Genomic DNA, 72,089 nt, shown 5'->3' on the forward strand with positions numbered 1-72,089 from the left:
AGACTGATACAGATATTTACATATTTAAACATTACTCACTAAGCCATGTATTCACTAAGATACACTTAATCAGTCAGTTATACAATCAATTTTTCAAAAACAAATCATCCATTTAAACACTTATATACCCATTTATTCTTCCATCAGCCTTGAGATATACAAATATATAACATATGTAATTTTCAGAAAAACACACATTCACTAGATGATGTCATCAGTGATGTCATTTGAGATGTCAACAGTGATGTCATAAGTGATGTCACTGGCCATGTCATGAGTGATGTAATATGTAACGTCATCATCAAGCTAACTATAACGCCCCTGAAACCTATGGTTTCTTCAGTGAATATATATATATATATATGTATAATTCACTGAAAAAACCATAGGTTTCAGGGGTGTTATAGTTAGCTGAACATTTCTCTCGTACAAAACCCTAGAAATTCCCCTGTTATAGTTAGTTCAGCTAACTATAACTCGTGCCCCCGCAACGCACTGCTGATGACGTCACATATTACATCACTCATGACATGGTCAGTGACATCACTGATGACATCACTGATGACATCTCAAATGACATCACTGATGACATCACTGATGACATCATCCATGTGATAAATTACTGCATCTTCTCACACCCTAATTTAACCGTTGATACACCAACTCAAAATTTCAGATGTCCATTCTCAAAACCATAGATACTTCAATACCAATAACTACATACCCACTCATTAACTCTCAGGTCTACATACACCTCCACTCACTCACCTGTACAGTCATTCATACTAACAGTCACTCTGTACAAGACTATCATATGCATTTATTCACCTACATAGACACTCACACACCACCAATCATCCATAGAGGTACTCTCACACCTAGTCAGTCATGCAAATAATTAATCACACCTATGCAGTTATACATACTCAAGTTCACTTACTCATAAAAATAGTACCACATTCTTACGCTCTTATACAATCATTGATACAAGCACACACTCATCCCTACAGCCACTCTCACAATCACACACTCTCACATATACCCACTTATATAGTCTTACACGCATATATACTGCCTTTTACATATGTAGTTAGTCACACATGTACCACTGAGATATACCTTCAATCCCTAACACACCCATACATACACTCACTCAACCATACAGCTCATCACAGATGCACTCTTAAAACCATGCACCCATAGAATCACCCACTCACACATCTATGCATAGAGTCACACACACCCTACCCACACAAACACTCAGGCACCCATAAAGATACTCAGACAACCAATCAATAACCCATATAGACACTCATATAGCTATCACAAAACCATGCAGCCACTTATACACCTACACACAAACACATACAGACATTCACACAGTTTAGTCACTAGTCTGCAGTAAGATACATTTAATGACTCAGTTATAGAGTCAGTTACGCACCTAGAAAATCATCCATTCACACACTTGTACACCCACTCATTCTTCCACAGGCCTTTCACTATAAATATATAAAACATATTTAAACTTTACAGAAACATACAGTCACTGGATGACGTAATCAGTGATGTCATCAGTGATGTTATTTGAGATGTCATCAGTGATGTCATCAGTGATGTCACTGACCATGTCATGAGTGATGTAATATGTGATGTCATCAGCCGTGCATTGCGGGGGCGCGAGTTATAGTTAGCTGAACTAACTATAACAGGGGAATTTCTAGGGTTTTGTACGAGAGAAATGTCCAGCTAACTATAACACCCCTGAAACCTATGGTTTTTTCAGTGAATTTCTAAGGTTTTTTAAATGCCAATTCCTAACTATAACGTGCATGAAACCTATGTTTTTTTCAGTGAATTTCAAAGGTTTTTTAAATGCTAATTCCTATCTATAACTTATCTCTAAAGATATCATGTTTAATGATTTTCATTGGATTCCTATATTTTTCAATTTCAGTGTGTCAATTTAATTAATTATGTTTTTTTGAAATTCTTTTTTATCAACATTTTTAAAATGTATTTATTTAATTAATTCTTTAAAAAAAAAAAATTATTTGTTTTTATTGGGTTTTTCAAACATATTTTTTTAATATTTTTAAAAATATTTCTTTAACTATATGTTCAGAACTTTATTTTACATATTTTTTTTCAATGTTTTTGGATCCGCGCACCCTATGCGCACTGTTCTCGCTCCCTATGCGTTGGGTAGCTGTTTAGTGTGCGATCGCAATGCGACTGGTACGTGACTCCCAGCCTATACGCGACACGTTCGATGTTCGTAACGCAACATTTATGCGCTTCCGCGATGCGTCATCTGCGTCTATGACGCAGTAGGTGCGCCGATCCCGCGAAGTATTTAACATTTAAAAAAACACATATATGTATTTCATGTGAATATTAATTGAAGACAAACTCTAAACTAGTCTTAAAAGTCAGTGTAGAAAGTAGTCATACAACCAATGATTTCTTGTCGTTTTAAAAAAAAAAATCTGTGGATCTGCGCACCCAACGCGAGAGAATCCGTGCACCCAACGCGATAGGATGCGCACACCGTGCGCGCATTTCGCCGTTTAAAAAAAAAAAAAGGGGTACTCTGCCCCCTTTATATGTTTTACACACTTATTCCCCTTGCTTCTTCAGCCTCGCTTCTACCGAGGCAGAAAATGGCCGCCAACAGTTCCTGGTTTCAAATGTAGACAGACAGTCAACAGCGAATTAGCATTCAGCACGCAATCGGGAGGGTGCGTGCTCGGTTCGGGGAGGGTGCGCTCACGGTGCGGGTAGGGTCCGTGGATCCTCCCCGGCCATAGATATTTATGTACTTTTACCTCTAATTTTCTCAGGAACTACTGAACGGATTCACACCATTTATGCAAAAAACACAAGTCTGAACTGAGGCCTACCTCTTTGCCAAATTTGGTGTCATTCCGTTCAGCGGTTCGGGCTGTAGCTGCGACAACAGATCCTATGGGAAATTGCATTGGGAAAACGTGTTTTGGGTCCCCCCTTTTTTCTCGGCCCCCACTTGACGAATTACCTCGAAACTTTCAGGGTAGGAACGGAGCGGAGCTGGCCAAAAGTTTAGAAAATTTCACGAGGATTCGTCACCCGACACCAGACTTATTGGGAATAGAATGTTGCGGATTTCCAATGGAAAATAGGTCCTGACTATAACTATCTACTGGCGACCGCCAGTAGATAATATACATATAGTACTTAATACATGTGTATATGGCATATATGTGACATAAAAGTGTGGAGCCAAAATTACACTGCTCCACCGTCTTCTCATGCAAAATTGTGATTTAATTGTAGTATTCAAATATGCACAGGAACGAGGACGCCATATTTAATATGAGCCACATTTTAGTTGAGTTATCTTTTGTTTCAAGGAAGACTCAAATTTCCTTGCAATCTTGCACTCCACCCAGGCTCCGAACTGTCAGGTGAACAAGGCACTGTGGAGCTGAAACGCTTCATGGCGACAAATGGAGTAAAGTAACGTCATCTTAGCACTTACATCGGGTCTGTGTCCATCTTTTTGGTGTGGATTTTGCCGACTGTGGAGAAGAAAGTGATATAATAGACCGTTTGGTTCTACGCGGTCATACATGGATCCATCCTCCATTCTGGACGACGCCCTTTGTGGAACATTGCTTCCGGGTTACCTGGAAGCACTACGGTCCGACAAAGGAACTTGCATGTCTGACCCCCCAGAACCCATTATTCGCCAAGCACCCTGTGAAGATCGGTGAAAACCAAGTTGGAGGACTCGGAATACACAGATTGATCCAGGTAGGACGACGGGGTATTTCTGGGTGGTGGAGTGTGCGCCACCCAGTCTAATTTGCTTTTTACCATTAAAGCAATGCCTTCTCCATAATTAGCTTTCCAATTAATTAATCTGTTTAATTACCACCTTGTTGTTCTAAGAAATATAGCCTACCCTATTGATAATTAAAATTCTACTGGTTGTTGCTAGTTAACTGAATATATGCAGAGGTATTAGAAATGTTGAATTTGAAAGAAAGGGATAACTGCTATTAAGTTCTGTGTACAATATTTTACATTCTAAAACAAATGTAAATATGTAATACTTATCAGATATTGTTTTCCTTTTAGTTGCTCCCTTTTTCTTGCTGATAATTTTTTCTTTTATCTCACTCCCTTTTTCTTGCCTACTGTCTTCCTTTCTTTGCTCCTCATTCCCTGCATCTTTGATTCTGTTTTCTATCATTGCTGGTTATTATGCCTCTCCACTTTAATATTGGACTCATGCATTCCTCTGCATACGCCTTGAAGATGTATCCCAGTTACAGTTACTATTATCTGAGGTTTTGTTCATTTGCCTGTCCCTTCAACCATTGATGACTTGCAATGCACCATTAAGAAGGAGAGTCCTAGACAGAGGAAAGGAAATCTACACCTGTATATGTGACTTACAATTGTATTCACATTTATGAGTTTTGCAAATTCACATACATTCCCAGCAGTATGCTTGGGAAGCTATATCAGTCATGGCTCTCCGGCCATACTGATTGGGTGTGTCATGTGACACTTGCTATTTCTCAAATTCAGAGTTGTATGCACAATATAACTCAGTATTGAGGAAAGGGAGTCCACTGTGCACATGCACTTTTTTTTCTTTTTATGTTCCTTCATGGGGAAAACATGTTCCCCACATTGAAATCACCTCTTCTACGACCCCATACATGTTTAGGGATTTTCTTTTCCCTGCCCACCCTCCACAGGAATTTATCCCAGCTTTTTCTAGGCTAAGTCTCCTACCTTATCGTGGTTGACAGAGGGTTGGCGAGAAGTTTGTGAATGTCAATAAACGCAATTTGTCTAGCTATTCTAAAACTCTCAAGGCAAACCAGATTCTGATCAGTTGTCTACACACTCCTTGCCTGGTGCTAACTACAGCATAGTTGTACATGTTCTCTGCATAGAATAGAATTAAAAAGCAATGCATCTATTTACAGATGTCAGGTATGTTTTTGTGAATACCTGAAAGACATGGATACCCGACAGGTGTGAATGGAATTGTACTGTACTTTTAAATAGAGATTTAAGGCCTTGCATTTCTTTTTAAATCGAGTCCAGGGTATTTGCCTTTATCAAGATGTGTGATTTCACATCCTAAATTTTGCCATTCCAATCATGCATGTCAATAATTAGTGGTGACTGTAGTATCTCATTTTATAAACCTCCATTTAATGCTTTAATATTTACAAGATTGCTCAGTGAACATTGGAAAAATGCAGTCGTTCTGGACATGTAAAAGTCTGCATTCAAGATTCCCCTAATAGCATTCTAGACTTTCTTTCAAAATGGTGCTCTTCTAAAGCTGGGGAATGAGGCACATGTGAACTTCTAAGGACCAATTTTGTGACCCTTTAGTAGAAGGGTGCTTGTGAGGAAATATGAATTTTTATGGTCAATTGTGTCCCCTATCTTAGACCCCAACGACTCCATGTACATGCTACAAGTACATGCATGTTCCCTCCAGATCCAGCTATAAAGACGCAAATACATGTGCGTCTAACGCCAACATGTCCTCTTTCAGATCCGCCATGAATGGGTCGAATATTCCATTCCTAAGTATGATTGGCCACCGACTTTATATGGTTCACTTTTCACGTTTTACAGTTCAGGCGAGTAGGCCCTGAATTCTGCCATCAAGCCTTTTCCTGCTTCTGCCTCTGAAATGCTCCAGCTTGGACCTGCATCCGTATCCATGAACTTTGTCCTACTCCCTGCGCGGCTAACGGTGCCTGACGCGGCCTGTTGCCTGCCAAAAACTGTATTCAGCCTTTAAGTTATCTGCTCCGCTCCTCATCCGATGCATTCCTGTCTAGTAGTTTAGGTAAACATCCTTCCAGCTACCGAGCAAAGGGCTCGGCCTCGCTGTCTTTATGCAAGTAATTCATAGCCCCTGTTACCATGGAAGATTCCTGCCCCCTCGCATCTCATGTAGACACATAGACGCTTGTACATGCACTAACCGTCAGTATAGAATAGATTCCGTCCGAGAGACCTTTCCTTTTGGATAAACCAGTTCCTTAAACAAAGATATTAGATACGATTTGGGATTAGGTTGACCTGACCCCCCAGACTTCTGTCTCCACATGTAGAGCTAAATGTCAATTCCCCTTCACCCTCTAGTTGCACGTCAATCACACGTCATGCGGCTGCGCGCGCATCTCTGCCAAACATTTCTGCTGACACTGCAGGATTCTCTTATGGATCCACCCACCTGTGACATCATTTTAAATGACGTTTCTAGTATACGCCTGTTATTACGCCCATTTTCATTACGTATGTGTATTCTTATCTGTTTTATCAGCTGTTACGCCTCCTGCATCTGTCTTAATGCAATGCTTTTCATATATATATTGTTACTTGTCAATAATGTATTGCCTATCCCTTCCTGAACCTTCGTGGTGATGGAATAAGATTGCCTGGTTCGAACCATAATTCCTTTGTAAGGACCAAAGCCCTTTTCAGAACCTCTAATACCACGGATTCTGCCTCTTATTTTGACTGAGTTATTCTTACTAGACTTTTCCGCATAAAAAATAGTACAGGTAATTTAAATATTTACCACATAAATTGGCGCCCGAACAGGGACACTTTCTCATCTCACGCGCCGGAGGTGCGTTGCAGCCCCGGTCCCCTGCCACAGCTGAACGGACAAAAACGCGTACCCGCAGGATTTCCTGTATCTCCCTCCGGCCAAGCGGGGGTGACTGAGGCTGCGATCAACACCCAGACGAGGCGGTGAGAAGTGCGAAGTATCCCGACCAGAGCCTAGCTGAGAGAGCAAGATCCGAGGTATACAGAGGCCCACCAGGTTCCGAAGTTTCCGAGTCGAGTCGAGTCCAGTCCGGTCCAGTTCAGTTCAGTTCCGAGGCCTTCCGTTCCGTGCTACCCGGTGAGGACCGTTGCTGGGGAGGCATTTAGACGTGCACATTGGTTTGTGCCGGTCCTGACGGGTTTGGGTACACAGATCCGGTCTGCACTGTTTTAGCAGTGTATCTGTACTGTTTAGCAGTATATCCAGTATGTGTTGTATATAATTCAGTATTATCTAGTATTAGTATTATGTCAGTAACTAGTTTTCTTCTAATTATCATTGTTCGTTAAAAGTTAAATGTTAAATGTTTACAGTGTTTAAAATTGTGGTATGAATGAGTGTTCATTATTGTGTTTATTGTATTAAATTGTGTTCAAATCCAGTTCAAGTAAGAATCAAGTAGCAAGGTTTAAAGATGCCGTTCTTTTCAAAATTAAGACAGATCAAAACTAGAAAAGGAGTACTCGAAGAAGCTGTTCCCATTCCACCTAGCGACACTCCAGGGTATTTTATGTACCATAAGCATGGCCTAGATGCCGTGTTATATCTTGACTTATGGGTGGACTACACCAAGGATCTAGCAGAAAGTCAGAGGTGGCCCGCAGCTGGGACATGGGATGCAGATTGCATCATGAGAGTAGAAGAAGAATTATGGAAAAAGAAAGCCAGACAGTCACAGAAAGATGCCATTGAGTTATGGCGTAAAGAGTCTGTTATATCCTGGCTTTGTATTTATGCATGTTATCTCCCACTCAGCCAGTGGAATGTTCAGTTTATGAGGTATCACAGAATGTTGGGAGCCAGCGAGTCAGTTGGGAAGGGCTGAGCAAGAGACAAGCTGCTCCTGGTGGGGTTTACCATGGGCCTACTATTGGTCTCTGTACTGGTCTTGACTACTGGCTATGGATTTATCTGGATTACCTTGAACTATCTGCCAATAAACATCTTAAGATCCTTCAAACGTCTGGACTCAGTTACTACAATTTTTGGCGACGATTTTCTTAATGAACCTACAATTTCAACCTTGTCAAGCTTCAAGTAACCACTTCAACAAAATTCAACAGCATCTAACTGGCACCTATCTCAAACTCACATTCGTAACCCCACCAGTGACCCCCATCGGTCGCCCTCAACGCATTGTGCCGGTTCAAGTTGGTGAACACCTACTGCCTTTTCGTGAAGCATCTCAAGCTCCTGCTGCTGCAAGCTGCATCTCAAATGGTCTTTCTGTTTCAACTGCAGCCCAAGCGTGTTCCTATTTTGTCTACAACGTCTCTACAAGTAACAGCAAGCGTGTGAAAAGCTCTGTTCTTCTAAAGCATCCAGCACAGAAGTTATTCTTTTCAACTACTGCCCAACACTTCCTACAAACAAGCCCTGGTTTTCAATGTAACTCTAATATGTCTACTAACAAAATAATTTATCTGCCTGCTTAACAGTGAACTGTATGCGTTTTTCAAGCAAGCCTACAAGCTTTATCTACAGCGTTTCAAAACAATTTACAAGTTATTCAAGTGTGCATCAAGATCCTTTCTAAGAGCCTCGTTTACAGCAACCACCCACCCAGGCCTAATCACCCGGCTATTTGTCTCTCTGTGGTTTGGATTTCAAGGGGACAGTTTAACATTTAAGATCTGGCCATGCAATTTTCAATGTGAGTACTGGTACTTTGATTGAGCTTATGCGCATTATTCGTTTTTTGTGAGCCTGTATTTTATATTTTATTTTAAGCCCTGAGGTCATCTTCGCTACTCTACAGTTTAACGTAAGCGCATCCTTCAAATTTAAAATATATGCGCGTGTCCCTTACCTACTAGCGTCGCGTGCAAGCAGTGTGTCTTCATTTCTTCAGTTCTTTGTGACGCCCGTCATTCCGTGTCCTGTCTGCTGTCAACTCACGAATGCTCCGCCGTGCCTTGAGCCTCCCAGCAGAGCGTCACTGTGCGTGCCGCCATCTTGTGGTTGGTGGCTAAAATCGTTTACATTACATTGTGGCATTGGATCCAACGCGTGTTTTGCCAACCACGTTTTTTTTAATTCTTGTACTTTATTGTACATTGCACTAGTGTTGTACGTTGGCTCACAGACAACCATCTCGTGCTTCGTGTCAACTTTGAAAGACTTATCAGTTTATCAGTCCTCCTTTTCAAGTCACCGCACATGTGACCTACTGCCCATAGACGTTCAACTGCTTCAGCGTGCCGGAAGCCACTCGGTACGGCGCTCAAAACGTGGCGCCATCTTCGTTGTTTTGGTTTACAAGCATTTTGCTGAATAACATTTGCCAACCACGTGTTGTGCGTGCAATGAAGTTACGCGTTTGTCATGAATCCGCACCAGCGGTATTGAGTGCACATGGTTTGTCAATGCTTGGTTTTTTTTCATTTTTTTTGGTGTCAATCTCAAGATTTGGAGTGGAGTAGAAAGAATTCTTTGCCTCCAGCAATTTACCGGTTTATGTATGTCATTATAGACGCTATGCAGCATTTCATTCTGCAATCTCCAGCTGATGTCTGACAGAACTATGGTTGTGAAGTTTGCAGGAGGGTTTGTCTCTGTTAACACCATGTGATGTGACTGTTTTTTCTAAGTTTTGGCACAAAACTTGTTTTTTTTTCGCTAGTGCAAAGTGGTATTGGGTTACACTGTCATCTAGTGGCTAAGTTAATTTGGAGACGTCTAATTTTTTTTTAACAAGATGACTTTGACCACGTATGGCATTAGTAACATTTTTAGTTTTGAAAGGTTCTGCATTTTCTTTTCAAAATGTTTTACCACGTTGGTTTTGTGCAAGGCATGTTTAACATCAATGATATGGGTTTACTAGATTCAAGTACTATCATTATACTCAGGCACACATGTTTTTACGTCCTAGCTTTGCAAATATATTAGTCAACTTCATATTGCTGCCCATATTAGGTTTGATGTTTTGAATCATATTCATGTATGCTGTTATCTTGTTCAAGTGGCATTTATATCTAGTACACTTTACCCTTTAAGGGGAGTACGAGAACGGTTCCTGTCCCATTCTTTCAATTTTCTAGTTTGTTCGCACACACATATACAGGATATACAGTTTTAGGTTGTGTCCTGTTTCTAAGCTGTACAGTTTGGGTGTCAGTCCCATCTCTATTGTGCGCAATTCAATTCAATCTTCCTCCTGGGGAGCTATGCAAGGGTGTAGCCTTTTGACGGTGCACATTTTACCCTACACAGGGTGTTCAAGTTTTTCTTTCTCACGCAGAGCTCAAGCTACCCATGCAAAGGGTTCAGTTACATTCCTATTGCATAAGTGTGGGTTCCGACCCAAACATTGTCAGTTTTTCCTTTTTACAGGGATTTTATGCTAAGGTTACAGTCCTTAAGCATTACCAGGGGTTTCTACCCAAATATTCCTTCGGAATATATCATGAGTACCTACTCATATATGCTGTTTTAACACAGTTACATCACTACGGTGCACGGTGTTTGTTCTTACACTTATATGTGTTTGGGGAGCACTCCCAGTTTGGTGCACAGCACGTTTTTTTTTCAAGTATTAGTCGTGTACGTTATTGGCCTTAGTCATCTGCTTATTTATGTATGAATCAATCTGTTTGCATTTGTTAACCATTTCTATTTCTAGGTTTTAGTGATGAATACTCACCCATATAATCTAGTTAACGTTAAAATGCTTATGCCAGCGTCGGCCAATGCCTGCGTCTTGTGCTGAAAGCCTGCTGTTGTTATTTTTTTTTTTTTTTTTTTTTTTTTTATATTGTCTGGGGAAGAATTGTGTATGCTCATGTATGTGTCTTGACTGCTGCCTGCTGCTGCCTGTTCTTCTTTTAACGACTAGATTTCATTTTATGCAGAGGCATGGACATTTATTTTGTGGTTGGCTCATATCTAGCATTCCTCACTTTGTTTTTATGCAGTGCTCTCATTTATGCTCAAATGGGCATCAGTCTCATTTTAGTGGTTTGTGTTTTCAAGTACTAATGGAAATTAGTTTCATGGTTTGTGGTGGGTGTTAGTCCCATCTGCATGGTTTTTATGGGTACTAGTCCCATGTGTTTGTAGGGTGTGTTAGTCCCACCTATTTCATTTTTATGGGTACTATATTTTCCTGGTTTTTTTGGTTATGGGTACAGGTCCCATGAGTTAGTAGAGAGTGGGTCACCTATCTACGTCGTTCTAATGGATATTTTATGTTAGTCTATGGTTTTGGTGAGATTGTTTTTACAGAGTGTCAAATGATTATTATGATTATCTAGTGAGTCTAGTGAGTGAAAAGTGTTCTCCACCTTCAGATGACTGGATTTTAGCTGTGGGCTAAGATGTTGTTGTTCACATTTTTCTTCTTGTAGCCAGAGTTACGCTACCACCTGGTTACATTGTATGTAAAACCAAACAAGGTATTTGGATAAAGTTTGTTTTTTTGATTGACGCAGTGCACAAGGTGGTTCCTCATCACGAGGTATTTTACTAGGGTTTTTAGTCCCGTTACAATTGTGCACACGTTTTTTTTAGTCCACAGGGTTTTTTTTAGTAGCGTCATTATTATACATACATGGTTACCTCTACACGAGGTGACATTCAAAGGTTCTGAGTTCCGTCAACATGTTTGTTTCCCATCTTCTATAGTGCACAACATATTTGCCTCAACAGGAGGTTCGCAATGGGTTTTAGTCCCATTTGCCAGCAATGGGTTTAAGTCCCATCTGCTCACGGTATGTATATTTCTCATGGTGTAATTTTACTTATAATGTTTAAAATGTACTCCTTTTTTTTTGTGCATGTCACTGCTTAGTGACCCATCAAATGCGTGACAAGTCAAGTTTTTAATGTGACCTTTAGGGTTGTTTTTTTTATAAAAACAAATGTTTATTTCTAGTGAGCTTTGTTAACAAGTGTTTTTATACGGTCACATACTGCACTAAATTTCATTTTCCAGCACAGTGCACAATCTCTTTACCTTAACATTAAGGTTTAGTTTGTTTGGTTTAGTGCACACTGTCGCTACCTTTGCAATAGGTGTTTCGCAAGTATTTTGTTTTTTACTTGTGGACAATGCGGACCACTTCATGGTTTGTTTTATATGGGTCTCAGTCCCATCTGTACGGTGCACAACGTGTTTGCCTCTACATGAGGTGTTTTAAATAGGTTATATTCCTGTTTAGTGCACAACAATTGACCTCCACTCGAGGTGAGCAATGTGGGTTATAGTCCTATCATTGCAGTGTATGACATTTAACCTCTAGATGAGATATGTCGTTTTTCTCAACAGTGCACAACATTTTTAGTTTTACCCGTTGGTTCACAACAGTGCACAATATATTTTTAGGTGGTGTGTTTATTGGGTTTTATGCTCATCTGTTTAGTGCACAGTCTGCACCTGTTCACCACCTGTTTATTTTGTTATGTTACCTTCACAGGGTATCTGGTCTGAATACCATCTGTTGTTTTTCTCAAATTTAATGTGCTTTGTTTACAAATTTTCAATTGGTATTCAACATCTATATTCTTGTTTTTGAAATTGTTATTTAATGGGAAGTGTGAGTGATTCATTTGTTTATCTTCTCACTTTTTCCTGTTATACCCCAGTTTTCCTTGTGATAATCTTTTTCTGATGTCATTTGTGGATTCTGGATTCTTTCGTTCTGTGTTTTTCTCTGTTTTTCTTTAATGGTGTTATTCTTTCGTTCACTGGAGGTTTTCTTCTCCTTCTATCTGTTACTTTTATCTGATGTTTTCTCTTTTTGTTTTTGTGATTGTCCTAGAAGGGAGGATGGTCTTCTCACTTTTGTCATTTTCAGTTATGTTTTGCATCTTATGTTTTGCTTCTTCTTGTGGTTTTTCTGTTTTTTATATTGGTGTACAGTGTTTCCGACTTACTCTTTGTCTTTCTTCTTTACTCTATCTTTTCACTTGAAGCAATATATTTGTTTTATATGGAAGAAAAGGGGATATGTTATATCCTGGCTTTGTATTTATGCATGTTATCTCCCACTCAGCCAGTGGAATGTTCAGTTTATGAGGTATCACAGAATGTTGGGAGCCAGCGAGTCAGTTGGAAAGGGCTGAGCAAGAGACAAGCTGCTCCTGGTGGGGTTTACCATGGGCCTACTATTGGTCTCTGTACTGGTCTTGACTACTGGCTATGGATTTATCTGGATTACCTTGAACTATCTGCCAATAAACATCTTAAGATCCTTCAAACGTCTGGACTCAGTTACTACAGAGTCGCATAGGCGCACAGAGAAAGCGCTCAGACTGGAAGAGAAAAGTAGGGAGAACTCAAATAAAGCCCGAGAAAACGTATTAGTTGAGGAAGGTATCCGAGTAAAAACAGAACAAGTAGATAGACAACGAAACACTCTTATGAATGGTATGTATCCTCTTTTGGCCGAAGGTTTACCTAAGGCCACCCCGGAAATACCGAAAGATTTGCCACCCCCATTACTCCCGATCAAAGCACATCCCAAGACCGCAAAAGATATTTTCCTTTCCTCCTATTTAGACGATGTAGCTCCCGAGTATGTTAATGTTCCACCACACACGCCACCTGTCGATGGTGCTCAACCCCGAGATCATCCGCCCCCAACTCCGCAACCACAAACTCCTCCGCACAATCCAACTTTTCCTGCATCCACAGTTTCTACCTTACATCCCACAAATCCTTTTATGCCTAGCACCTCAGAAGGTGCGACAGGAGGTGCGGCAGCAATTTTCGCCACGCCACCATTACGAAGTAAATCGTCTCTTAGAGATTTAGCAAACCAACGTACACCGCAAATAGCAACGTCCGACATGTTTAAGGAACATCTTGTAGATTGTAGATATGATCCAGTGCCCGGTAAAAATGACAGAATGCTGCTATCATCATTACGTATACGACGAGCTTCAATGTATTTAACGACACTACCAGGAATGATTAAACATCTAGACAATATATATCGCTTTGTCCAAACAGGGCAAGGCCCTGAAAGTATTGACGAAGCCATGGAATACCAGAAAGTGGATATACAGAGATTACTGTTACGTTTCTTCATAAACTGCTTGATCAGAGACAGAGATAGGTCCGAGGTAGACCAGGATGAAATGCAAGTACTTACCAGGTGGGGTCAGAATATATCAGAGGGAAAACATGATAAACAGACATGTATAGTAGCTATGTGCCGAAAGATCCGCAAAGAAGTAGAACGAATACATAAAGCCAGATTGGAGGCAGACAAAACTGAATCAGAGGGAGAGGAGGAGGAAGAATCAGAAATGCCCACAGGACAATTAGAAACGATAGCTTATGTAGGTAGGGGAAGACCTTATAACAACACCAGATACTTTAATGATCCGATACGTCCGATACGTCCAGAATGTAACAGACATTTTCCAGCCCCTATGTTAAATACGAAGTCCCCTGAACACCTATTCCAAACTGCTGATAAATTACTCCGAGACCGAAAGGGGTATCATATGCTCGATTCCATGGATGAACAAGAATTAGCCAGGTCAGCAGTACAATGGGCTGACAGTTCTGAAAAATACAGTGATGATGCGTTAGCACACACGTTTTTGAATCTTACCCCAGACGAACAGCGTTTAGCTGGTATATACATGATACAACACCTCCTTATATTATATAGAAGCCAACATTCCGATCCTGGTCCCCTACCTGATATACTGATAGAATTACTCACGAATAAATGGAGAGGTTCAGGTACTGATTTAATTAAAGGAATTCTAGAATATCGACACCAGTACATTGTCTTCGTATGCCCAGAACATGTTTCAGTTCCCCCCAAGTTGGAAAGAAAAACGTATCACATAGACAGACAGAATCCCTTACGCGAAGTGCACCCAATCAGAGGTGAGGACAATACTTTTAAACGCGTATTTGTGTACGCGCCCATAACCAAAATTGAATTATTAGAAATGAAGAAAGTAGTACCCAGCCATGACAAAGATCCAGCAGGTTTCCACCGTGAGATAAAAGACATGTTACTCATGGGAGAGTATACTTATCCTGACATTATGAAAATATTGAAAGTTCTATTACCTGCCGGTATTTACGAGAAACTCAAAGAAAAGGAATGGGAGGTGGGAGACCAAAAGATAGAGTGGACAGCATTAGAAAATGAAGAAAAAGCCCGAGCTGCAGGTTCAGGGCTTGGGGAAAAGACTACAGCATTACCAGGATTATTAGTGCAGGTACTACCACGTTTATTAACTACGAAAAAGGAAGACTGGGGTGCAATTTCAGCCTGTAAACAAAAACAAGATGAAGACACTAGTGATTTCTATTCCCGATTTGAAAAATGTTTTGGTATTAATAGTGGCATAAAAGCAAGTAGTGAGTCGTATCCACATCTGTTTGTGACAAAATTAGTTGAAAATTCCCTGCCCCAAGTCAAGAGTAGAGTATTCAAATTCGAGAGTACTTGGCAAGGTAACACACCGTCACAGATGTTACAAATGTTACAATATCATCACAATAGAATTAGAGAAGAACAAGAACATGAACAAAGACGTATGAAAGACACGAAAATGAAAATGCTTGTTGCTCAGTCAGTTCCAGCTGACGGTCATAAAAAGGGTACGACACAGTCCAATGATTCAGTAGGTCCTGTTAGAGGGACATGCAACTATTGTAAACAGCCAGGCCATTATATACACGATTGCGCAGTTCTAAAACATAATATCTCTACGGGTATAACGAAAGAGAGACCACGTCCGCCTAGACAGGATCAGATCCAACAACAAGTACCTCAGCATGCGCAACCTATGCCAGTTCCACAACAACAGCCACAGCCTATTGCTGCAACACAAAACACGACACAACAGATGTACCAGTATGCACAAAATGACTATCCAGAGTATCAGCGCTACACATGAAATAGCCTAGAGAGGGAAGTTGGCCTACCCCTTATTGAGGTTCCCGTAGATCAAGAAGGTCCTTACGTACAGAGTCAAGTATTAGGGAAAGACAGAAAGTTTCTACTCGATACAGGGGCAAGCAGAACCACTATCAGTCACAGCGAAGTCCCAGGGGCACCCCTCTCAGGCTCACAAAATATTTCCCTTGGTTTTTCAGGAAAGCCCACTATCAACGAAGTATCGCAACCGCTTGCATTCACAGTCGGTCCATTAACACGGACTACAGATCTATTGCTTACAAAATCATGTCCAGAAAACTTGTTAGGTATAAAAACATTGAAGGCTCTAGGAGCTGTAATATGTTGTTCTCCGGAAGGAGTACGACTATTTTTGCGTGACTTTAAAGGTCACTACGTGTCTAGAGACATGGATCATCGGTTACAGAATCTACCTGCTCATTTATGGGCGCAAGGCCCCACTGATGTAGGTTGTATGCACATTACACCATATCGAGTCACACTCAAAACAGGAGTAGTACTACCACGAATGCGACAATACAAGTTACCCCCAGATGCTGTTGTGGCTTTGCTGCAAATCATTGACGAGCTCATTACACAAGGAGTGGTCGTGGAAACCGACTCCAATGTATGCAATTCCCCGATAATTCCGATTCTTAAACGAACTGATCCAAAAGCACCACCAGTATATCGATTAGTTATTGATCTGCGAGAATTAAATAAATGCATTGTACCACAATACCCCGTGGTCCCAGATATCTCTTCATTGCTAACAGCTATAGATTCAGAAGCAACGTTCTTTACTGTAATTAATCTTAAGAACGCTTTCTTTAGCGTCCCAATCGATCCGGAAAGCCAATATTTGTTCGGATTCAGTTTAAATGGACGAAGTTTTAAATTCGCACGCGCACCTCAAGGATTCACAGAAAGCCCCAGCATCTATAGCCAAGCACTGAAAAGAGAACTTGACAGTATCCACATGCCAGCTAACACTGCTTTGCTTCAATACGTCGATGATCTGCTGATCACCGCCCGAAGCGAACCTGAATGTGAAAAAGCATCACTGACGGTTTTACATTTCTTAGCCGACAAGGGGCACAAAGTGTCTCCTTCAAAGCTGCAATTCTGTGTCCAGCAAGTTGTGTACCTTGGGCACTTGCTGTCCAAGGGGGGAAGACAGCTTACACCCGACCGTATCCAGTTAATTGTTAACATGCCGCCACCCAAGACACAAAAGGAGGTACGGGCATTCATAGGCCTCACTTCATACTGTAGGCAGTGGATCCCTCAATATGCATTTCTAGCGAAACCACTCATTCAGTTGACAACACAGGAGGCAGCGACATTGACTGTCCTCCCTTGGACTCAGGAACATACGCAAGCTTTTGAAAGCCTAAAGAAAGCTTTATGCCAAGCACCTGTTTTAGCAACACAATGTTAAACGTTTTACACTATTTGTTACAGAACGTGAAGGTACTGCTTTGTCAGTACTCACGCAGGAACAAGCAGGATCACACAAGCCATGTGCTTATTTTTCCAGTACATTAGATCCCGTAGCTCAGGCTCTTCCTGCGTGCCTGAAATCAGTCGCGGCAACAGCTTTAGCAATCAGACAAAGCGATGTCATAGTGTTAGGACATCAATTGACAGTACAAGTACCACAGGCAGTAGAGGTTCTCTTGAACCGGACCCAAACACAACACTTGACTATAGCAAGACTGACGGGTTATGAATTGACATTGTTCCAGCCACACATAGAAATCAGACGTTGTAGTACATTAAATTCTGCCACACTTTTGCCATTAAGTGGAACAGACCCATTGGCACATGATTGTATTGAAGTCATTACTATTACGACAAAACCCAGACAGGAAATGACAGATATTCCACTATCAGACCCAGACCTGACATTGTATGTAGATGGTTCATGCATGAGAACAAGTACAGGAGAGTTAGTGGCCGCTTATGCAGTCACAACAGACACTGAAATTATTGAAACAAATTGTATCGATACCTTGTCAGCTCAAGCAGCAGAGCTCATCGCTCTGACACAAGCCTGTATTCAAGCCAAAAATAAGAAAGTCAACATATACACAGATTCACGTTATGCATTCGGAGTCGTCCATGACTTCGGCGTGCTTTGGCGAGAGAGAGGTTATTTAACTTCTCACGGTGCCCACATCCAGCACGGTCCCCTTATTCAAGCTCTGTTAGATGCAATACATCTGCCGACTGCAATATCGATTATGAAGTGTAAAGCCCATACAAAGGTGACTGACATTATTTCTCAGGGTAACGACCTAGCTGACAGAACAGCTAAACAGACTGCTCAGAATCAGACTCATACAACTGACACGACAAAGACAATAGTTCCGACACCAACACACTGCATGACAGTTAAGGATCCCGCCCTTGATGTAATTGACATACAGACACATGCTACACCAGAAGAAATAAAGAGATGGACTGAATTAGGAGGGATCCGAACGGATCAAGGATGGATGACGAAGGGAAAATCTATATGGTTTCTTCCTGACTCAATGGTCCAAGTCATTATTAACACAATACATAGTCCAGCGCACTTAGGAGAGAAAGCTATGCTAGACAGTATTCAACACATTTGGTTCAATAAACACTTGCGAGCAGCAGCTAAACAGAAAGTACGTACCTGCATGATTTGTTGTCAGTTCAATCCAGGAAAAGGCGTACCTGTAGAACAGGGTGGATTTCAACCCCCCGATCACCCTTTTGAAGTCCTCCAGATGGATTATATCCAGATGGAACGATGTTGAGGATTCAAATATGTCCTCGTAGTTGTATGCGCTCTTTCCCGGTGGACAGAGGCGTATCCCGTCTCAGATTACACTGCCCCGACTACTGCCAAACAGTTAGTTCGAGAATTCTTCCCACGGTATGGTTTGCCCTGTGTTGTGTACTCAGATAATGGCCAGCCATTCTCATCCGAGCTAATGAAACATGTTTCACTTTTGTTAGGCTATCAATGGAACTTCCACTGTGTCCGACATCCCGAGGCAGCAGGTCTCGTGGAGCGGCATAATCAAACCTTGAAAATTAGACTGTCCAAAGTATGTAGAGAAAAAGGTGTCGACTGGATAGTAGCTTTACCAGTTGCGCTCTTTTACATGAGAATGGTAGCACACTCTCGAACAGGGCTATCCCCGTATGAGGTGATCTTCGGTTGACCACCAAATATGTGGGGGACGCCTATACCCCGTAAAATAACTGATGTTGATTGTAATATGCTGACAGATTACCTGGCTTCCTTGATGTCTGCACTACAATCTTGTCGTTCACAGGTAGCTGCAGCTTTTCCCGATAACACTGAGGTGAAGCCCCATGACGTGGTTCCGGGAGATCTTGTACTTATAAGGAACTTCGACAGAAGGAACGCGCTGGAGCCTCGCTGGCAGTCGCCTAAACTCGTCTTATTGACCACAAGGACAGCTGTGAAGATTGAGGGACGTAAAGGGTGGTTGCACTCGAGCCATATCAAAAAATTTCATGGACTATCATCCGACTTGAATTATCAGCCCTGCATTCCCTCACAGACTGACTCAAAACTCCCCCTGGTTGACAAGACAGAAAAGGAAAACTATAAACTTAAACTAAGGTCTAGCAAGTCAGACAATTTGATTGTTTAAGTCCTCTCCAAGGTGAATCGGTTGAATTTGTCTCTGACATGTATCCTCTAGACCGAAATAGAGAGAGAAATAGACAGAAACAGCTCAAGAAACATGCGTACTGTAAATCACTTCGTAGTCACTGCATAGTGACATTGTTAATTATGTTTTTTCTAAGTCTTCTGATTATCATTGCCAGTATATTATTACACATGTATTACCCTATTTCCAAGCGTGCTTTCAATGCTACTGCCGAACATTCTTTTAGCGAATTACCCCCGCATGAGTTGTCCTATAGATTCGCGCTGCGCAACAACACATTCATTAGTATGTTACATCATTCTCATCAGACCAGCAATGCTACAAATTGTTGGATATGTGGCCGACTCCCTCCCTATCAGAAATACAAGGGAGTTCTGCCTCTCTTTCCGTATCCATTCACACACAATGGCTCCTGTGGAGCATGGTTTAGTTTGATTAATTCCCTAGATTCAAATTCAGTAGTTTATCAAGACAACTGGGTTTGGGGAAACCTGAACCTAGTTTTACTTAAAGTCTGCTACCCTAACAAGGAGGGACTTCCCAAAAGAACAGGAACTGATCTAGAAAATGAAGTATATGGATTAGGTAACTTTACACTTAATCTCATGATCCTGAATGTTGAGTCCGAAGCTACACCAATCTTGCCCGCTATGTCAGTATTTCCAGTTAGAGGCGAATTATGTGTAAGAAAGAATGGTTCAATACACATGGGCCATAGTAAATGTACCACTGTAATAGAATTCAGTGATAAAGGCAAATCTACATTTAGAGCTTCTCGTCACTCCTACTTCATCTGTGGTCACACCGCTTACATACGCCTACCCCTAGATTGGGATGGTACCTGTTACATTGCATTCCTTCTGCCACCTGTTTTCCTAGCCCCGCCTGATTACCATAGGAATACCCATTTAGTACACAATAGACAGCAGAGAGATCTCCCGATTGTCGACTACACCGAAACAGCATGGGAGCAATACACAGATTTCAATAAAGGTTTCTTTCCCTACATAGGTACAGTCACTAATAGTAAGTTGATACATAGATTAACTAGAACCCTTGAAGCAGTAGTGAATGAAACTACTTCCGCCTTAGGCAACTTAACAGAGGAGCAGTCTGCGATGCGGATTGTTGTTCTTCAAAATCGTCTTGTCCTTGACGTCATCCTGGCCGATAGGGGCGGAGCTTGTAGGGTCATCGGATCAAGTTGCTGTGTTTTCATACCAGAAAACGCGCCGTCAGAATATAAAGCCATAACTCGACTTCATAAGATCGTAAGCCAGATACACCAGAATCCAGGCACCTGGACTTGGTCCGGTTGGTTCTGGAGCGTGTTGTCAGCCTGGGGATGGAGGATCCTATCCTTCCTAGGTATTGGCTTTCTCATTCTATTCAGTTGCTGCTTGTGTCTACAATGTGGGCCAGCGATTTGTGGTCTGTGTGCCACATCGTGTATCCCGCCTTCGAATTTTCATTCAAGATCCCGGAAGAAGAAAGAAGAACAAATGATGCTATATGAACAGATTGATGGATTGATGAAGATGGATATTTCATAAGGGTCCGTAGGGGACAAGGAGGGAATGAGGAAATATGAATTTTTATGGTCAATTGTGTCCCCTATCTTAGACCCCAACGACTCCATGTACATGCTACAAGTACATGTATGTTCCCTCCAGTTCCAGCTATAAAGACGCAAATACATGTGCGTCCAACGCCAACATGTCCTCTTTCAGATCCGCCATGAATGGGTCGAATATTCCATTCCTAAGTATGATTGGCCACCGACTTTATATGGTTCACTTTTCACGTTTTACAGTTCAGGCGAGTAGGCCCTGAATTCTGCCATCAAGCCTTTTCCTGCTTCTGCCTCTGAAATGCTCCAGCTTGGACCTGCATCCGTATCCATGAACTTTGTCCTACTCCCTGCGCGGCTAACGGTGCCTGACGCGGCCTGTTGCCTGCCAAAAACTGTATTCAGCCTTCAAGTTATCTGCTCCGCTCCTCATCCGATGCATTCCTGTCTAGTAGTTTAGGTAAACATCCTTCCAGCTACCGAGCAAAGGGCTCGGCCTCGCTGTCTTTATGCAAGTAATTCATAGCCCCTGTTACCATGGAAGATTCCTGCCCCCTCGCATCTCATGTAGACACATAGACGCTTGTACATGCACTAACCGTCAGTATAGAATAGATTCCGTCCGAGAGACCTTTCCTTTTGGATAAACCAGTTCCTTAAACAAAGATATTAGATACGATTTGGGATTAGGTTGACCTGACCCCCCAGACTTCTGTCTCCACATGTAGAGCTAAATGTCAATTCCCCTTCACCCTCTAGTTGCACGTCAATCACACGTCATGCGGCTGCGCGTGCATCTCTGCCAAACATTTCTGCTGACACTGCAGGATTCTCTTATGGATCCACCCACCTGTGACATCATTTTAAATGACGTTTCTAGTATACGCCTGTTATTACGCCCATTTTCATTACGTATGTGTATTCTTATCTGTATTATCAGCTGTTACGCCTCCTGCATCTGTCTTAATGCAATGCTTTTCATATATATATTGTTACTTGTCAATAATGTATTGCCTATCCCTTCCTGAACCTTCGTGGTGATGGAATAAGATTGCCTGGTTCGAACCATAATTCCTTTGTAAGGAATAAAGCCCTTTTCAGAACCTCTAATACCACGGATTCTGCCTCTTATTTTGACTGAGTTATTCTTACTAGACTTTTCCGCATAAAAAATAGTACAGGTAATTTAAATATTTACCACACTTGGCCTGTTCTTTCAAGGAATTTATTAATTTGTGGAGAACAACTAATGCAGCAGAACCAATCCTGATTGATTAGAAAATTTAGTCTTAATGCCCATGTACACCCACTTAATCTATGTTGAATTATATGTATTTATAATGTGCACTATCACCAGGGTGCATATCCTGGCTTTGAGCTGAAGTAAGTAGACACGGCTGCCGCCAATATGGGCACTGACTTTTACCATTTTAGTAGTTACTACTATAAATATATAACACTCAATCAAATGTTATTGAAACCCTTACAAGACCGACTACACAGTGATAATCTAGAAACCTATGACTGTTTGTCTACTAACAAACGCACCTCTTGTTTCTGAACAATGAAACTACTTACAATGGAATAATGAGAGGTAAAACTGGAAGGTTTTGGTTCAGTTTTTTGTTCTGAACTGAGCATACTGAAAAATATCCACAATAATTATATAATCAATACATAATAGGATACAATAGTAAATGCGTAATAACAGAGCCATAGTTTTACTGTTGTCTGCTTTCAGTGTATACTTGAAGAAACAGTTAAATATTTTATTTAAAAAGCTTATTTTGTTAAAAAAAATACTTTTGATAAACATATTTTCTCTTGTGGAAAATTGAAGTCGGCTCCTGTTTTTTGCAAACATGTACATGCTAAACTACCGAATGGCATCATTATAGAGGAAGTCATAGCCTATATCTTGTGATGAATAAATTCCTTCAAGCCTCCCTCCCCCTCACAAACTGTCAAAAAGTCTCCAAAACAGAGCATACAAAAAGGTTACACAAGCTCAATGTTCCCTCCCTCCCTCACTTGGCCCAAATTCCCTCCTAACAATTGTGTTGCTTTCAGTTTTGGTGGGCACAAGATTGCCAGGAAGCCAGTTAATAGATATGACAACAACGGACTGCGCACAGCCTCAATCTCATTGCATAGAGTAAGTAGACTTTAGGATAGCGTTTCAAGTTTGATGAAGATCCAAAGACATATGAACAACAGTTCTGTGATGGGGAGAAACTTGGTATTCCATTGAGAGGATAGAGATAGTGTTGCCAAAAGTCGATTCAACTTTAGTTTCTTTGATGTTTTAGATTGACGTACTAGCGAAGGGAATGTAAAAATAGTACAACTTTCACCCTAGGATTCCCTTATGGATGCTAGATTTTATTCCCAAAAGGGTTTAATGAAGCAGCAGTCCCACCATCAATGTTGATAATCCCCAACATTCTACATCCTCTCCAACATAGTGGTTTGGAAGATGGATAATATTTGTGTAGTTTCACTAAGTGAATATAGTGGGCTACTTTCCCTTTGATCTTAGATGATCCCTTCTCCAGGCCCCACCAAAGTAGTTCTCACTGGTTATCCGGTATACTCATCCTTCCACATAAGCCCAGTGTGTGTTTGGAGATACATCCACCAGTATTTTAGAGATATTAGAGATCATGCACCTAGAGCCAGCAATGATAGCAACACATTTTTCAAAAAAGGATATGATCCTTTATGGCTGCTAAGTTCACTTATGGATGCATCATCCAGTGACTCAGAGGGTTGTAGTGAAATCTGTCACTTTCATCTAAGTTGAAAAGCTGTTTTAAATCTTTCAAATCATTTGATTTTGTCCACATCAAATATATCTGGTGTGGTGATGCATTCTACCACATCCTGCTTGTCAAATGACAGTAGTTGAGAGCTGATGTGAAGGAAGACTTAAAATGAATGGAAATTTGTTGAAAGAAGAATGCTATTTGTCTACATATTGTGAGTACAGTATTTATGTGGTATTTAGGCAGATATTAGTGGGTCTTTCCTTCCTTAGCTTCCATGCTGTGTCTCAGATGGAACCTCCTGTGAGAGCCTGCTCCATGTGAGCCCAGATCCTATCCACTGCCCAAGGAGACCGCCCTATTAGAATTCATATATGGGCCTTTGTGTGAAACAGTGTGAACTCTGGAAGGTCAAGTCCTCCTTTGAATGACATAGAATCATATGCACTATATGTGGGCACCCTCTCTGACGGATAAAGTTTAGTGACAGTTCTTTCTAGTCTTCAAAGAAGTCCAAATTCATTATTATGGAGTGTGGCTTGATTATAAGGAGAATTATGTGCAATGTATTTCTCTTATCCACATAGATCCTGCCCACACTGGTGAGAAAGAGATATCATTCGCTGAAATCAAGATTTCACAAAATGTTGGGGAAATATGCTTACCAAATATCCACCACTGATGGGGTGAGGAAAACAACAACATATCTAAAGGACCACATAGCCCACCAGAATGTAGTTTTAACACTTCCACTTTGCCTTAGATATTGTTAGGTTGACCATTTCTGATTTAGCTAAATTAGTCTTGAACCCCTTTAATCTCTCATAAGCTGTCGATTTTTTCATCAGTCGGGATGAGATGATTCTAAAGACAGCACGATGCACATAACATTATCACACAAAAAATAATACCTTGTGTATATTTGGGCCAAAAGAGATCCCACAATGTTTTCGTCAGTCATTATCCCATCCACAAAGCCTGCAATACTAAGGGTGAATAAATAGGGGAAGGGACATTCTGGTCTCGTTCCCCTAGCAAGCTGAAAGGAGCTTGATGCTTTAACATTCATGTCCATTGTGGACCTCGGCCTGGGCCTGTGAAGCCTGCCAATGCCATGGAGACAAACCATGAACAAGACAACCCCCATCACTAAATACCAATCTACTAGATCAAAGGACATCTCGGTATCCGACCCTACCAGTACAGCCAGCGCTGCTTTATTTTTGACCTTTCTGACCAGGTAGATCAGTCATCTCAAGTTATTGTGAGTTTGATGACAATTATTGAGCCAGATTGCTCAGGTGAATGATATTGTTGCCTAACTGTGGGGGCTGGGTCAACGCCCGACTCTACTGCTTTGTGCTGGGGTTTGACTTGGTCCCCCAGCAAACGCCTTGGCTGTCTGGAGGAGAGGAGGAGACTCGGGATGCCTAAAGGCACCAGCTGATTCATGCAGCATGGGAGACACACAGGGGTGTCCGGTCAAATCACATCTGCACCCATCTGCGGCCGTTTGAGGCTGGGCTGGGTCCACTCTCCGAGGCCTGTGATATTATGCCCCAACACTTCCAATTCAAGCCTGAAGTTGTGGATGCCACTAAGCCACTGCTTGAAAGTCAAGACGTTAACTACTGAGAGGTCCTGTTTTTCAATCTTAACTGTCAATAATGGCCTATTCCCTGCTGCAGGAACCTAGTTGGTGTTTGTGTAGGCCTGTCGCTGCTTCTTCAGTCTTCCATTTTAATCTTTTGGCTATCCGCAGGGACCATTGGCAAAAGAAAAGGGTGTGGCCGGGGTACCGACTTCTCTCCCCAAGTAAAGCCTACCCCAAAGTCTACCTCAATTGACCGGATGCTTGAAGGAGCCATCAGCACCATCGGAAATGAGATCACTAGAACTGAACGAAGGCTTTCCATTAATTTGGATGGTCTAAGCGGGGGTCTACCTAGCCTGTCCCCTCGTCTTCCAGAGGATACGCCTATAGTATTACCCCAAAACAGTGCTGATTTTCTTTCTACACATGGATTTACAATGAATTGTGTACCTACTCCTCCCACAGCTACTCCCTCCTTTATTTCCAGCAGAGCAAACAATAAGCCCTTGCCTACAACATTGCCCAAGAGATCTATACTCAGCAAGGCACGTAAACAGGTATCTAGCCCTCTTTTATTCCTTCCTGAGACCTCACAAGTGTCTGTGTCTCAGCCCCGTCTATTTTGGCACCAAGCCCAGAAGCCCCAGAGGCTCCAGTCTCAAGCTCAGTCCTACTCTCACAGGTTGACAAGTCTTATCTCATAGATTCTATCAATGACCTTCTGGCTAGCCACTTAAAGACTTTCTAAGAACAACTGTGCTCCATGATTAACACTGTACTTTCTCCTCTGGTTTCACGATTGGCTAGTATTGAGTCCAATTTGGTTTGGTTTGGTATCAACTTCTCAAGCCCCTCCAAAGAAACCCCAGTTGATACTCCCACCAGGCACTGTACTGTTAGTAAGAATCTCGACGATCCTTCTGGAAAGTGTACCCCAGCAACACAGACCATACTTACTTCTAGCAATCTACTAGCCCATGTAGATCACTCATGTAACCAGCCAGAAAGTAGTCCTACTACACACGCCTACTTCCAACTTTATTTACACCATAAGGGATTAAGAAGGCAGAGCAGCTTCAGTCAATTTCATGTCGCACTCACTACTTCCAGTTGTAAACCTCCCCTCTGCTGCATGCCTGTACGTAGCCATAATCATAGGGGACCAACATGAATCCTATGACCAACTATGAACAGATCGCAAAAATTCATAGCCAACCAAGCTTTGTCAGGTTCAACCAGAAATACAATCGGAGTTCCGCAAGGGTCAACACTATCTCCGACGTTATTTAATCTAAACGTAGAACCACTCACGGATTTATTACAAAAAGCAAACATTTCTTTCCACATGTACTCAGATGACACTCAGCTGTACATCAAAGTCACATCGACAGAAGAGATAAATACAATGAACCAGGCACTAATGGGAACCCTCCAATGGCTAACCATCAACCACCTGAAGCTAAACCCTCAGAAAACCGAATTCCTGCTGATTACGCCCCCGAAAAGCAAATCAAATATAGTAGAATGGACCAACCTAATCATGGCTCGAAAGTGTACTCCGAAGATTGTTGACTAAATCTCTGGGAATTATCCTGGACAAAAATCTGAACATGTTAGTACATATCAACACGATGGCAAAAAATGCCCGTTTCCATTTAAGCTACTTTAGTAAACTAAAACCATTCCTAAATAAGACAGATCTCAAAACAGCAGTTCAGGCCCTGGTCATATCAAGGATAGAGTATGGTTGCACAACTCTGGCCGGGCTCCCCAAGATCTCAACAGCCCCACTGAAAACTTGTCTTAATGCAGTCAGAAGACTAATATCTGGATCCCAAAAATTCGACCATATCTCCCCTCATTTGAAGGCACTCAACTGGTTGCCCTTCGAAGCAAGAATTCAATTCAAGTTGGGATGCATCACTCACAAAGCGATACATTACAAATCACCAGGTTACCTAGCCCAGAAACTCACTGTATCAGGAGGGTGCCGGTTATCCAGGAGCCACGCAGACCTACTACTGAAACGGTTCGCTTTTGTAAGAAAAGAACTTATGACCGAGCGTTCTATAGGGAAGCTCCTAGAATCTGGAACGCTCTCCCCCCTAACATTAGAAGAATCCCATCCATCGCGGCATTCAAAAAGCAAGCAAAATCGTTCTATATGAGGAAATATCTCCCTTAATTTTCAACTGTATTGCTATTGTCTACAGACCTGTCATGACTGTTTTCTTGCTACCTCTCGTCATTCATTAACTCGTTGTGGGTTTGTATATATGCATTTTAAGCTTAGTGTTTAGATCTAGTCATGGTTTAATAACTGATGACTTGGTAACATATAAGGTTTTGTTTGTGGATATGCAACTGTAAAGCGCTCTGATACCCTACGCAGGGTCATGTTCACGCTATAGAAAACACCAAATAAATAAATAAATAAACTCTTCAAAAAAACCTTAGTCTGGCTGTCATGATGTAGAGGCATGCCATTTTGCATGCTAAGAACATCCTGCTCGTAAGGAGATGTGCATAGATTGGGCCAAATTGCCCAGACTCTCAGGGAAGTTGTATTGGGATACATTTTTGTTTCCCAGACCTGGCACATCATCTGTTATTTAATACTAGACCTAGTAATCTGGCCACTACCTCAATCTTCTTGGTCCTTTTAGGCTTTTTTTACAGACCCCTCTTTTACCCTAGGCAGTGCCCACTCAACTCAGCATCAATCTGTAGTGCACATGATATAACTCCATCTAACTGCCACAGAGACGTCAATACACACCTAGATAATTTAACACAGACAGTAACAGTTAGTCGACCAGCCTCCAATGTCTTGCCTGTAGTTCTGGCCCCCAACATGCTTATCTTGCCTCCTGCCCTTTACCAACATCTAATAGATTTGATTCACTTTCTGACTTGGATTGACTTACTCAAACAGTCTTAACATCTGCTACTCCTTGTATCACATCTACGAATTACAATCCTTTAGTGACACTTACTGCTCCCCCCTTCAAGGACAATGGCAGTTCCGACTCACACTCTGCATATGATTACAGATCTCTTTCTGTCCTTAGAACGTAGCAGGCCTTAAAGGAAAGATTAATAACGAAGACTGGAGGGCATTCATTTCCAAGTTTGACTTAATCCTTCTGCAGGACACCTGGCTTACTGTTGCACTGCCTGTTAGTCAAGTCCAGCTACTCCCTCTATTCATGGCTGTGCGTCCAGTGGAATAGCTACCTGGGTTAGCCTAAACCTTCAGGAAGGGTCTCACAGATTAAATGCAGCTCCTCTTCTTTTTTAGGGCTAACTCACATTCTGAAGTTCAATATGGCTTTCTTTTGATAAATTTTTATAATAATGAGTTCACCAACGCTAGCTGTATACAATATAAAAGCCTATTTAATATCATAGCCCTACTACAAACTAAGGTCGATAACCGTGCTTCTCAAGTTCACTTTTTTCTCTCTGGTGATTTTAACACTAACCTTAGTGGGGGTCTCAAATAACAAGACTTTGTTACAAACGGGCACTGCATCATGCAATATGCAAGGGGGGCAGAGCTTTTAAAGTATCTACTGCTCATAGCCTGGTTGGCCTACTTGAAATCCTAGGGGGAGCATGAAACAGGTTGACATCATTTGGAGGCGAGGCTTCTCTTATAGACTATATGTTTGTCAGCCCTGATTTTTTACCTTCGTTCTCCAAAGGCGATTTCCCAGAGATAAAATTCTATAAACGCTATATAGATGATATCCTATTGATCTGGAAAGGCAACACCGAAACGCTCACCACTTTCGGCCAATGGCTCAATATCTGTGACAACAACCTTAAATTCATGTACAGTTTTGACCCCCACAAAACCACGTTTTTGGATTTTGACATTGAGGCTGAAGAGGGCCACCTGAAAAGTAAAACACATTTTAAACCCACCGCACGTAACTCGCTATTACACTTCTCCAGCTTCCACCCAAGGCCGCTTAGGGAGAACCTCCCCTATGGACAATACCTGCGACTAAGGAGAAACTGCAGCAACGTGACGGACTTTAAAAATCAGGCCATTGACCTTGCAAACAAACTCAGAGACCATGGATACCCGTGGCAGATCACCAACAAAGCAAAAAAACGTGCAAGGAACCAAAACCGTGAAGGACTGATTGAGACACATCCATGTGAAGCCACACCTATGCCTCTGACGCATGTTACCACCTTTAACACGGTCTCCAACCAAGTGTCAAGCATAATAAAGAAACACTGGAAAATCCTCGGGGCAGGAAACCTCAAATGGGACCCACCCCTTCTGTCTCACAAAAAAGCGAAGTCCATCAAAGACGCCGTCGTCTCCACCAGACCTACACCGGCTCAAAAACAAAGGAATACAGTCCTAAATGCATGGGGCCTTCCTAAGGTCACTGGCCATTTTGCATGTGGCAACTGCAGCGTATGCCACCTGACCACAACCACCAAGGCACTACACCTAGAACCTGGCAAGACATGGGAGTTGCGCAACCACACTAATTGCAACATCGCACATGTTATTTATCGTATCGTGTGTCCCTGCAACCTAACCTACATCGGGATGACGAACAGGAAAGTGAAAACCCGAATATGTGAGCACCGAAGCACCATACAATGTAAAAAGAACACAAAGAAAATGACCAACCACTTCCTTGAAACTAGACATACAACCAACGACATGAGATGGGTCATCATTAAAGCCCTGGACCCAAAAATGTCCAACATCCAACAACAGCTACTACAAAAGGAACAAAGATGTATCTACTGTCTCTCCAGCCACAAAGTGGGTTTAAACAACAATATCCCTTGGAACAGTCTCAGTAGGCAATGAGCAGACAGGACCCATGTCATATCCATAAACAGACGTCCCCATATTAGGGTCGCCAGAAGACATTCCGTTTGCCCGCATATAGTACTACGCATAGCGCCTCTATGCAAGAACACACTGGCACCCTACCGGGACTCAGGTACCTAACTGTCCAACTATAATACTAGAGGCTGGAACATCACTACACGGCACCATCAGTGGCGCAGGGCCCACCCTGCCTCTGGCCCCCGATTACCCTCAAAGCCAGATCACGGTCTGTGAAATGCCTCTGGCACCCTACGTGGCCAGTTTACTGTACAACCTTTGCGCGTACTGTAAATATGCACGGCACATCACACTGGCGAGCATGTCTTTGGGCATTCACTAACAGACATACCCTATGCCCCCTACACCCACAGCAAGTAACTCTCAAAATACTGCCTGGCAATTCCATGCTGTACTTCTTACGATACTTAGTCGGAACTACTTGCGATCCTTTTTCTCCAATCCTAACCCACTTCAGGAGTTACTTCGTAATATTGGCCTCTCCCATAATATTCCGCATTACCCATATGCACTGCAATTTATCTTGGATTAATAATATACACTTTTTCCCCCTTCCAAGATGGCCGATGGAACTCACTCCATGTCCCAGGCTACTGCGCATACGCAACACACCGGCACCTCCCGGGTCTACTGAGTCATCGTAGACCCGGAAATGCAGCCTCGCACGGACAGGAGCAGGAAACCTCACTACTTAAACCTCTGCATCCCGGCCTTGCAGACACCAGCCGAGACTGCGGGGACCAGATTCAGGTTATCAGGCAGAGGACTCTTCTTTACCAAGTAAGGCCTTGTAGCGCTCTTAAACGCTGCACCCGAGTGAGCCTTTCCCTACCTAGAGGGCATACAACAGCGCTGTCACTTTTCATTTCAGATCGGATGCGAGTTGAGCCTCTCCCCCCGAGCCCCGATTTACGCTGAAAAGTCTAAAGCATTGTAAGTATTAGTGCATCTTTTTAACCCCTTTTTTAACCCTTCTGCAAAATGTATACAATGCCACGTTTCTAGAGATTCTTCTTCTTATATGCCGCCGCAACTGGGGCCTTTCTCTTAGGTGCGATGTACAGCGTTAATACATGAGATATTCAAATTAAAGCACACTGTGTGCACGGGGCACTTTTCCCAGTGGCCTACTCACACGTTTCAGTGCAACATGCACCACTGTACAGCACATATATAGCACCCTAAGCACTCATATTGCAGTCATTATTTATCTTCATTTTCACAGGAACGCAGCTTGACACACGTCGTCCTGTGTATTTACTTAGCCAGCAGCATGCCTCACAGTATCAACGCATGCCGTAATCTGCATGAGCATATTCTAACAGTCACTGTAGTGGCCTTCCTCGAGGACAACTACATAGCCTTAATAGAACCAAAAAGATTGCATTTTATGTTGCGAAACTTTATATGTTGTGTCTTGTCTTCTTGCTTCCCACAGGAATTTTTTGCTTATTTAAAGTGTCAGTGAGTACGCCGACCCTTTTTTCTCACTTTTTACCACACACCTTAGCGCGTCTGGAGGTACCACATTGGTTTTGTTACGTGGCTTCATTCACCTTTCGCTACTCACTTATCACCTTCTGAAGAAAGCCCCGTAAATCACTCAGCGGGGGCTGAAACATGTAGACCGCCAAACATAGTCAACTGATAGGTAATTAATCCTTACCAGTTGCATTACACATATTTTAAACATATCCTGAGCCACCAATAATAAAATTAAGGCAAGGATTCTCAGAGGTATTTTTAACTGTAGAACTTCAAATCACATTTACGCACCATCACCAGCTCTCCTGCAATCAGGCATCGTAGCACAACCGGGGGGCATTCGGCCACCCGGTTGGGACCCCAATCATGAACCATGACACCAACTAGGTTGGTGTGTGAGGGGTCTTTTAACAACACACAAAGGGTCCCAGCTCATGCCACAAACAGTGACTACAAGTAATTACATGCACATAGTGGGCCCGTCCACATTGTTTAAGTACTATACGCTTCTGGGGACAAGGACACGCCCCCATAAACCCTTGCTCTCCCATTGATTTCTCTAGAATTTCTAGCACTGCCTGCACTCAGATCTCTCAGCTCGTGTTTGTTTCAATTCCCATGGGGAGTTATCTTCTGATTTTTTTCTGAATATTGGAGTGAGGCAGGGATGTATATTGGCCCCTTTAATTATTTATTTTATATATTCACGGTTTAACAGCCCACCTATCTACTTCCCACCCAGACATACCCAGAATCGTAGGCTCCCCAATCCTTGCTTTACTGTAAGCTGATGATGCAGTATTGCTAGCCCTTACTCCAAAAGCACTGAGACATCAGGTGGACTGTTTTGCTTCTCTTATACACAATCTGAACTTAAATACTAATCATTCTAAGTCACATATCATGTCCTGTGGCCCGGGTAAACAAAGGCTAGATAAAAATTAGCATTAATGGACATGTTTTGACAACCGTTGACAACCTTTGTTATTTAGGGTTATATTTTAGTTCATCAGGGTCGTGGAATCCTCATCTTGCTCAGGCCAGTGTTAAATTAAATAACGGTTGCTGAGTTCACCGCCATCCACTTCTAGTCTCATTACCTATTTTGAGTTAAACCAGAGTTTCATAGAGGATAAGATTCAGCTGGCGCCATTTATAATATGGTTTAGTATTTGGTTGCACCCAGCCACTAAGCTTTGTAAGGACATAATATCTAATTGCCTGATGATGGATAAGGCACATTTCAAACCCTGGTTGAGTTACATAGAGGATACTTTTTGTTCTCCCTGTATATTCTGGTGGTTTACCAAACCAAGTCATATCTAAAAAAAAATCAAGACAGAGGTGAAAACACAATTTAAGGACTATTGTGCAAACATTATCCAAACTCTTGCTGTTGCATTGGTATAGTCTCTTATATACTGATGAAGCCCATTTGTATTTGTCTCTGAACCTGTCAAGATGAGAGTGCTCACTTCTCGTCCACTTCAGAGCAGGGCCAATTTATTGGTCTCTGTTCTTTAAACACTTTTTAGATTCAAAGGGGAACATAGTCTCCTTATGCCCCTGTGACAATCATTCTGCACAATCACTACTGCACTCTATGTTTTTCTGCAAACTGCACAACCTAGCACGAAAGCACTTTCTGATACCCTTTATATGGAGTCTAGGCGTTCAACGTTGTAGACCTGCTCTCATTCATTTACAATCACTATGTTCACCCAAAACTGTTTACAGCATCTGTGACTTCCTGAAAGCAGCACTTAGGACTAGACACACCATGATGGGCTAGTCTGTTAGGGTTATGAGTGCATGGTGGCTCAGTATATGGAGTTGGTAGAGATGTTGTGGTTACTTTTGGGGATAGTAGGATCGCATAGCGGACCCTTTGAGGATTTTGGTCTCTCTCTCAACCCTCTCTTCAAACTTTTTTTCTAGCTACAGCTACTGCCAATATCATTGTAATGGAGCTTTGAAATCTGACTTCGACCCACACTTTTCTGCTCATTTGAAACACGGTTATGTGTTGATGAACCCTAAAGCCTTTTACCCAATTATTTTTATTTGTTTTTAATGCATGATCATTTTTTATGTGTGACCATAGCTATGTGCAATATTTTTATGGCTCATTTTTATTTAGACCGAACAAAGTTAAATTGATATTGATATAGGGAATGATATTTGTTAGGACTCAGCCTCTTGGTTCACCATTATCTTTGTAAGTTACTTTGTATTAATATTCAGCAAGACAATAGAACAGTGGCTTAATTGCAGCTTTGTTATTGAATGAAATTCACTAAATGACTTTCAACCCAACCATCCCCTTCTCTTTCATGGTTAGCTAGCCATGGGCATCCTCCTTGGACTGGAGGTGTGGTGTCTACAGTTAAAAGAACATCTCATAGACAGAGCAAAGTTATTTTCAGTAGTGACAATTTAAATAGGCTTGAAGTATTCAATTTCTGTTCAATGTGGACTTGGCATATGTCACAGAGGTTACAAGTCACCCATAAATATTCACATGGCTGAATAAGCTCCCCATTAGAAACAGGAGCAATGTAGTAGTCTTAGCATTTCTTGAACCTCATTTGGATTTAAAACTAAAAAACGAAAAGCTAGATTTGGAGTTTGGCGGTTGGATACTCTGCCACAAACATTATATTCTAATGCATATGTAATTTCATTATTTTTTATACATCCGTTTGGTAGATTTTGAAAAATATGCATTTGTGGAGGTGCTTGGGTGGTCATGAAGGGGTTATAAATTTAGATATATATGGACTGCTGCTTTCCAGATATGTTGTTATTGACCACTGTAAAGGTGACAAGTGAATTCTGGTTTGCTGGACACAAACTGAACAATATGTTGTCGCATTCATTATAGGTCTCAAGGACATGGTGCCTGTGCCCTGAGAATGAAGTAAAAAACATATAATGGAGCAAGGGGAGCACATCTTTTGGGACCCTACCTGATTGGCTGCCCACACAATTTACAATATGTTGTGGTGGCCAATGCAGGGTTCATGAACATGGTCCCCATTAAAATGCATTGTAGTGTTTTGAGGGTCATGAAAAAAAAACCACATATAGGGTGATAACAGATTTTAATCACAACATAAATATTATGTTTGTGGTACCATACTAATTTTAGGAATTATGGTCCAAGGAGCATTATATCCTGTGAAAAAAGCTGTCTGCTTACTGTGATTTAATGAACAATGTGTGAAAGAAAACTTTTCTCTCATTGTTTTCTCATAGAGGTTATGGGAGGTGCTTTAGAATCTAAAATGAAACCACAAGTTCACACTATCTTCCTCAGCCATGTGAGAACAAAGTCTAATAATCTGATTAAATCATGTGCTTCCAACAGTAGCAGCAGAGCAACCTGTCAGTTGATTCCCCGGTGATCTACTGAAGCTTCCCACCATGTTCTAATAAACATCTAGAGCTCTAACATTCTTTTTCATGGCACATTTGTTGTATGCCTGATGTCATCTTGATGGAACCAAAGCTGTAAAATGTAAAGTATTTCTTTTAGAAATAAAGAAAACAAGGGGGTTCATTTTCTCATCAATATTATGGTTAGTGTTCTAGAAAGCTGAAATGAGAACACATTGCCCTGTGAGTTCTCCAATGTGCCTCTTATCTATGTCAATTAAACATTATGACATGCGAATCGAAATGTGTACCTTTAACACCAGCAGCAGTCTGTCACTTAACTTCCCACTGTGCTATTGCAGCTTCGCACAGTGTTCTAATACACAATTAGTATAGTAACGTGTATTTATGACAAAAATGTGACACACCTGAAGCCATTTTGATGGAATCAAAGCTGTAAAATGTAAAGCATTTCATATAGAAATGAACCATATGAAGAGGTTAATTTTGTCATAGAATCATGCTTACTCCACAAGCAAGTTAAATTGAGCACACATTTTCTATGAGCTCTCCAATGTATTTCACGTACATCTCAGTAAAATATCCTGAAATACACCAACAGCAGTCTGTCATTTAACTCCCAAGTGTCCTAGTGCTGTTTGCCACAGTACTTTTCTAAACAATTAAAGTGCTAACATTTGTACTGATGTTAAAAATATGGCACACATGAAGCCTTCTAGATGGAAGCAAAGCTGCAAAACTTAAAACATTCCTTTAGTAATGAACAAAATGAGGAGGACCTTTCTGTCATAGCAGGTATGGTTAGTGTTCTAGAAAGCTAAAATGAGGAAAAGCAGGTGGCAGAGGCGGTGGCAGCACAGTGGACTGCAAAGTGCAGGATGCAGGGAACAACAGCGTGCACACAGACAGTGGATGGCAGAGAGGTTAGGAGCAGAAAGCTGACCAATGAGGGAAGACAGTAGGGGCAGCGGCAGTGGCAACACAACAGACTGTGGATGGAAGAAGTGAAAGGGCAAGGGCACACATATGAACAACACAAGGAAAGAGGGAAGGGAGATGGGCAGCAAGCATCCCAGGCTAGGAAGGCAGCAGGGGCAGTGGATGCACAGTAAGCTGTGTAGGACAGGAGAGAGGGATAGGGGCACACCCATGGACAGCTATGGGCGGAGAGCCAGCGGCAACAAGCTGACCATCTAGGAGGGCAGTGCCTGGGCAGCAGGGCAGGTGGCAGGGACAGTGACAGCACAACAGACTGTGCAGGGCCGGTAGGAAGAGGCAGGGTCACAAACACAAACAACAGAGGGCAAAGGGAGAGAAGTAGGAGCAGCAAGATAACCTGGCCAGGCAGGCAACAGGGGTAGTGGGAACAAAACTGACCAGCGGAGGGTCATGCACATAGATAATGAAGGACAGGGGGAGGCAAGGAGGGGCAGCAAATTGACCAGGCAAGGCCGCCAGCAGGGATCATGAGAGTACAATGGACAGTGGGAGTCTGGAGGAAGTGGGCAGGGGCATGGACACCGACACAGGAGGGCAGTAGAGGGGCAGAGCAGAGGAAGCAATCTGCCCTGGCAGGATAGGGGGCAGGTGCAGTGCCAGCTCAACAGACCACAGAAATCAATGGCGGGACAAAGGCACACACATGGACAACACCGGGCAGAGGTGAGGGAGGCTGGGGCAGCGACTTGCCTGAGCAGGGCAAGTGAGAGAGGCATTGAGAGCACCACAAGAACCTTTGGAGGACAGGAGGGCAGGCAGCTAGGGCACACACATGGACAATTGAGGGCAGGGGCAGCACAATAGACTATGGAGGGCAGGAGGAGTAGGACATGGACACACACATGGATAATGGTGTTCAAAGTGGGAGAGGGGCAGGGGAAGACAGATAAACAGGAATGGCAGGCAGCAGGGCCAGTGTCAGCACAATGGACCACGGAGGCCAGGAGGGAGGGGGAAGAGCAGACACATGATTAACAGAGGGCAGGGGGGACATAGGGAGCAAGCTGACCAGACAGGCCATAAGGTATGGGTCCTGCTAGCAAAATCAACAGGGGAGAGCTGGATGGGGACAGGTGCACATACATGAACAATGGTGGGCAGGGGGAGGGCAGTACCCCTACCAGGCAGGACAGGTTGAGGCAATAGTAATACAACAATCAAATACCTACATTAGGGGGAGAAGGCAGGGGTAAACACACAGAGAAAGAAGGGCAGGAGGAAGGGGCAAGGAGGGGGAAAGAACAGCATGGGTTAGGGCAGGAAGCTGACCACAAAAGGCAGGCAGGAGGAAATAGGGGCATGCAGAGAGTAAACAGAGGTCAGGCAAAACTTGGGCAATGGGAGCATACAGAGGTCAGGAAGGAATGGACAGGTGCTTGATAATGGACCACAGAGGGCAGGAGGGGGAAGGGACATCTATATGGAGGACAGAGGGCATGAACGATTGGACTGAGACAGCAAGCTGACCGTAGAGGGTAGGCTGACATTGGCATTTGAAGCAATCTGACAATGTTGGGCTGGTGGGAGGGGACAGGGCCACGCAGACAGAGAACAGAGGGCAGACAGGAAGGGGATAGAGGCAGGGGCAGCAAGCTGACCAAAGAGGGCATGCTGGTGTGGGCAGCAAGCTGACATAACTGGTAGAAGGGAGGCAGCAGGACAGAGGCAGCAAGCTGACCATTGAGCTGACCATTGAGGGCAGGCTGGCATGGCCACGGGCAGCACAATCGACCATGGTGTAATGGGAAGAAGGGGGGCAGGAGCACATCACTGATGACATAATTCCATGAATATGAAAGTTTGTTGCACATTTTTCATTCAGTGAGGTACATCTAGAACCAGTTTTCTATAACTTTTATAGGTTTTTCAACATGCAGAACATGAAGCATATCTATGAAATTCTGTACATTTAGTAAATATTATGCTCTCTATTTACTGGTATTAAGGTGCGTATGAAACGTAATGTCTCTGTAGACATTAAAGCAATCAGCAATTTATGTAAGCTCATAAGTGTGATTTACAACAGTTTATTAAAATTTGAAAACGGTTCAAAAAAGCGTTTGATGAATATTAAGCTTGATAAGATGCACCTTTTAAATACTTTTTCTGATATACTTGAAGCCTAACTTGAAGTCAACTGCTCCACATTAGCCACTGATAAGGCATGCACAACCAGGCTGTATGGTCTGCAGTCTTACAAATATTCCTGAAGAGAACAGAATAGCGTACACCGTTAGAGCAATTCTTACAACTCTACTGTGACTTGAACAGTTTATGTGTCACCCATACATTATTCATTCTTCAACAATGTATAATATCTCAGAAATCTGAACGAGCATTTAGGAATAAATACATGTGCCTTATAAAACTCCAGTTTATATCGTAATTGGTGATAGCGTTAAATGGCAAATCTTTAACATCAGCTTCTGTGCACAAAAATCTGCAGGTGAATAATGTAAGGATAAGCTTTAATTTTCTCACATATTTTAGTAACTCGTGAAAATTGCACTCATTCTACCTTCTTAAAAAGAATGCACTATTTCCACTTAAAAGTTTAATGGCAGTTTAACTGTGCACCATTTAACTTTTAACATAATGAATCAGACTTTTCTTCAGTACTGCACAATTTCTATTTCAGACATGCACACATGTACATTTAGTCAATCTATGCTGTATACATCTGAGGGCCCTTTACTGCCTAATTTGTTTTCTAATATGATCTAGGTGCCATATTTTTATGACCCGGTTTGTATCGCTCTTGCACCACCCAGGGTGATGCAGAGCGACACAAACCTACAGTCATATTTTTTAAGCCACGCAAAGCCGCTTTGTATGGCTTTAAATGCCTTAAAAAAATATAGAGTAATGCAACGTAGCGCAAATAGCTGTGTTGCATTACACTGTGCAAGGGAGGCAATCCATGGGCATTGTGTGGGTGTTCAACAAATAAAGCTCCCTCACGACCTGTATATTATTTCTTGTATTTTTCAAACTACTATTTAAAACATGTAAAGAAACATGGGCTTTTAAGCAAAGAAGTCAATTTACCACTACAATTTATTTATTTACTTTTATTTAATTTGTTTTGATATTATCCTTTTTTTTAATCATTATTCATTTATAACATTATCAAAGTTATACATTTCCATTATTGACAACAAATCTCTAATACACAATTATTTTTCTAAACAAAACCCAGGTAGAGAACACAAATCCCTCATACTACTCATTCATACATCCACATACCATACACATCCCATATATAAATCTGTGTATCTATCCCAGTTAACGCATTTAAGTTGGTTACAGTCTCTGTGACCCTAAAAGGGACTACTAATAAAATAGTAGGATCTAAAGAGGACTCGGTCAACGTGTTTCGGTGGCGTAAGGAAACGTAGAAGCCAACTTCATCCGGACCTGCCACTTATCACATCAAAGGTTCTCAAACCCTGGGATTTCTGTGTACAAGTCTGATACTGGAGTAAGATACCTCCTGATATTGCACAAAACAGCAACCACAATAATACCCTGCGTACCGATATGCTCGTATCCAACAAATAGCACCTTCTATTTTCTCCTCCAATATATAGGGGCCACTACCCATTCGCTATTTGTCTATACATGTACTCCGTATGCCTTTGTATTGTATCCCTTTCTGGAGTCACAGTGAAATTTCTATCTCATCAATATCGATGTTCAAATCTGTTTTCCCCATAACGGCTACAGGTGGAATTCACGTTTTTCAAAATCTTCGTGGTATCCCTTTTTCGATTTGCGTATCCGTCCTCAATTCAAGTGCCGAAATCACAAAGTCTCTTTCCTGTAAATCGGGTGTCCCCCACAAATTCCATGGTTTTTTGTTCATTCCCAGATTTAACAAACCTGGTAAACCAGAGAATGTGCAAATAAGATATGCCTCCCAGGTGAGGCAGAACGAGGAGAAATATCTATGTTTCTTCTTGTTTTTTCCTACTTCTATATGCTCTGTATTCTGCAGCACACATAGAAAGAGAAAAAAGCCTCTCAGGATTGTTTTGTTCAGAAGGTGTCTCTTCCTGCACAAAAACAATCCTGCCTACAACACAGTGAATCTTACTTTATGGTCTGTCTGCTTTGCCGAAAGACATGGCTTACTGTATGCTGTTTGTACATACTTCGTTGCCTGCTGGAAAGTGAACATGGTGTATTCATTTCAAGAGTGTGATGTTGTATGTAATCCTTTAAAGGCTTAATTCCCTGGTCAAGTAATTCAATGTTTTCGAATCTCCTGGAGGGCAGCCTTGCACAGGTTTTTTTCCCCTTGGACGTACCATATGAGTTTCTCCTCGTGATTATGTTGTAAGTTCTCCTCGCTATGGTTGTTGAATATGTACTTGTTTAGTCTTTCATTCCGGTCAAGACTTACTGTCTCTGTTAAATAAATTGTTAAGGTTTGCCAGCATTTGCTCTCCTTTAACAGATCGTAACTTTGAGACTAAGTTCTCTTTTGAGGTGTTTTTAGTGGTTATGGGTATATGCTTTTCTGCAGCTAGAATGAATGGCCGGGATTGGGGTTTCATTTACTGTGTTTTCCGGGAGTTTGTAAAATCCAGTTATGTAACTGCTTCAAAAGTAGTGCAATGCACACTCTGTGAAAAGACCCACTCTAGCGGGACAAACAACAAATATTCATTTGGAATGACATCCATGTTCTATCATCTAAAAACTTAACATAGAAAATGTCTCCAACCATAAAACCGACAAAAAGTTTTACAACTTTACAAAACTACAAAAAATAATTTCAAAACAAAACAGAAAATCATGTCACTGGGAAATAAAGGAATATCATTGGATGATACACTTTTCAACTAACAGAATAAGAAGAACACACCCATTTATCTATCTTGAACATTCTTTAAGAGGAGCTCATAGAGAGCAGATTTGTCCAGTGCACAATATGTCACAAGACATTGTCAGGGGTATAAATAAAAAATATTTTTGAGGGACTACGTCTATGCTTTACCATCGTAAAACATACCATAGGAATAGTTTAAAAGCAGCAAGAAGCCAACGCAAGGCTGAAGGACCCTCAACTTCAATAGCAGCTTCAACAACACCAGGGCAGAGAGTCCCTTTGGAGGTTCAATCTCAACTTCAAGATTTGGTTCCACAGTTTTCCCAGGTGGCATCATACTGCATGGATTGTGAAGCTGTAGTGAGTGCTGGAGAGCAGTCCACAACAGCTCTTCGCAATGCTGCAAAGAAACATAAATGTTGATTATTTTTTTTTGACCATTCATATTTTTACATTAGCAGGCATTTTATTATCTTGCAAAATGGATATCTACTATCAATGTGTTGTTCATTTAATTATCTTCTAATTTATTGTAACACTACTTACGTATAACTTGCCGTAAGGACAAGTCAAAGCATTCCTCGACAAATAAATACACAGCTAACTTTTGCCAGTTATCATTATTTACTTTTTTACTTTTTATATACAAGTCAACAGGCTGTGCTTTGAATCTTCTAGTGTGTGTGTCGACAACATATACAAACATGCTCTGGTTTTTGAGACCACACTCTGTTAACTTTTGTGATCTCTTTTTCAAGACTATCAAACTGTGATATCTGTGTCCTAGTCTGCAACTCCTCCTCTTAACAACTCTTCATTTCCTAGAATCCTGCTCAGGACTAAAGAAACAAAACTGCACATCATCACAAACCATTTCAACGTCTGCCACAGTACCATGCAAGAGTGCTCTATTCATTTCTCCTAAATGTAAAGCAGGAGTTTTCAAATAGTACAGCCTCCTAACCAAAGTTCGCATTGTTGAGTGGTGTGCAGCTAACATCCTGAAATGATGAAAGGTGCGTTGGCACACTTTGGGGCATATTTACAAGACCCTATCGCCTCAGGAATGTCACTTTTAAAGACATTCCTCTGATGATACAGGCTTCGCCTTCTTTACAAGGGAGTGTTAAGCCACTTTATGTGGCTTAATGCTGCCTTGTAAATAAGGCACCCTTTTAAGCTATACTTAGTGTGAAAGTGGTGGGCAATGGGTGTTACAGTGGACATTCCTCTACAACACCCATTGATTTTGCTGCTGCCCCCAATTTACAAAGGTGGCGTAAATAGGAGGCAGCGTCAAAATTAAGACCAAAATAAAACCTGGGCTTAACATGGCGAAACGAGGAGAAATGCTATTTCTCCTTGTTTTTGCTGTTGCTATGCGTGCTGCATTGTGCAGCATACATAGAAACACCAAAATGCCATGCATGATTGTTTATGTGTAGGAAGGTTGTCATGTCCTTTAGGCTAGTCCTGTCATATATACCCCTTTTTACATACATTGTTCCATCCACACGACAATAATGGTTCTGAACAGGTGACCTTTTACATAGTAGCCTGCTCCTGTCTCTTCGACACCAGGCTCTTAGTATTCTATCATAATCCCTGTACCTGATGTACATAAACATGTCCTCAAGCACAGCATAATTATTCTGTATAAGGGTCACTACTTTTTTCATCCTTGGAAAACAGCTCGCTGTGCATGATTGCAATTGTTTGGAAAACATTTATGATTGTTTTCAAAACATATCGATTCTAGAAGAAACCCAGAGTAACCACTATAGTATATAAGACCCTTATTACCCCCTGCAAATTAGAGGCGAATTCCTTCAAAGCTGACACGGGGTCCTGCATGCTTAATCTTCGACACACAGTGGTCTGAGATCCCTTACGGGGTGTCATCCTCAAAGCAGAGACGTGGCCATTCTTTCTCTACCATCAGGTGAGGGGGTGGTTCTTCCCTAAGGGATTCTTGGCTACATATATGCATATACATGCTACACATACAAATCTAGGCTAGATACATTTAGGAAAATTACTTAGGGTGAGTGTTATAGGAATATGCAAGTGCTACTGTTCTTATCTGAACTGCTTATGTTTATCTTATTAGCACTATGGTAGAAATGTATTTACCAATTACTATATTGGTACTTGCAATCTCTTTCATATGCTTCAGTCTCCTGATTGTCACAGCAAATATGTTTTACACAAGGCTGACGCTGGACCAATAAATACTTATTGAAATTTTCTAATCGCCATCCTGCGTATTTTCTGAGAATAAGTGAGCAAGAGTGACTGAGCGAAAAGTACTGTACTGTTTTCCACGATCCCTGAGGAATCAGGGTTGTCATGTTCAGTGGTTGCCAGAAACTACCTACACCACTGTAAGGTACAGGGGGGTGGTATGGCTGACATAGCCTGTTAGGGTGTCCGGAAGTGGTTGACACACCAAGCCCTCAATTTATGTCATCCAAAACATGCAGGTCCTGGGGATTCCTAGGAACTACACACCAAGTTGTCCCTTCCTGGACATACCAAATCATTGATAAAATGATGAGTTGCAACTTCTATGTGTGCTGAACAAAGCAGCACACATAGAAGTTACAAATCGCAATTTAAGATTGTTTATGTGCAGGAAGAGACACCTTCCTGCACATAAACAATCTCCCCCCCAACCAAGCATCCTTGCACTATGGTGCAAGGGTGCCTGCATTGGTGCTAGGCTGCCAAATTTAGCACCAGCGCAGGGTGAAATGCAGGGCTGCACCGTATTCTTGTAAATATGGTGCCGCCCTGCATTTCCGAAGTGGTGGAGCATGGCGTTAAGCCAAGAAGGCTAACACTCCGCTACAGCACTTCTTTTTAAATATGCCCCTTTGTTTGGTAAACAAGCTAGTAAGTATCCCTGCAAATCTGTATGCTTTCTAATCTTGCAAGGATCCCATCCTTGTTAAGTACGTATTTTGAACTTCACCTTGGAAAGATACGTAGAAATGTCCTTAATAAATCAATGTATTGCTGTTGAGTATTACAAACACTACTACAATTCCATTTCCTTGTACCTGTTCTCCAATAACTTGTTCTACATCTACCATCACCTCTTTCACTATAGGAGTGCCATTCTTCATTTCCTAATATCGTCTTCTGTAATCAAAAGCATGAACTAATCTATTAGGCTGGAGATAGCTTTCTTCATTAAAGAAAGACTCTGTACTAGAAATATGTGTGCATTTTCCAATAAAAACTGTACAAAAGTTACTTCTATTCACTAATATTTTTTTCTGGCTTTGTCTCCTCATGCACAACACCATTTTGTCAAGAGTGTTCATTCTATTTATAGTCAAAATAAAAAGCTTCACCTTCAATGCAAAGTCCTTATCAACTACACTCTGAAATTGTTCTTTCTATTTCAGTGCATGTCTCCTTCTTCTGTACTTCTTTATATTTCTCAGTAGATTTACAACTACTTTAGTATGAAGCATTCTGGGTCTGATTTCATTAAACTGCTTCTGTCTCCTGGTTAAGGTGTATCCATCTTTGGAAATGTCCACATATATTTTCAAGAATTGACTTTATTCTCTTACCAATAGCTCTTTTTTTGTTCACCCCTTTTTCTTCATTTTGCCCCTCGTTCCTGCATAGATACTGTAGTTACTTCTGTTCCTTTTTCCTCCAAGCTTTTGTAGGCATTCTGTCTGTAAATATGGAGATATTGGTTTGCAAAAAAAAACTATATTTGATTTTTTTTTGTAGCCAATGTACCAACTACTTTACTATCGGCTTACATATAATACAAAAACAGTTGTTATGTTATGTTGCAGTTTTAAATCTACAAATGAACGTATCTACATAACTACAAGCACTGACTTCAATGTACCAAACTCAAACCAAAACACAAAACTGAATGTATTAGTTACCTTTTAATATTATAGCAGCCTCTCCTATAACACAGCTGCACAATATCTCAGTTCTCACTTATACACGCTGAAAGGCCACTTTATTACTTATGTACTCAATTTTAAAATAAACATCAACCAAAGTGTAAAATTACATACAATCTCATTATTGTGAATCCAAATATACAACATAAGAGATATTTCTGTGCCTCTCTATCACTGTGTCACTGGTACATTTAGTGTTTCAATATTTTTCTACTAAAATGGGTCAGATTTAAAGTTTGAGAAACACTGCATATACAAATCTGCACATTAATCTGTATCACAGCATATAGCTCTCTAATTTTTTCCGAGTACATGCAAACAGTGTGTGACAGGTAACATATACAATTCACCAGATGGTTCTAAAAGAGTACATATTCCTCACTAAAACTTGTAAATATACGTGTTTCTGGTTGAGTACAACAATACTCCCTGGATGAGTGTCTAGATAGTGCCTAGGTGATTCCCTCAGAATATAGGTAGTGCTGCATGATTCCCTGAGTATGTATGAACTACTTCAATGGTTCCATATCTGCATACTTAGTGGCTTTGTATTTACATGACTATATTGCTACTATCTGGGTGATTGGATGAACGCATGGGTGTTGTCTGCGTAGTTCAATGAGTACATAATTAGTGCCTGCATGATTGGAAAAGTGTAGTGTCTGGGTGATTGAATAAGTCTAGCTATCACAATTGAAATATAACTGCATACACGGCTCTCAAAGAGCATACATTGCTCTGTTACTCAGTGTGCACATGCATCAGTAAGTTTCTAAAACTGAAAACAACAATTCTCAATTTTTCAAAGCACAAAACCTTTTCTTAATGGCTTACCTACATCATTTAGCAAATATTTATTGTGTCTTTAAAACATATATTCAGCATTTCTTAAAGAAAAGGTACACACCAAGTGAAGCTTGCACAACAACTCTCAAGAAACGTTCTGCAATGTTAACCCTTCTCAGTTTTAAACATAGTATGTTCAAAGAAATACACCACCGTTAAAATATACATGAAATTTTTAACAGTCTTAAAGAACATAGATTACCATGTAAACATATATGTGATTTCATAATAGATATACACCTTCATGCCGTCTTTCCAAAAATATATAGTTCTCTACATCTTTAAGAAAACTCAAGTGTCTACCACAACTTCCAGAATGCAAATAATATAGATGCATCTATTCTGCATATAATGCTTGGACATTTAAAACATTGTAATTTTTAAAGGCATTGCTCATGGTAATTTTCAACAGTAGTAGCATCTTAAACACATACCCGCTGCCAGATAGTTTATCTGATATTTTTATTTTGACATCACTGTGACACTCTTTTTTAATCAATCTCCCAAATACATCTTCATTTCTAATCTGCATTTTTTATTTAATTAAAAAGTTATATACATACCACTGAATAGAGCTCATAGATTATATTGTTCTTTTAGCTCTTTCTGGATAGTTTTGACCAGTAGCGGCTCATAGTGGGAGTGCTGCGGGGTGGTGAGGCAGGGGAGGGGTGGGTTGGGGGGTAGTAAACTCCGACATACAGTCGACTGGAGGTAAGTACATAAATACATAAATAAAATGAATTACATTGTGTGCGCTGCAACGCAAATTGTGTTGCAGCGCACGCAATGTAATTTGTTTTATTTATGTATTTATGTACTTAACTCCGGTCGGCCTTATGCCGGAGTTTACTAACCCCACCCTGCCCCTCCCCTGCCCCACCCCACCGCCCGCAGCACTTCCACTACGAGCCGCTACTGGTTTTGACACTGTTAAGATTTGTAAAAACTAAGCACTAGAATGGTACTCCACTCTCATGGAAAGCAACTATAAAATGGCAACATTTTCAACTTTCAACTCTCCACTCTATTTCCTGCTCATGAGAAAGGCAGCAAATCAAATCATGTCTTTCATTTTAGACTACTGCGTATTCACTTGTGAATGGTTAGCATCTGTTAACCCATTCCCTCTGTTTTAAAACGAGGTTCCTGTCTCTGCATGTTCGCAATGTTTTCGATCATTGTGGAATAATTGCGAAAAAAATTTAGTCCACTTATATTTAGCTTCAGTTTTTTAAATTTAAATACTAAACAACAGTGTATTACATAGTCCTGAGTTGGAAATTAAAGTTGCAATTACTTAAATTGTGTCAACTCTCATCAACTTTAAAAAAAATGTTCTTTCTCTGTAACACCCTTCCCCCATACCCTCTTAGCTCAGTGTATCTAGCAATCCAGTGGAACCACTAGGTCACACGTTCACAGCACATTCTAGAAGGAACATGATACTTCCAAATGAGATACAGCATGTGTGGTTTACTCCACAGATACAAAAGCATATCCGTGGTGTGTCTATTTTTTAAACAACAGCCAATAATATGACTTTTTGCTAAGGCATCCAACACACTAACTAATTTTATTCACTGAAATATATCTTTTTTTTTAAACACCTCCAGTTTAACTGCTTTTCATTTGGAAACACTACCTAATTCAGCTTCAGCCTCCTCCTGACTGTTATTGCTCCTTCCCTTCCACATGCTACGAGTGTGGATTGTTGTTGGATAACATGCTGCATCAGTTGGTCACTAACTACATGAGTGTGTATATTAGTTATTGATTAGTTGGGTGAGTATTTGTATGGGACACTGAGTTTGTATGTGGTTGGATGGGGTGTGTGTAACTCTATGCATAGATGTGTGAATGGTTGATTAACTAGGTGTATAGGTTTAAGAGTGCATGTGGAACCAGTTGTTTGGGTGACTGAGTGTATTTATTTGTGTGTTGGTGAGCGAATATATGTTTTAGTTGTTCATCTTCAACGAAGTAAGAAAATAAAAGGCATTGTATGTGAGAGTTGGTGTATATAAATTAGTATGTGTACGAGTCGGTGATTGTAAGAGTAACCATATGAATGAGTGTATAAATGTAATGGTGATTTTTTAACATATTAACTATGAGTTACTATGTGTTTGAATGAATGAGGTGTTGTTGGGTAATTGTGTAAGTGAGTAAATGTAAGTGTGAATCATTTTTTTCATGAGTGAGTAGGATGACTGCTTAACCGACTAAGATGACTGCTGTTGTGTCAATGTCTATATATGTGTATAAGTACATTTGATAGTGTTCTATTAATTAGTGACTGCATGTATTAATGATTCTGTTGTTGAATGGGGAGTTGTGTGTGTAGACTTAGAAATCAGTGAGTGGGTATGTAGTAACTGGTATTGGTGTGTCAATGGTTTCAAATATGGTACTCTGTATTTTACAGTGAGTGATGAAAGGTTATACTAGTGTATGATGAGGTGTATCAGATTGTCATGTGGATGATGTCATCAGTGATGCCATCAGTGATGTCATGTGAGATGTCATTAGTGATGTCATCAGTGATGTTCCTGACCATGTCATGAATGATGCAATATGTGACGTCATCAGCAGTGCATTGCGGACGCGCGAGTTATAGTTAGCAGAAGTAACTATAACGGAGGAATTACTATGGTTTTGTATGAGTGAAATGGCCAGCTTACTATATCACCCATGAAACCTATGGTTTTTTCTGTGAATTTCTAAGGTTTTTTAAATGCTAATTTCTAACTATAACGTCTCTGAAACCTATGATTTTTTTAGTGAATTTCAAAGCTTTTTTAAATGCTAATTTCTAACTATAACGTCTCTGAAACCTATGGTTTTTTTCAGTGAATTTCAAAGTATTTTTAAATGCAAAATTTTAACTGTGATAGTAATTGTACCTATTTTTTTGTACTGATTTTCTACAGTTTTTTGACTGTTTATTGATAAATATTTTATTCATTAAATAACATCATGAATTTTTCTTAAAATTGCACCAACAATTTTTTTTTACAAAATTCAAACTAAAATATTGATAAATTTTTGGGTTTTCATTTTTTATTTTAATATATTTATATTATTATTATTTTTTTTTTTAAATCCACATTTGTTTCGGAGTCGCGCACTCAAAGCGAACACATCACAGTGGGTGCACGGATTCTAGCTGCCATTTTCGAAAAGTCGTGAAGGATCCGCGTACGGTGTGCGACGGCTGCGTGATTTTCAGTTACATCATATACATTTAATATTACGTGATGTGCGCGATTGGTATGCAACCAGTCCACGACTCCTGCTCCCACGCATTCGCGACATGTGCATTACGGTATGAGATGCTTGCGTGGTGGCGGGTCCCGCGTGACGACATATACGTGCTGGGGCGCACTGGGTGCGTGACTCCCGCAAAAAAATGTATGTTCCAAAATTATATGTATGTGTCTTTAATATACATATTAGGGCAAGAGATTATCTAAGATATTCATAAAAATAATATATTTGTACTTATAATAAACTTATATTATTTTAAAAAATATTTTCGCAAAGTCGGGTGCGTGCATCGTGAGCGCAGAGAACCAGGTCAGCAGAGCTGCTGTAGAGCCAGAGAAACCAGGTCAGCAGAGCTGTTGTAGAGCCATAGAACCAGGTCAGCAGAGCTGCTCTAGAGCCTAAGAAGCAGGTAAGCAGAGCTGCTCTAGAACCAGAGACCCAGGTCAGCAGAGCTGCTCTAGAGCCAGAGACCCAGGTCAGCACAGCAGAGCTGCTGTAGAGCCAGAGAAACCAGGTCAGCAGAGCTGCTTTAGAGCCAGAGAAACCAGGTCAGCAGAGCTGCTTTAGAGAAAGAGAACCAAGTCAGCAGCACTGCTTTAGAGCCAGAGAACCAGGTCAGCAGAGCTGCTCTAGAGCCAGAGAACCAGGTCAGCAGAGCTGCTCTAGAGCCAGAGAACCAGGTCAGCAGAGCTGCTTTAGAGCCATAGAACCAGGTCGGCAGAGCAGCTCTAGAGGCAGAGAACCAGGTCAGCAGAACTGCTTTAGAGCCAGAGAACCAGGTCAGCAGAGCTCTTTAGAGGGAGAGAACCAGGTCAGCAGAGCTGCTTTAGAGCCAGAGAACCAGGTCAGCAGAGCTGCTCTAGAGCCAGAGAACCAGGTCAGCAGAGCTGCTTTAGAGCCATAGAACCAGGTCAGCAGAGCTGCTTTAGAGCCAGAGAACCAGGTCAGCAGAGCTTTTTTACAGGCAGAGAACCAGGTCAGCAGAGCTGTTTTAGAGGGAGAGAACCGGGTCAGCAGAGCTGCTTTAGAACCAGAGAACCATATCAGCAGAGCTGCTCTAGAGCCAGAGAAACCAGGTTGGCAGAGCTGCTCTAGAGTCTGAGAACCAGGTCAGCAGAACTGCTTTAGAGCCAGAGAACCAGGTCAGCTGAGCTCTTTAGAGGGAGAGAACCAGGTCAGCAGAGCTGCTTTAGAGACAGAGAACCAGGTCAGCAGAGCTGCTCTAGAGCCAGAGAACCAGGTCAGCAGAGCTGCTTTAGAGCCAGAGAACCAGTTCAGCAGAGCTGCTTTAGAGGGAGAGAACCAGGTCAGCAGAGCTGCTTTAAAGCCATAAAACCTGGTCAGCATAGCTGCTCTAGAGGCAGAGAACCAGGTCAGCAGAGCTGATTTAGAGGGAGAGAACCAGGTCAGCAGAGCTGCTTTAGAGCCAGAGAACCATGTCAGCAGAGCTGCTCTAGAGCCAGAGAACCAGGTTAGCAGAGCTGCTTTCGAGCCATAGAACCAGGTCAGCAGAGCTGCTTTAGAGCCAGAGAACCAGGTCAGCAGATCTGCTCTAGAGCCTAATAACCAGGTCAGCAGAGCTGCTCTACATCCAGAGAACCAGGTCAGCAGAGGTGCTGTAGAGCCAGAGAAACCAGGTCAGTAGAGCTGCTTTAGAGGGAGAGAGCACGGTCAGCAGAGCTGCTTTAGAGGGAGAGAACCAGGTCAGCAGAGCTGCTTTAGAGCCAAGGGACCAGGTCAGCAGAGCTGCTCTAGAGCCAGAGAACCAGGTCAGCAGAACTGCCTTAGAGCCATAGAACCGGGTCAGCAGAGCTGCTTTAGAGCCAGAGAACCAGGTCAGCAGAGATGCTCTAGAGCCTAAGAACTAGGTCAGCAGAGCTGCTATAGAGACAGAGAACCAGGTCAGCAGAGCTGCTGTAGAGCCAGAGAAACCAGGTCAGCAAAGCTGCTTTAGAGGGATAGAACCAGGTCAGCAGAGCTGCTTTAGAGCCAGAGAACCAGTCCAGCAGACCTGCTTTAGAGCCAGAGAACCAGGTCAGCAGAGCTGCTTTAGAGCCAGAGAACCAAGTCAGCAGAGTTGCTTCAGAGCCATAGAACGAGGTCAGCAGAGCGGCTTTAGAGCCAGAGAACCTGGTCAGCAGAGTTGCTCTAGAGCCTAAGAACCAGGTCAGCAGAGCTGCTCTAGAGCCAGAGAACCAGGTCAGCAAAGCTGTTGTAGAGCCAGAGAAACCACGTCAGTAGAGCTGCTTTAGAGGGAGAGAACCAGGTCAGCAGAGCTGCTGTAGAGCCAGAGAAACCAGGTCAGCAGAGCTGTTGTAGAGCCATAGAACCAGGTCAGCAGAGCTGCTCTAGAGCCTAAGAAGCAGGTAAGCAGAGCTGCTCTAGAACCAGAGACCCAGGTCAGCAGAGCTGCTCTAGAGCCAGAGACCCAGGTCAGCACAGCAGAGCTGCTGTAGAGCCAGAGAAACCAGGTCAGCAGAGCTGCTTTAGAGCCAGAGAAACCAGGTCAGCAGAGCTGCTTTAGAGAAAGAGAACCAAGTCAGCAGCACTGCTTTAGAGCCAGAGAACCAGGTCAGCAGAGCTGCTCTAGAGCCAGAGAACCAGGTCAGCAGAGCTGCTCTAGAGCCAGAGAACCAGGTCAGCAGAGCTGCTTTAGAGCCATAGAACCAGGTCGGCAGAGCAGCTCTAGAGGCAGAGAACCAGGTCAGCAGAACTGCTTTAGAGCCAGAGAACCAGGTCAGCAGAGCTCTTTAGAGGGAGAGAACCAGGTCAGCAGAGCTGCTTTAGAGCCAGAGAACCAGGTCAGCAGAGCTGCTCTAGAGCCAGAGAACCAGGTCAGCAGAGCTGCTTTAGAGCCATAGAACCAGGTCAGCAGAGCTGCTTTAGAGCCAGAGAACCAGGTCAGCAGAGCTTTTTTACAGGCAGAGAACCAGGTCAGCGGAGCTGTTTTAGAGGGAGAGAACCGGGTCAGCAGAGCTGCTTTAGAACCAGAGAACCATATCAGCAGAGCTGCTCTAGAGCCAGAGAAACCAGGTTGGCAGAGCTGCTCTAGAGTCTGAGAACCAGGTCAGCAGAACTGCTTTAGAGCCAGAGAACCAGGTCAGCTGAGCTCTTTAGAGGGAGAGAACCAGGTCAGCAGAGCTGCTTTAGAGACAGAGAACCAGGTCAGCAGAGCTGCTCTAGAGCCAGAGAACCAGGTCAGCAGAGCTGCTTTAGAGCCAGAGAACCAGTTCAGCAGAGCTGCTTTAGAGGGAGAGAACCAGGTCAGCAGAGCTGCTTTAAAGCCATAGAACCTGGTCAGCATAGCTGCTCTAGAGGCAGAGAACCAGGTCAGCAGAGCTGATTTAGAGGGAGAGAACCAGGTCAGCAGAGCTGCTTTAGAGCCAGAGAACCATGTCAGCAGAGCTGCTCTAGAGCCAGAGAACCAGGTTAGCAGAGCTGCTTTCGAGCCATAGAACCAGGTCAGCAGAGCTGCTTTAGAGCCAGAGAACCAGGTCAGCAGATCTGCTCTAGAGCCTAATAACCAGGTCAGCAGAGCTGCTCTACATCCAGAGAACCAGGTCAGCAGAGGTGCTGTAGAGCCAGAGAAACCAGGTCAGTAGAGCTGCTTTAGAGGGAGAGAGCACGGTCAGCAGAGCTGCTTTAGAGGGAGAGAACCAGGTCAGCAGAGCTGCTTTAGAGCCAAGGGACCAGGTCAGCAGAGCTGCTCTAGAGCCAGAGAACCAGGTCAGCAGAACTGCCTTAGAGCCATAGAACCGGGTCAGCAGAGCTGCTTTAGAGCCAGAGAACCAGGTCAGCAGAGATGCTCTAGAGCCTAAGAACTAGGTCAGCAGAGCTGCTATAGAGACAGAGAACCAGGTCAGCAGAGCTGCTGTAGAGCCAGAGAAACCAGGTCAGCAAAGCTGCTTTAGAGGGATAGAACCAGGTCAGCAGAGCTGCTTTAGAGCCAGAGAACCAGTCCAGCAGACCTGCTTTAGAGCCAGAGAACCAGGTCAGCAGAGCTGCTTTAGAGCCAGAGAACCAAGTCAGCAGAGTTGCTTCAGAGCCATAGAACGAGGTCAGCAGAGCGGCTTTAGAGCCAGAGAACCTGGTCAGCAGAGTTGCTCTAGAGCCTAAGAACCAGGTCAGCAGAGCTGCTCTAGAGCCAGAGAACCAGGTCAGCAAAGCTGTTGTAGAGCCAGAGAAACCACGTCAGTAGAGCTGCTTTAGAGGGAGAGAACCAGGTCAGCATAGCTGCTCTAGAGCCAGAGACCCATGTCAGTAGAACTGCTTTAGAGCCATAGAAATGGGTCAGCAGAGCTGCTTTAGAGCCGGAGAACCAGGCCAGCAGAGCTGTTGTAGAGCCAGAGAACCATATCAGTAGAGCTGCTCTGTAGGCTAAGAGCTAGGTCAGCAGAGCTGCTCTAGAGCCAGAGAACCAGGTCAGCAGAGCTGCTTTAGAGGGAGAGAACCAGGTCAGCAGAGCTGCTTTAGAGCCAGAGAACCAGGTCAGCAGAGCTACTTTAGAGCCAGAGAACCAGGTCAGCAGAGCTGCTCTAGCTGACACTGACTGACTGACACTGACTAACTGACACTGACTGATTGACACTGACTGACACTGATTGACTGACACTGACACTGACGCTGACACAGACTGACACTGATTGACTGACACTGACTGACTAACACTGACTGACACTGATTGACTGACACTGACTAACTGACTGACACTGACTGCCACTGATTGACTGACACTGACTGACTGACACTGACTGACACTGATTGACTGACACTGACTGACACTGATTGACCAACACTGACTGACTGACACTGACTGACTGACACTGACTGACACTGACTGACTGACACTGACTGACAACTCTATACTACTCTACTACTCACTCTCTACTACTCTCTACTACTCACTCTCTACTACTCTCTACTACTCACTCTCTACTCCTCTACCACTCGCTACGACTCACTCTCTACTACTCTCTACTACTCACTCTCTACTACTCTCTACTATTCACTCTCTACTACTCACTCTCTATTACTCTCTCTCTACTACTCTACTACTCACTCTCTACTACTCACTCTCTACTAATCTCTACTACTCTCTACTACTACTCTCTACTACTCACTCTCTACTACTCACTACTACTCACTCTACACTACTCTCTACTACTCTCTCTCTACTACTCACTGTCTACTACTCTACTACCCACTCTACACTACTCTCTACTACTCTCTCTCTACTACTCACTGTCTACTACTCACTCTACTACTCTCTACTACTCACTCTCTACTACTCTCTCTCTACTACTCACTCTCAACTACTCACTCTCTACTACTCACTCTCTACTCACTCTCCACTACTCACTCTCTACTACTTGCTCTCTACTGCTTTCTACTACTCACTTTCTACTACTCACTCTCAACTACTCACTCTCTACTACTCTACTACTCTCTACTACTCTCTCTACTACTCACTCAAAACTACTCTCTACTACTCACTCTATTACTCTCTTCTTCTCTCTACCACTCACTCTCTACTACTCTACTCCTCACTCTCTACTACTCTCTCTCTACTACTCACTCTCTACTAATCACTCTACTACTCTCTACTACTCACTCTCTACTACTCACTCTCTACTACTCTCTCTACTTCTCACTCTCTACCACTCACTCTACTACTCTCGACTACTCACTCTATGCTACTCTAGTACTCACTACTACTCTCTACTACTCACTCTCTACTCTCTATTACTCACTCTCTACTCTCTACCTCTCTCCCTACTACTCTCTACCTCTCTACCTCTATCTCTCTACCTCTACCTCTCCACCTCTACCTATCTACCTCAACACCTCTACCTCTACACCTCTATCTCTACACTTCTACCTCGCTACCTCTCTCTACCTCTCTCTACACGCACACATATGCACATATATATATATGGATAGATATGGATATGCATTTATCTATATGTATGTGTATGTATGTATATATATATATATACATGCATATATAAACATGTATAATCTGCATATCTATATAAATACAAATATAAATGCATGCAAACATATACATATACATATATGCATACATATGCATGTTATGAAAGTACATGTTAGCGCTCTAGTTGTTCTTTGGAACACTCTGGGACATTCTGTCATTGGGCTATACTTGGGCTACATCTGGGTGATATTTGTGCTACATTTGGGCTCTTTTGTCTCTGGTGGCCATCTTGGGAGATTTATTTGTTATGAAGTTTCCCAATTTCCTCATTTACTACAGTCTCCTCAGTAGAAAATACTTTCAGGTTTTTACTTTGATTCCATCAAGAAGGCATTCAGATGTGTTACACATTTGCCATCAAATCGGAATATTAGCACTCTAGTTGCTTATTAGATCACTGTAGTAAAGCTACTGCTCACCAGAGAAGTCTGCTGCTGGTATTGAAAGTGCATGTTTCAGTCTGCATGTCAGAATTTTTTTAATAAAATAGAAGAGAATTTGAGAAGTCACTCAAAATGTGCCCTAATTTTCTTTTTTCAGCACTAATCATAATTTCTATGGCAAAATGAACCCCCTCATTGTGTTCCTTTTAAATTAAACTACTCACTCTCTACTACTCACTCGCTACTACTTTCTACTCCTCTCTCTCTACTACTCACTCTCTACTACTCTCTACTACTACTCTCTACTAACTCTCTACTACTCACTCTCTACTACTCTCTACTACTCACTCTACTAAGCTCTACTACTCTCTGTCACTCACTCTCTACTACTCTACTACTCACTCTCTACTTCTCTCTACTACTCTCTCTCTACTACTCCCTCTCTACTACTCACTCTACTACTCTCTACTACTCACTCTCTACTACTCTCTCTCTACTACTCACTATCTACTACTCACTCTCTACTACTTGCTCTCTACCACTCTCTACTACTCACTCTCTACAACTCTCTCTACTACTCACTCTCTACTACTCACTCTCCACTACTCATGCTCTACTACTCTCTCTACTACTCACTCTCAACTACTCTCTACTACTCACTCTACTACTCTCTGCTACTCTCTATCACTCACTCTCTACTACTCTACTACTCACTCTCTACTACTCTCTCTCTACTACTCCCTCTCTACTACTCACTCTACTACTCTCTACTACTCACTCTCTACTACTCTCTCTCTACTACTCACTCTCTACTACTCACTCTCTACTACTCGCTCTCTACTACTCTCTACTACTCACTCTCTACTACTCACTCTCTACTACTCTCTCCACTACTCACTCTCTACTACTCTCTCTACTACTCACTCTCTACTACTGTCTACTACTCACTCTACTCCTCTCTACTACTCTCTACCACTCACTCTCTACTACTCTACTACTCACGCTCTACTACTCTCTACTAATCACTCTCTACTACTCTCTACTACTCACTCTCTACTATTCTCTCTCTACTACTCACTCTCTACTACTCTCTCTACTACTCACTCTCTACTACTCTCTACTACTCACTCTCCACTACACATTCTAATACTTGCTCTCTACTACTCACTCTCTACTACTCTCTATTACTCACTCTACTACTCACTCTCTACTACTCCCTACTACTCACTCTACTACTCACTCTCTACTACTCTCTACTACTCACTCTCTACTGCTCCACTACTCTCTACTGTTCACTCTCTACTACTCACTCTCTTTTACTCTACTACTCCCTACTACTCACTCTCCACTACTCTCTCTCTACTACTCTCTAGTATTCACTCTCTACTACTCTCTACTGCTCACTCTCTACTACTCACTACTACTCTCTCTCTGCTACTCACCCTCTACTACTCACTCTCTACTACTCACACTCTACTACTCTCTACTACTCACTCTCTACTACTCTCTACTACTCACTCTACTACTCACTCTCTACAACTTTATACTACTCACTCTCTACTACTCCACTACTCTCTACTATTCACTCTATACTACTCACTCTCTATTACTCTACTACTCCCTACTACTCTCTCTCTACTACTCTCTACTACTCCCTCTCTACTACTCTCTACTACTCACTCTCTACTACTCTCTCTCTACTACTCACTCTCTACTACTCACTATCTACTACTCTCTACTACTCACTCTCTACTACTCTCTCTCTACTACTCACTCTACTACTCACTCTAATACTCACTCTCTACTACTCTCTCTCTACTACTCTATACTACTCACTCTCTACTACTCTCTCTCTGCTACTCACTCTCTACTACTCACTCTCTACTACTCACGCTCTACTACTCTACTACTCACTCTCTACTACTCTCTACTACTCACTACTACTCACTCTCTACTACTCACTCTACTACTCTCTACTACTCACTCTCTGCTACTCTCTCTACTACTCACGCTCTACTCTCTATTACTCATCCTCTACTCTCTACCTCTCTACCTCTCTCTACCTCTATCTCTACTACTCTCTACCTCTCTACCTCTCTACCTCTACACCTCTACCTCTACACCTCTACCTCTCTACCTCTCTCTACCTCTCTCTACACGCACACATATGCACATATATATGCATAGATATGATATGCATTTATATATATGTATGTGTATATATATATACACATACATATATAAACATATATATAATCTGAATATCTATATAAATACAAATATAAAGGCATTCATACATATACATATATGCATACATATGCATGTTATGTACATGAAAGTTTGAAAAACACTAATAAAAAGAAAGCTAAAAAGCCATCTAATTACAAACAGAATTGCTTTAACTTAAACGAGGGCGCGACGTATTGCATTTTCAATGCTTGTTTCCTTTGGTTCCATCAAGAAGGCATTCAGATGTGTCACACATTTGCCATAAATTCTGAATGTTAGCACTCTAGTTGCTCATTAGATCACTGTAGTAAAGCTAGTGCTCACCAGGGAAGTCTGGTGCTGGTATTTAAAGTGCATGTTTCAATCTGCATGTCAGAATTTTTTAAAGAAATAGATGAGGATTTGAGAAGTCACTCAAAATGTGCCCTAATTTTTCTTTCTGCAGCACTAATCATACTTTCTATGACAAAATGAACCCCCTCATTTTGTTCCTTTTTAAATTAAATGTTTTAAGAGTTGCCACTTTATTCCAATCAAGATGGCTTCAGGTGTGCCATACGTTTGTCATAAGTAGGACTGTTAGCGCTCTAGTTGTTCTTTAGAACACTCAGGGAAGCTGCAGTAGAACACAAAGGAATCAACTGACAGTCTCTGCCCTGGTTAGATGTACATGTTTTACTGAGAATGTCAGACTTCATTCTCACATGACTGAGAAAGATAATGTGAATTTACAGAAAATATGCTCTCAGTTTAGCTTATAGATCACCTTCCAAACCTCTATGGGAAAAGCATGAGAAAATAGTTTTCTCTCAAATATGATTCATGATATCCCAGCAGAATGATTTTTCACATGGTAAAATCACCTTAGAACACACCAAAATTCCTAAAATGAGTATGTTACCATCAACAAATGATTTATAATGTAACTAAAGTCTTAAAAGCTTCTATTAACTGCAATGCTTTTTAATGAGGTGCTATCATGTATATTGGTCCCAAGATGGATATCTAAAAAACTACTAAACAGATTTACACCATTTAACAAAAAGGCATGACTCTGAACCAAGGGCTACCTTTATGCCAAATTTGGTGTAATTCCGTTCAGCAGTTCGGGCTGTAGCTGCGACTAAATGTTCCTATGGAAAATTGCATGGGGAAAACATGTTTTGGGACCCCCTTTTTTTCTCGGCCCCCACTTGATGAATCACCCTGAGACTTTCAGAATACGAGCGGACCAGAGCGGGCTACGGGTTTTGAAAATTTTGCAAAAATTCGTCAACCGGCACCAAACTTATTCCAAATAGAATGGTGCGGATTTCCTATGGATAATACGTCCTAGCTATAACTACCTCCTGGCAACCTCCAGTAGGTAATATATATATATATATATATATATATATATATATATATATATATTCACTGAAAAAACCATAGGTTTCACACATGTTATAGTTAGCTGTACATTTCACTCGTAAAAAAACAATGAAATTCCCCCGTTATAGTTAGTTCAGCTAACTATAACTCGCGGGCCCGCAATCCACTGCTGATGACGTCACATATTACTAGGCCTGGGCGAAAATTTCGTTCCGTTCGTGGAAATTGCGATAATTTGACATTTTCGCGTTCCGCTGAGAGCGCGAAAATGTCAAAAATTCCGGTTTCCGCAGCTTGGCGATAATTTGTTTCTTGCTCGCGCTGTAAAATAATACATTTTCGCGCGCGCGCGATCGCCTTACCTGAATCCCTGCGTTCGCCGGCAAGTTTTCTTGATCCGGTCGCGTTCTCCATGAGATGTTGTATTGTTTTTAGCCATTTGCGCTGTCTCGCGACAGTTCGCGCCCGCAGTGATGTCATGCGTCGCGCGATCACGTCTTTCTTCTCGCGATCATGCACCGCGAGACAACTCAAAACAAGATGGCCGCGCCCGCAAGCAACCACATGGGTAAGTTGGCGACCCGCAACCATGCAGAAAATCTCGCGAACATGCCGGAAAAAAACTTCCGCATCTTCACGATATTTCCGCTTGTTTGCGATAATTTTAAACATTTTCGCAATAATTTGCAAAAGTTAATTTCGCAAATTCCGCCCACCCCTACATATTACATCACTCATGACATGGTCAGTGACATCACTCATGACATCACTGATGACATCTCAAATGACATCACTGATGACATCACTGATGACATCATCCATTGAGTATGTGTTTCTGAACAATTTTAATATGTTTAATATATATAGGGAAAGGCCTGTTGAAGAATGAGTGGGTGTACAAGTGTGTAAATGGATGATTTTCTGTGGTGCGTAACTGACTCTATAAGTGAGTCATTAAATGTATCTTACTGCAGACTTGTGACTAAACTGTGTAAATGTTTGTATGTGTCTGTATTTTGGTGTATAAGTGGTGGCATGGTTTTGTGAATACCTATATAAGTGTCTATATGAGTTATTGATTGCTTGTCTCAGTATCTGGATGTGTTCCTGAGTGTTTGTGTGGGTAGGGTGTGTGTCACTCTATGCATAGATGTGTGAGTGGGTGATTCTATGGGTGCATGGTTTTAAGAGTGCATCTGTGATGGACTGTATGGTTGAGTGAGTGTATGTACGGGTGTGTTAGGGATTTAATGTATATCTCAGTGGTACATTTGTGACTAACTACATATGTGAAAGGCAGTATACATGCGTGTAAGAGTATATAAGTGGGTAGATGTGAGAGTGTGTGATTGTGAGAGTGATTGTATGATGAGTGTGTGCTTGTATCAATGATTCTATAAGAGCGTAGGAATGTGATACTATTTTTATGTGTAAGTGAACTTGAGTGTGTATAACCGCATAGGTGAGTAAATGGGAGTGTGATTATTTACATGACTGAGTAGGTGTGAGAGTACCTCTATGGATGATTGGCAGTGTGTGAGTGTCTATATAGGTGTATAAATGCATATGATAGTTTTGTATGGAGTGACTGTAAGTATGAGTGACTGTACAGGTGAATGAGTGGAGGTGTATGTATACCTAAGTGTTAATAAGTGGGTATGTAGTTATTGGTATTGCAGTATGTATGGTTTTGAGAATGGAACTCTGAAATTTTGAGTCGGTGTATCAAAGGTTATATTAGGGTGTGAGAAGATGTGGTAATTTATCACATGGATGACGTCATCAGTGATGTCATCAGTGATGTCATTTGAAATGTCATCAGTGATGTCATGAGTGATGTCACTGACCATGTCATGAGTGATGTAATATGTGACATCATCAGCAGTGGATTGGGGGCGCGCGAGTTATAGTTAGCTGAACTAATTATAACGGGGGAATTTTATTGGTTTTTTACGAGTGAAATGTCCAGCTAACTATAACATGTGTGAAACCTATTGTTTTTTCAGTGAATTTGCAAGGTTTTTTAAATGCTAATTCCTAACTATAACGTGTGTGAAACCTATGTTTTTTTCAGTGAATTTGCAAAGTTTTTTAAATGCTAATTCCTAACTATAACGTGTGTGAAACCTATGGTGTCTTTTAGTGAATTTGCAAGGTTTTTTAAATACTCATTTATAAATGTATTATTATATTTTTTAAATATTTATTTTACAATAAGCTACCTATATATATATAGTTATAGATTAACTTTATCCTGTAATATGGAATTGCTCAGTTTTTTTTTTATTTATTTGGATAGAGTTGAACAGCATAGTTAATATCTTCTATAAACTTATAAACACTTTTAATGTATTTATTTATTTTCTTAAGTGTTTTTGACCGTGCGCGCACCGTGCGCGCACCGTGCACGCATGCGTACGTGCTCCGTGTGCGCATGCGTATGTGCTCCACATGCGCATGCGTAAGTCGTGCGTGCTCTGTACGCGCGTGCTCCGTACGCGTATGCGTGCGCGCACGGCAAGTCATGTGATTTAGAAACAGCACTTTTCATTGGTTTATAGTAGTTTCAGTTCCAGAAACTTCCAACACCACACCCACTCCCATCATTATTACTTCTGATTCCCTGGGAGAAGGAGCTGAGCAGCTTTTCCAGTACTCCAGTACTTGAGAATGGCAGAGCAGCAGTCATCTTCTGGGAGTGAGCAGGAGACCCTTGTGCCACAGAGACAGAGGAAACAGAAAAACTCTTTTATATGGAAAATTTTCACTTTTCCAGAGGGGCAGAAGAAGGTGAATGCTCCAAAAGTCACCTGCACTATTTATGGTGGTGTCTTATCAAGAGGAGATCCTAAAAAGAAATACTCTTTTAGTATCTTCACTATGATCAGGCACGTTAGAGATGTACATCCTGTGACTTATGCTCGAGCTGCTAGAGAAAACCCTCCAGCAGCTCAGCTGAGCACATCCGCAGCAGCTCAGCCGAGCACATCATCGGCAGCTCAGCCGAGCACTTCATCTGCGGCGGCAGCTTCACCTGCTTCTGTTCCTCTGGATATACACCCTCTGTTCAAGAGGGTGCATATTCGGTCCAAAACGTGCAATGCTCTTCTCTCTTATGGGGACACCAGCATTCCCCTAATAGAGAGCAAGATACAGCAGTACACATGCGGCACCCTATAATTTTTTTCATTTTTTTGTTCCTCTGTTCCTCAGTTAACACAACGGCTCTATTTAGAGCCACCTAACATCTAAACATTTAAATTTTAATTTTAATTCTATTTTTTTAATGATTTTTTTTCCGCCATGCGCGCTGTGCGTGCACCTCGCGACGGTGCGGGCACTGTGCGCTCACCCCGCAATTTTTTTAAAAAAAATAAAATGTTTTTTTCACCCTTCATGGTCCTTCAGGGACCCCCTGACAAAAGCTAGGGGGTCAGGAACTCTGTACCCTGCCCCTTTTCACGTTCTCCACCTTTCTTTTTCACTGTCACACACAAAATGGCGGACAACACTTCCGGATTTCGACCGATTCGAATGTTGACTGACATGTAACCACCAATCAGAATTAGGCTCGCGCATGGCACGGTGTGCGCACGGTGCGCACATATAGATATTTATGTACTTTTAACTGCAATTTTCTCAGGAACTACTGAACAGATTGACACCATATATGCAAAAGGCACATCCCTGACCTGAGGACTACCTCTTTGCCAAATTTCAAGTAATTCTGTTCAGCCGTTCGGGCTATACCTTCGACTAAAGGTCCTACGGGAAAATGCATGGGGAAAACGCGTTTAGGGACCCCCCTTTTTTTCAGCCCCCGCTTGATGAATCACCCCGAGACTTCCAGGGTAGGAGCTGAGTGGAGCGCCCCATTAGTTTTGAAAATTTCACGAGGATCCGTCAACCGGCGCCAAAGTTATTCAAAATAGAATTTTCAGATTTCCTATGGAAACACGGTCCTAACTATAACTATCTACTGGCGACCGCCAGTAGATAATATATATATATATATATATATATATATATATATATATATATATATATATATATATATATATATATATATATATATACCCAAATACATATAAATTAGAATGTATTTTCAAGTTATCATGTGTACTATACAATGACTTGATGAATACGAGACAAACCTGTCATGATTTGTGAATACAAACAATCATTACTTGACCTCCTATGACTACTGAATTCATAGCATGAATCTGTTTGGGTTTTTAGATACCTTACAATCACGAGTGCATTGGTAATTGTGAAAAATGTATTAACAATGTGTAAAAAACATCGTATCTGTCATAAGGTGATTTGTAAATAATTGAAACTACAACTCCCAGAAGTCTATGGGAGCAGTTAATTGACAGGAAATGACATATAACAGTAGCAAAAAGTAGTGCCACCTACCGTGAGAAAGGCCGTTGTGGCCGAAACACGTCGGTATGACAGACTGGGCTCTGTTTAAATAAAACTTTGAACATCACTAGTTCCAGAGTGCGGCGTCCTTTGTTGCAAAATTGAACTTGGCCTTGGTTTGGCCCAACGTCTGCACCCGCTGCTGTGCGATCCGGCACTAAACCACATTGCAGGAAATTGAATTCAAGCCGGAAGCGCCCGACCGAGACCCACGCCGAGATACGCTGAGACAAGCTAGAGCGAGAGCCCTGGAAACCGCACTGGGTTGAGCGCTGGAGGACGGGGCAGAGAGCGCCGCCCATACAGGAGTCTCTCCACGGGGTAAGTGTTCAAACAACATGTTCGCTTGAAACCATTGGCACTATAATCTCAGTCGAAGCGACTTGACAGGGGTAACATACACAGAAAAACGGATAATATCACAACACTGCGCATTGTGATATATACCGGAACTGTACCTCTAAGTAGGAACTTGTTTTCTCAAATCCGTTCTATGATTAGCTCGCACAATCTACACGGAACACAAAAAATTATCATATTGTTTCACTCACACCAATGCAAGTGATTTGGAAGCACGTAAAGTTAAACGCGCATTGAAAGCAGCAACCATGTTTCTACCGGGTGGAAACGCACAACTGCCAGCAAACACAGAAACAACCAAATCCGCTGAATTAGATCCGACATTAAAACAACTATTCATTCAAGTTGAAAAGCAGTACAAACGTGAGATCAGCAAGAGCTGGGAAGCACTGGCTTTACAAAAGTACCTCGAAGTTGAGAGAGTACCTCGTGGCTTATAAATTTTTACGATGCCAACTCACCCTGATACAAGGACAGACATGTTAGAGGAATGGGGAGCCAACAACATGGCCTGTAGCCAGAATATGATGCGTATTTTAATCAAATATGCCAAAAAAGATCTAGAGGAAATATACATGCTAATTACAAACCTAGAAACTAAAATCTCATTGAAAGACAAGGAAGAAACTGACAAATTACGCAAAAAAACGGAGGACCGTCTTGAAAAATATGAGGACGAAATCCAACAAAGAAAACACAGAAAATTTAGGAGAGATGAGGCAGACTACAAAATGGGGCAAATACTAACATTCGCAAAAAGATTCGATGTACTAAAAAAGAACTATGCCAAGAAACCTCAAGCAACAATGGATGATCCAAGCAGCGAATCTGATATTACTGGCAGTGATAACGAGGCAATGGCTAGCACTAACACCACTGGCACAATTACTTTTTTAGAGGAAATGCGCTTAGTCAACCTAGATCAAAACTTGTCCAGGAATCGGGGACAGGGCAGAGGGAGAAGCAGAGGCAGAGGGTCTGGAAGAGGAGATACAAAGTCTTCAGAAGCCATAGAAAAACGAGAAGATCCCGGTCTAAAAAGACAATACTGGCTGAGAAACAGAACAAAAAAGAATTAGATCAGGAAAATTTGGTGATCAACTTGTCGGATTACACCCCCACCAAAATAGAATACCGGATACTAAACAAAGGCCTCACCTTTTGTCCCCAAAAACACTTCAACTATACCAATACAAAAATTGATCTATACAAGTATGTACGAAAATTAAAACTTGTAAAAACACATGCAAATGACCCCGTTTTGGACACAGGCCCGAAAAACACATTGGACGACTCAAGTGCACATGATGATCATTATTCTGCTCTAACTATAGAAGAAATACCTGACCTCAAAACCCTATTCGATCTAACAAATGACCGCAAAAGCAATGAAACCACTGAAATGGAAATGCTGCATCAGCTTGACATCAATACCAAACAACATGAAAAAAGTGGCCTGAAAAATAAATCCAAATACTGCCCTCAATTATATCCTGGCAACAAGATTGATTCCTTCTCAGAGGCAGTCATGCATGAACTAGATAAAATGAAAAAACTGAGGAATACCAAATCCAGGGAGAACACATCACAAAAAGAATATTTAGCAATTCAATCACTAGCTAATAATACCAATATCATCATTAAGCCTGCGGACAAGGGTGGAAATATAGTGATCCAGAACATAGGTGATTATAAAAAAGAAGCCTACAGACAATTAAATGACCTGGAGAAGTACACTAAACTCAAAACAAACCCGATCAATAAAATGATTGAGGAAGTTCGAAACAATCTGGACGCATGGCATCATCAAGGATGAATCAACATAGAAGTGCGCACATTTCTCTTTGTCGAAAATCCAACGATTCCCACGATTTATTTCATGCCAAAGATCCACAAAACTTTAATAAATCCTCCGGGAAGACCCATCGTATCGTCGTGTAACTCCTTGTACGAAAACATTTCTTCATATGTTGACCACTACTTGGCCCCAATGGTTAGAGATTTAAACTCGTACATTCAAGATACAGGAGACTTTCTTTGGATTCTTTCCAACACTACATGGGACCCGGCCTATCTAATAGTCACAATTGACGTGGTTTCTTTGTACACATCCATCCAGCACTCTGTGGGACTAAATGCATGTGCATACTTCTTGAAGCAAAGAAACATAGGTGAATTAGAACATTCCGCAATGTTACTAATGATGATACAGATTTGCCTCAACAATAAAAAATTTCTGTTTAATCATGAAATGTATCACCAATTATGTGGCTGTGCCATGGCCGTTTCCTTCTCCCCCAACTATGCCAATTCGACTATGGGATGGTGGGAGAAGGAAATAGCCTGGGGTCCCAACAACAAAAAGGCTCTGGAGAAGATTATCATCTGGTCACGATATATTGACGACCTATTCCTAATCTGGAATGGAAGCAAGGAGGAATTTATGGAGTATTTTGAAATCTTGAACAAAAATGATATTGGGTTATCCTTCACATGCAACACTAACCGCCACAAAATAAATTTTCTGGATATTTCAGTCTATATAGATGAAGGTCAACTCCACACAACTTTATATAGAAAGAAAACTGCTACCAACAGCATTCTCCATGCTGAAAGTTTCCACCCAAAAGCACTCATAAGAAGCATCCCTTTCAGTGAATTCGTGAGGATGAAAAGAAACTGTTCAAAAAATGAGGATGCACAAAATGAAATTGATAAAAGTGCACGGAGACTCAGCAATAGAGGATACAAAGAAGGAGACCTCAATATCAGCTAAAGAAAGATCACTGAGTTAACACGTACTGAAATCTTGGTTAACAAACCACAAGACAACCTCAAGGACAAACAAACGAATCCCAGACTGATTCTAACATATAGCAAAGAAGCACATAAAATTAGACAAAGTGTCCAAAAATACTGGCCATTACTCCAACAGGATCGAGATCTGGCTAAACTCATTGGAATGAGACCCCAAATCACCTTTAGAAAGGCCCCCTCCATCAAGGATGCAATAGTCCAAAGCCATTTTCAATCAAAAAATAAAACCAGAAATTGGCTTGAACAACAACAAATGCAACAATTGCAAAGCTTGCAAAATAGGAATAAACAAGAAAAACATAAGAGATCCGGAGGGGAGAAAGATTGAAATCACACAGAGGATAACATGTACTACCAAGTTCGTAGTATACTGCATTCAATGTAATTGTGGGATGAGATATATTGGCAGCACCATTTGCATGCTCAAAAAGAGGATTCTCGAGCACATTAGAGCAGTAAAAAATCAAGATCTAACATGTGCAACTGCCAAACATCTTCTCTCATGCCAATATGGGGACTGGCGTAATATGAGCTTCTTTCCAATTGACTCAGTAGAAGAAAGTCACAACATAAAACATATTTTTGGGTTTGTTGGTGTAAACCTTGCCACCAATATATTTGCTGTGATAGTGAAATGATGGCAGCCATTGAGGAATGCGCAGAAGCTATACCTTCGTGTGTGGCTACAATTAAATCATGCCTGCGGTCTGCGTTGGGAATCATGGGATCACCAATGCCAGGATTAGTTGCAAAAGGAATATTTTTGTTATTTAAACAATATGAATATTTAGAAGGAAAGCCCTTCGGTAAGGAGGTTCTGCTTTTAAAAGCATTTACGGCAATGAAAATATCAGTGTCAATATGTGTGATAGCGGCTATTTTAGCTGTGGCTTCTGCAGATTTGGCTGCTTCATCAGCCACAGAATTCCCTTCGGCGTATGCTCCTGCACATTGGTCAGCAAAATCAGACTCTACTACTCCCTACTACTCGTTAAATGATTGTATACAACAGGGGCGAGGTCTAGCAGTCAAAGATGCCGGACATGCTTTGGGTGAGCTCCGGAAGCCCTTGCCAATATCCTTAATAATTCTGCAGGATTATTGCTTTCCTGCCTTACCTTCAGCCTTTTGCCAGCCCAGGGAGTGTGGTGGCAACATCCGTGGAGTGAGGATCATCCAAAGTGTGACTGATGGACAGAGCCGTGGGCGCTGCAGCGTGCGGCTTGCGGCCCTGTGGGCGTTTGCATCTGAAGAAGAGCCGGGCAGATAGAGGAGATGTCTCGAGGTCGGGGAATGAGAGACCGGCAACCCGCTGATACTGGAGATCCCACCTGGTGTGGTGTGGTGGGGGGCCCTGCCACAGTGTGGTCGGGCCGGGCTGGAAAGCCAGCGGCACCGAAGTGGCAGCTGTGACGGACGGATCTGGAGCCATTCTGATTGCCCAGTCCGAGTGGACTCACAGAAAAGGATTCAGATGCCAGCGGAAGAGTGGCAACAATCTGCTGGGCACACGAGTAGCTGCCCAAGACCTGAGTATGATGACTAAAGGACCTGGAGGTCCCACCTGCTTGACTTCAGAGACCCAGTCTGGTGTGCAGGGGCGACTGTATTGCAGTAGGTTGCAGGTGACAGTGTGTGTTATCTATATGGCAAATATAGAGGACCCAGCCATGTACAACCTCCTTCTTGGGGAGTTTAGTACAGGCAGATACCCATAGTCATGTGTAGGGAATTTAACTTAACTCTTCACCCGGGGGTTGAGTCAACTATTATATGATCACCAAGTCAGTGATGTATGAGAAAGTGCAAGGTAGCCCTAAAGCAAATTATTTCTACACATGCTCTTGCCAGTATATGGAGTGCTCAGCGTCTGAGTGAGCCTGGCTTTACATTTCATTCTACACCTCATCACTCATCTTCTCATATTGATATGTTCTTTATTAGTTATAGTAGCTTACCATCTTTAGTCTTTAAATGCAATCCCCGGAATGTTTCGAATCTTAACTCTCTTTCACTATTTTATAAATCAAGTGAATTGGGTGACACTAAAACACTGCATTGGTAGACCTTTTATCAAAAGTTATTTGTCAATGCAGAGTGCATCAGATATATGGGCCTGATTTGAGAGAGTTCATCTGTGTTAACCAAGGATCAGCTAATCCTGTCATAGTCTGGGATGCTTTGAAAGCCTTCATCAGAGGTTAGACTACTAGGTTTAGCATTCATAGGAACAGTAATGAATGGGCTACAGAGACCAGGATGCAGGAGTAGCTGCTCCAATTAGAACTTGAACATTCACTGCTACTTCAGTGCAGCAATGATCCCAATATTTTACTGGGAATATTCAGAAAACTAACCATACTGACGATGCAAATAAAGAAAAAGATATGGGACAAGGCTTGCTCAAAGTATCGGGCTAAATGCCCATCGTGCTTTCAGAATAATGAGGATATGGGTAACATATTGACATTTCAACTAAAGGACAAGAGCAAAACAAATGTAGTAACAGGCATCAGGGATGAGGGGGTAATATTATTACTGGAGGCTCATCACTCTTTACTATTTTCCATTAATTCTACTCTAGTTCATATAATGATGATTGCTGGGAAACTCAGAGCTCGATTGATTATTATCTTCAGGTCAGTGGGCTCAACCAGCTTACAAACATACAGAGGGCCAGCTTGGATGGTCCAATAACCAGAGAAGAGATCAAAACAGCTATCTCTAAATTGGTAACAGGCAAAGTGGCTGGACCGGACTCTATCCTGATGGAATTCTATAAACAATTTAAAATATTATTGGGTCAATTTTCTTGAAATTGGTTAATTCTTCAGCCTTCCTTGACTCGGTATCACCCTCATGGGGGGGAGTTATATATTGCTATCTTTGCCACTAAAACAAGGATTTATTAGGCTGAGGTTCATATCGTCCTGTATCAAAAATGTATTGTGATTCCGAAATCTATAAGCGGATACTGTCCAATCATCTGGCTTCGGTTATAGGATCACTAGTTGAACCTATCAAGCATGGCTTCATACCCTCCTGAGATCCAACCTCCCACATTAATCACAACATATCCATGCTTACTGTGGCTGCATAATATACCAGCTGGAATGATCCTGTGAGTTGTTTAACAGCATCTTCTGTCAATATCTGAGGGCAGTTCTGTCTGCTGTGGGACTTGGTTCGGGATTTATTATACAGAGGCAGAGGTTATATATGTCACTAACCACCAGGATTTCCGGCATGGGAATGCTGTTCGATGTAGTCAAATTAGTCATGGTACTAGACTGGTATTTCCCCTCTCCACTCTTCTATTCACTTTGAATTTGTATCCATACATTCGAGCAATCAAAAAGTCCACTATCATTCTACACCAGAGATGGCATAACTGGGAAGATAAACTTTTAGCATACGCTGACAACATCACAATCTTAACATCGTCCTCCCTAAAAGCTCTCCCTGCCATACAGGAAGCAGCAGTGCCATTTGGACAAGCCCCAGGGTACAAACTTGTTAGAAATTTTGTTTCTGGTTGGCAGAGGTATACGCCCTGTCCAAACAGGAACCACAATCCTAGTCAGGGTAAGGCACAACACACCCTAAATTATCCTGTGCTCATCCTCTGGTAGCTTGGCACAGAGCAGTCAGGCATTAGAGGCAAAGTGTTAATTATTTGTGCAACACTTCACACAGTAACATAGTGAAAATACCACAAAAGGACTCCACGCCAGGTTAGAAAAATAGAGCTGAATTTGTATACATAAAAAAGACCACAATTACAAAAATACAACATGTAGAAGTAGAGATATGAATTTGTAAAGAATATATGTAAAATAATGCTTAGACGCAGTAAGCGCTAAAATGGGGTATCTGGTTGCGCTGGACTGGGACAAAGTGATATTCAGGCTGACTGCGATGGAGAGCAGGCCGGATACAGTAACCCACTTAGGCTGCTGAACAAAAAGTACCATGATGCGGGTTAGCGTCGATGTTGAAGAAGGTGCAAGGTGTAGCCCAAATGTGTGCTGGTGTCGTGTCACACAGTGGGTGAGATGTGTTGAGATTCCCCTATGCAATGATGGTGATGCATCAGTTCCAAGTACGTTGCACCAGTTCCCAAGGTGATGCATGGCTTCTGCTCCAGCATCAGGCGATGCAACGATTCCAAAGGTATTGCACTAGTTTTAGGTGCAATGCACCAGCTCTGTTCCAGACTTCGACATGGATGCACTGGTTCCAATCCATGCAAAGGTAAAGATACACCAATTCCGACCCGAGTGGAAGATGTACCATTTCTGATGAGGATGCATGAGTTCTGGCTTTAGAATAATTTTCAGCCTCACTTCCAAGGATCCAGGACTGGGGTGGTACCACTTGGAAGGCCAGACTTAACGTTTGTAGAGTCCTGATGCAGGTAGTTAAGTCTTTGATACACCTGAGACTGAGAACAGGGGGCAAGCCAGCAAGCCCTTGCAGTCACTGTGGGTTCAAGTGATGTGGCTCTAGTCCTTCTCACCCAGGTAGGAGAACAGCAGGCAGCAGAACAGCTTAGCAAGATAAGAGCACAGCAAGGCAGAAGTTCAGCAAAGCAGCAGTCCAACAGAGTGGCCGTCCTTTCAGCAACACAGCAGCTCTTCTTCCTGATAGAATAGTTGCAGGTCCAGAAGTGTACTGAAGTTATGGGGTCAGAGGTCCAGTACTTATCCCCAGTTGTGCCTATGAAGAGAGGGACCCTTCAAAGAACATTTTGAAATACACAGAGGTCCTCCCTTTCTGCCCTGGCTCTAAACTCACTAAAGGGGGGTATGCAGTTCCTTGTGTGTGGGCAGGGCACAGCCTGTTCAGGTGCAAGTGTGAATCTTTGACCAGGTCCTACCTCACATCTCCCAGGAAGGTCCATCAAGACACACCTCAGCTCCCTTTCTGTGTGACTGTCGAGAGGAAACACACAAAGCCCAGCTGTCACCCAATGCAGACTGAACAGAGACAGGCAGCAGGCACCACATTTTATCTTTCCGGGTCAAATTGACACTGTAAACTTCACATACATGCTCTGGAATAGCAGACCTGAGCCACGGCTAGAAGGGCTACTTAGATGGGTGGTACAATGAGTGCTGCAGGCCACCCACTAGTAGCTTTTAATTTACAGGCCTAGTAAAGTGCACGTGTAGTGCACTTTACTAGGGACTTATAAGTAAATCAAATATGCCAATTTGGGTTAAGCCAATGTTACCATGTTTGGGGGAGAGAACATAACCACCTTAGCACTGATTAGCCCTGGTAATGTGCACAAAGTCCTAAAGCCAGCAAAACCCAGGTCAGAAAAATGGAGGGAGGCAGGCTAAAAGTTAGGGGAAAACCACCCTAACATGTCAGGTCTAACAAAGCTAAATGCAGATAAGACGGAAATTACACCCAATAGTATCCCCGAACAGAACAATGCTCTTTACATTACATCGGCTAAATATCTGGCCATTCACATCTCTGTTAGATTGGA

The sequence above is a fragment of the Triturus cristatus genome, chromosome 5_1 (genome assembly GCF_964204655.1).
Source record: "Triturus cristatus chromosome 5_1, aTriCri1.1, whole genome shotgun sequence".
Lineage (NCBI taxonomy): Eukaryota > Metazoa > Chordata > Amphibia > Caudata > Salamandridae > Triturus > Triturus cristatus.